This window comes from Zootoca vivipara, chromosome 2, assembly GCF_963506605.1.
Source record: "Zootoca vivipara chromosome 2, rZooViv1.1, whole genome shotgun sequence".
Taxonomy (NCBI): domain Eukaryota; kingdom Metazoa; phylum Chordata; class Lepidosauria; order Squamata; family Lacertidae; genus Zootoca; species Zootoca vivipara.
In genome coordinates, this window is record NC_083277.1 from 10,807,079 (window position 1) to 10,877,439 (window position 70,361).

A 70,361-nucleotide genomic window follows, 5' to 3' on the forward strand; every position below is an offset into this window, starting at 1 on the left:
TCTGAGAGGAAATTTGGTTCTTCTGGGTGTTTCTTAAACCAAGATGTCCATCTCTAACCGTCAGCTGATTCTGTCTCTTCTCTTTCCCTCCTATTCTCCCTAACAGCAAATGTCACTCTGGATCCAGACACGGCCCATCCTGACCTCATCCTGTCGGAGGATCGGAAAAGTGTGAGATATGGAGACAAACCTCAAGTCCTGCCCAACAATCCTGAGAGATTCATGTACTATCATTTTGTGTTGGGATGTGAGGGATTCACAACTGGCAGACATTTCTGGGAGGTTGATGTGGGGAGAGAGGAAGGGTGGTCTGTAGGGGTTGCCAGGAAGTCTGTGAGGAGAAAGGGCTTCTTCCCCATAAGGCCTGAGGAAGGTATCTGGGCTGTGGAGATGCTGGGAGGCAAGTACTGGGCCTGCACCTCCCCTTATGCCTCTCATCTGTCCCTGAGAGAGAGGCCCAAGATGATCCGGGTGACTCTGGACTATGAAAGGGGACGTCTGTCTTTTTATGATGCTGGCTCAGGAGCCGAATTCTACACGTTTTCAGGAGCCTCGTTCTGTGAAGAGACCCTCCTCCCCTTCTTTTATCTGGGCGAAAAGAAAACCCACCTCAGGATCTCCTGAGGAAATCTGCCTCACAAGCCCAGTTGGAGTTTTTCTCCACACCAGAATGACTGAGATGAAAACATTTGCCAGTTTTGGCCTCTTTGCAGAGACCTTTTGAGAGGAGCCACAATCAGCAGAAATAAGAAAAGAAAGAAAACCAGGGCAGTCTCCAGCAGGTCGCGCGCCCTGGCGCTGAGGAGCGGGGATCGCAGGGCGCAGCATGGTTTCCGCGCGGCGCCCTGCCTACCGGCCCGGTGCCCTAGCCTTCCTGCGCCACCGGGGGTCTACCTAGAGCCGGCCCTGAACAAAATCTGGGATTTTCTCTTTCCTTCCCTTTCCCAGAATTTCCTCTGCAGCTGAGTCCTTGTTGTTGTTTAGTCGTGTCTGACTCTTCGTGACCCCATGGACCATAGCACGCCAGGCACTCCTGTCTTCCACTGCCTCCCGCAGTTTGGTCAAACTCATGTTCGTAGCTTTGAGAACACTGTCCAACCATCTCGTCCTCTGTTGTCCCCTTCTCCTAGTGCCCTCAATCTTTCCTAACATCAGGGTCTTTTCCAGGGAGTCTTCTCTTCTCATGAGATGGCCAAAGTATTGGAGCCTCAGCTTCACGATCTGTCCTTCCAGTGAGCACTCAGGGCTGATCTCCCTCAGAATGGACAGGTTTGATCTTCTTGCAGTCCATGGGATGGACTCTCAAGAGTCTCCTCCAGCACCATAATTCAAAAGCATCAATTCTTCGGCGGTCAGCCTTCTTTATGGTCCTGCTCTCACTTCCATACATCACTACTGGGTAAACCATAGCTTTAACTATACGGACCTTTGTCGGCAAGGTGATGTCTCTGCTTTATAAGATGCTGTCTAGGTTTGTCATTGCTTTTCTCCTAAGAAGCAGGCATCTTTTAATTTCGTGACTGCTGTCACCATCTGAAATGATCAAGGAGCCCAAGGAAGTAAAATCTCTCACTGCCTCACTGCTGAGTCCTTAACAGACCATAATACTTTAACCGTGTCAATTAACAATCTGTTTATCATAATGGTTCTGCCTCCACCAACTTTAACCCGCTTTTCATTGCTCACCTACACCAGATGTTAGAATACACACATATTCCTAGAAAATATAATTTTCGAGCCAGTGGAGACGCAGTCGCGGGAGCCATTTTGAGCACCAACGTTACCTCCAAAAAGCAAAGCCCCAAGCCTACAGCCTGCAAGCGGCGGATTCTTCCCTTAAAAAAGAAAAGATTTGGATCAAGTAAGTTAAAAATTTGTGAATTTGGACTGGAAAATTGGCGCTGGGAGGAGGCTTAAAAGGGAAGTCAGCCCCCCCACTTGAGTAATGGACGATGCAGTAAAGCTGGGGAAAGCCTTTAAAAACTTTTTCCTGATGCAGAGTAAGGGAAAAAGATAAAGTGTGTATAAATCTCTGCAAAAGACTGTGACTTGACAAGGGGAACTCCCCCGTGAACTTGGAGTTGGGTCAAAGGAAGGATCGGCTAGCCGCCTTTATGACGTCACAATAGAAAAGAATGTGATTGCTTGTATGAGACTGAGACTGAGAGCTGCAGACAAGTAAAAGAGGAATTTTTAAAAAATAGACTTCAAGGCTACTCAGTGTTGAATTTGAGACTGAATAATAAAAGAAAAAGTAAAGAAATAGAGGTTGGATCCAGTTCAGATGGGACTTTATTCTTTTTATATTTGAAGAATATAAAATAAGCACAACAACAATACCACTTCCTGCTCTGCCACAGTTATGGAGGTGGAAAGCATCAACAGGAAGGAAGAGAAGGTTCTGGACTGTGAGAAGAATAGTACACAGTGGGACTTGATTTTGATAACAATTCTGGAAATGACAGAGGAGATTCGTAATCCCAAAGGTGATGAATCCAGAGTGGAAGAAGAGGGAGAAGAGGAAGAAGGACTAGGGGAAGGACTAGAAGAAGACGCATGCTGTGATTTGACTTTAGGAAAAATTCTGGAAACGACAGAGGAGAACCGCAATCCTGAAGGAGGAGAGAAGACTGCTGATTCAACAGAACTGATTTTTGAGACAGAAGAGGATGAAGAAGAAATCACTGTTTCACCGGTGGGAGGGGTGGAACAGGGAAGGGATGAAGAAGAAATCACTGTTTCACCGGTGGGAGGGGTGGAACAGGGAAGGGACTCGATCCAAAAGTCCCCCAAACAGGGGAAAAACAAAAAGGTTGTTACCCCAGTGTGAGAGGGGGAGAAGGAAGCAGGTGGGGGCAGAAAGAGAATGAGATTGAAGATAAAATGTTGGGAATACAGCAGGGGGGGAAGGGTTGAGCAAAATCTAGATTGGGACAGAGCAGGAGTGGGGTGAGGAGAAATTGAGATGATTTTTATAGGTGGATAAAACACGGTTTGAACTCGGAATGCATTAAGGAGCTGGCTGAAATCTCTGGAGACATCGATTCCAAGGAAAGTGGGTAGATTTAGTCTTGAGGGTGGGAATAAAAAGGGGGGGGGGAGATATTGAAAGTTAATTATGAATATTTTTGGGTAAAAGGGTAGAGAATATTGGGTGATAAAGGTAAAGAGAAGTATGAAGGGTAAATGGTTAAAAAGAAGTTGTAAATTGGAAGAAAGAATGTAATTTTAGATTTGGAATCTACAATAATTAGTGATTAATTAAGGAACTCAAGAAGGGGAAATGAGGAAGTCCAAAATGTTTAGATTAGAAATTGGAAAATATGATTATGTCTTATTATTTTTATTTTGGGTTTTCTCTCTCTATTTTTCCTTCACTCTTCTATACAAAATGAATAAGAATTATTTAAGAATAAGGTTATGAAATGGGAGATAAGACGTAATTTCATGATGTCTAGTTAAGATTTGGAAATGGTAAGAGTTAATTATTAATAAGGACTGTAAGAAGGGGAAGTGAAGAAGTTTGAAGAAATAAGATGTGTTAACATTGTCATTTTTGTTTTTTGTATTTCTTTTTTAAATTTTTCTTTTTTCTTTTTTCCCTCTATGTAAAATTCAATAAAAATTATTTTAAAAAATAAAAATAAGACACCTTGGTGGTTGTCACCTTTGGAAGCAATGAGTGTGAAAAAGATAAATATGAGCAAAAATTGGATTACATATGAACCTACCTATGAACCAACCTACATATGAACCAACCTACATATGAACCAACCTAGCAGTTCGAAAGCACGTCAAAATGCAAGTAGATAAATAGGAACCGCTACAGCGGGAAGGTAAACGGCATTTCCATGTGCTGCTCTGGTTTGCCAGAAACGGCTTTGTCATGCTGGCCACATGACCTGGAAGCTATACGCCGGCTCTCTCGGCCAATAATGCGAGATGAGCGTGCAACCCCAGAGTCGGTCACGACTGGACCTAATGGTCAGGGGTCCCTTTACCTTTACCTTTATGAAAAATTAGTAAGAGAGGAAGGAAATAAATGGAAAATTAAACCTTATGAAGAAGTAAAAGAATATGTAAATGATTGGTTGGACTTTCGCCAAATCAATGAAATGTTTAAAGAGGTTTCAAAGGAAAATGGATTTGGTCATAATAAATCAAAAATTGAAATTGAAATATTAAATAATAATTATAAAATATTGTCAAAAATGTACAAATTGCTGTTGGAATGGCATTTGAAAGATGAAGAGGTAAAGTCTGTTATGATACATTGGGCCAAAGACTTTGGGTATAACATACAGCTAAAAGACTGGGGAAAAGAAGGAATAAAATTTACAGCATGCAATGCCTTGAGAGAAAATGTGATGAAAATGATGTATAGATGGTATATTAAAATGTATAAAATAAGTAATAAATGTTGGAAATGTAAGGAAAAAGAAGGGACTTTTTATCATGTTGTTGTTGTTTAGTCGTTTAGTCGTGTCCGACTCTTCGTGACCCCATGGACCATAGCACGCCAGGCACTCCAGTCTTGCACTGCCTCCCGCAGTTTGGTCAAACTCATGTTCGTAGCTTCGAGAACACTGTCCAACCATCTCGTTCTCTGTCGTCCCCTTCTCCTAGTGCCCTCAATCTTTCCCAACATCAGGGTATTTTCCAAGGATTCTTCTCTTCTCATGAGGTGGCCAAAGTATTGGAGCCTCAGCTTCACGATCTGTCCTTCCAGGGAGCACTCAGGGCTGATTTCCTTAAGAATGGATAGGTTTGATCTTCTTGCAGTCCATGGGACTCTCAAGAGTCTCCTCCAGCACCATAATTCAAAAGCATCAATTTTTCGGCAATCAGCCTTCTTTATGGTCCAGCTCTCACTTCCATACATCACTACTGGGAAAACCATAGCTTTAACTATACGGACCTTTGTCGGCAAGGTGATGTCTCTGCTTTTTAAAATGCTGTCTAGGTTTGTCATTGCTTTTCTCCCAAGAAGCAGGCGTGTTTTAATTTCGTGACTGCTGTCACCATCTGCAGTGATCAAGGAGCCCAAGAAAGTAAAATCTCTCACTGCTTCCATTTCTTCCTCTTCTATTTGCCAGGAGGTGATGGGACCAGTGGCCATGATCTTGGTTTTTTTTATGTTGAGCTTCAGACCATATTTTGCGCTCTCCTCTTTCACCCTCATTAAAAGGTTCTTTAATTCCTCCTCGCTTTCTGCCATCAAGGTTGTGTCATCTGCATATCTGAGGTTGTTGATATTTCTTCCGGCAATCTTAATTCCGGCTTGGGATTCATCTAGTCCAGCCTTTCGCATGATGAATTCTGCATATAAGTTAAATAAGCAGGGAGACAATATACAACCTTGTCGTACTCCTTTCCCAATTTTGAACCAATCAGTTGTTCCATATCCAGTTCTAACTGTAGCTTCTTGTCCCACATAGAGATTTCTCAGGAGACAGATGAGGTGATCAGGCACTCCCATTTCTTTAAGAACTTGCCATAGTTTGCTGTGGTCGACACAGTCAAAGGCTTTTGCATAGTCAATGAAGCAGAAGTAGACGTTTTTCTGGAACTCTCTAGCTTTCTCCATAATCCAGCGCATGTTTGCTATTTGGTCTCTGGTTCCTCTGCCCTTTCGAAATCCAGCTTGCACTTCTGGGAGTTCTCGGTCCACATACTGCCTAAGCCTGCCTTGTAGAATTTTAAGCATAACCTTGCTAGCGTGTGAAATGAGCGCAATTGTGCGGTAGTTGGAGCATTCTTTGGCACTGCCCTTCTTTGGAATTGGGATGTAGACTGATCTTTTCCAATCCTCTGGCCATTGCTGAGTTTTCAAAGCTTGCTGGCATATTGGGTGTAGCACCTTAACAGCATCATCTTTTAAAATTTTAAATAGTTCAGCTGGAATATCATCACTTCCACTGGCCTTGTTATTAGCAGTGCTTTCTAAGGCCCATTTGACTTCACTCTCCAAGATGTCTGGCTCAAGGTCAGCAGCCACACTACCTGGGTGTACAAGATCTCCATATCTTTCTGGTATAATTCCTCTGTGTATTCTTGCCACCTCTTCTTGATGTCTTCTGCTTCTGTTAGGTCCTTACCACTTTTGTCCTTGATTATGGTAATCTTTGTACGAAATGTTCCTTTCATATCTCCAATTTTCTTGAACAGATCTCTGGTTTTCCCCATTCTATTGTTTTCCTCTATTTCTTTGCATTGTTCATTTAAGAAGACCCTCTTGTCTCTCCTTGCTATTTTTTGGAAATCTGCATTCAGTTTCCTGTATCTTTCCCTATCTCCCTTGCATTTTGCTTGCCTCCTCTCCTCCGCTATTTGTAAGGCCTCGTTGGACAGCCATTTTGCTTTCTTGCATTTCCTTTTCCTTGGGATGGTTTTCGTTGCTGCCTCCTGTATAATGTTACGAGCCTCCATCCATAGTTCTTCAGGCACTCTGTCCACCAAATCTAAATCCTTAAACCTGTTCCTCACTTCCACTGTGTATTCATAAGGGATTTGATTCAGATTGTATCTTACTGGCCCAGTGGTTTTTCCTACTTTCTTCAGTTTAAGCTGGAATTTTGCTATAAGAAGCTGATGATCTGAGTTACAGTCAGCTCCAGGTCTTGTTTTTGCTGACTGTATAGAGCTTCTCCATCTTTGGCTGCAGAGAATATAATCAATCTGATTTCGATGCTGCCCTTTTGGTGATATCCATGTGTAGAGTCGTCTCTTGTGTTGTTGGAAGAGAGTGTTTGTGATGACCAGCTTGTTCTCTTGACAGAACTCTATTAACCTTTGCCCTGCTTCATTTTGAACTCCAAGGCCAAACTTGCCAGTTGTTCCTTTTATCTCTTGATTCCCTACTTTAGCATTCCAATCCCCTGTAATGAGAAGAACATCCTTCTTTGGTGTCATTTCTAGAAGGTGTTGTAGGTCTTCATAGAATTGGTCAATTTCACTTTCTTCAGCACTGGTAGTTGGTGCATAAACTTGGATTACTGTGATGTTAAAAGGTCTGCCTTGGATTCGTATCGAGATCATTCTGTCATTTTTGAGATTGCATCCCATTACAGCTTTTGCCACTCTTTTGTTGACTATGAGGGCCACTCCATTTCTTCTACGGGATTCATGCCCACAGTAGTAGATATGATAGTCACCCGAACTGAATTCGCCCATTCCCTTCCATTTTAGTTCACTGATGTCGATATTTATTCTTGTCATCTCATTTTTGACCACATCCAGCTTACCTCCATTCATGGTTCTTACATTCCAGGTTCCTATGCAATATTTTTCTTTACAGCATCGGACTTTCCTTTCGCTTCCAAGCATATCCGCAACTGAGCGTCCTTTCGGCTTTGGCCCAGCCGCTTCATCAGCTCTGAATCTACTTGTACTTGTCCTCCGTTCTTCCTCAGTAGCATGTTGAACGCCTTCCGACCTGAGGGGCTCATCTTCCAGCGTCATAACTTTTATATGCCTGTTGTCTTTGTCCATGGAGTTTTCTTGGCAGGGATACTGGAGTGGCTTGCCAGTTCCTTCTCCAGGTGGATCATGTTTACTCAAAACTCTCCACTATGACCTGTCCATCTTGGGTGGCCCTGCATGGCATAGCTCATAGCTTCTCTGAGTTATTCAAGCCCCTTCGCCACGACAAGGCATTGATCCATGAAGGATCACTTTTTATCATATGTGGTGGGAATGTAAAAAAGTAAAAAGCTTCTGAGAAATGATATATAATGAGTTGAAAAAGATGTTGAAATATACATTAATAAAAAAACTCAGAAACATTTTTACTTGGTATTGTTGGTGAGGATATTAATAGACAAGATAAGAAATTGTTTTTATACAGTATGTGACAACGGCAGCTAGAATATTATTGGCACAGAAATGGAAACAAGAAGAATTACTGATGAAAGAGGAATGTCAAACAAAATTAATGGACTATGCAGAATTGGATAAGATGACAGGAAGAATTCAGAACCGGCGGGATCAGAAGTTCTTAGAAGACTGAGTAAATATGTGATATCATCACAATTATACACACACAAAAAGGAATATGTATAAATCCTGGGAGTGTTTGCATTTTGTGTTGGAGTTGGATGATTGCTGAGAGTTCCGACTCTGGGTGAGTGTGAGCTGAGGATCACAGTAATGAAAAAGAAAAAGAAAAACCCAATCTACCCACTATTTTAATATATTCAAAGCTGGCACCCATCTATCTAGGTGGGTCTCAAGGGAGACAATGGAGGAGTGAGCCTGCTGTGGCTGTAGAGACCAATACAGGAGAGACATGTTTTGTGTCATCTAGTCCAACCCCTTGCATGGAATCATAACCAACCGGATGTATGGCAGTCCTACCCAAGGGTAACATTTGTCCTCTTTTGGGGAGGGGGGTGTCCCTCTCTGGGTGGTGATGTGTATTACTTCACTTATTTTAAAATGTGGCAAATGTTCCTGGGCCCTCCTGCTCCTTCTGCCAAGTGGGGCCCTGGACTGAAGGTTCATCCACCCTCCTGCTTGTTCCGTGCATAAAAAAGGTTTTCCGTTTCTCCTGTGCTTTCTAGGCATGGGTCAAAGCAGTTCTTTTTTTTTGCCCCACTGCTTTCCCTGGGAAAACCCACTGAATTAGGAACAAATATCAACCCTCAGAAAAAAACCAATGGATCTTTCCCCCGATTCAGCTGCAAACAGCAAGAAGAAGTGTAGGTGACCCCCAAGTGGGTCCGTGGGGCAGAGTCTGCCCTAAAGTACTTCCCTGATGGCACTACGGAGAGGAGGAGGAGTCAAGGATCCAAAGCGGAAAGTAAATAGAATTCTTTTTCTGCATCCTAACAAAGCGGGTGTGGTGGAACATTCTGACAAAGTTCAAAGCTATTACTTATTAACCAATGTCAAATTTATGATAGCTGATAAAAAGACCTGTTCAGAAAAAAATATGAATTTGTTTTATACAGTTATAAATACATGCCAAATGCCTGTTTTTTTTCTTTTCATTATTGAAAAAGAGCAGTTTATGTTTGGAGTAAGATGAGGTGGTGAGCAAATGGTTGTTCTGTTAGGAGGAGAGAAGATGGAGAGTGAGAGGAAAGCTGAGCACACCCAGCAGAAGAAAAGTACAGTTGCTGGTTATCACACCCTTTGCCTCTCCATAAAAATGGGCAAGGAGACAGGAGCAGGAACAGCTGGGAATAAGGAAAGGTAACCCCAGAAGAACGTCTCCTTGATCGACCACACCATCTCCCTGCCCACAAGAGAAGCTAGTCTGGGGGTGAGTATCTGACAACCAAACCCCATTGTACTGGTATGGTCCCAGGCTGTCCTTTGCTCCAGCAGGTCTATTTTCATTCAGTTCCCAATGTGTATAGAGGAGCTTTTTAACTGTTCCTCTTCCTTGCCTTCCCCCACTATTCAGCTAAAAGTCAAGCACCTGTGGAAATGCTGTTAGCTCTGGGAGAGGATCTCCCATGGATGTCAATGGAGGTCTTGACTTGGCACCCAAAGGAGGACTTGGAGCCCAGCAATGGCTTATGTCCTTGTCTGTCACCTCAGTGCCCTTCCTGGGCCACTTTTCATGCAGTGTCAGGAAAGTGGACCTGCAGATGAATGTGAGATTGTGTCCCACTGAATGATTATTTAATGGAGCTCCATTATTCTTCCTCCTGGACAGGGAATACATGAAGCAGGCAAACGTTTCTGAAAAGGTGACCTGTTTTCCTTTAAATTGGCAATTTTAAGGATGAAGATTTGTGGCGATAAGTTAAATTATTCAGCGGAGCTCTTTTTTATATGACAGACTGCCTTGTTTTAATAGCTATTTGAACAGTTCAATATATTTCAGCATTTATTTATGTATTTTGCTTTGTAACGGCTTTGGCTACAGATTTTTTATTTATTTCATAAAATACTGCCTAATTGTGGAAGAACCCAAAGCAGTTTACAAAAAAGATAAAAACAATTCAATTATCTCTAAAAAAATTATAATTATAATTTAAAACATACAAACCATTTAAACCACAGTAGAATAGACTAAAACAAATGAAAACTCATTGAAACTTTCTAATCATCTGGGTTGTCTTGTCTAAATAAGAATGTTGTTAGCAGGTGCTGAAATGAAGATGTTGAAGGTGCCTGCTTGATAGCAATAGGAAGAGAGATCCAAAGTGTTGCTGCCACCATGCTCAATGTTTGAGTTCTGACAGATGCAGTGCAAGTATTATGTGGCACCTGTTAAAGTGCCTATTCCTCTGACTGAAGCAGTCAAGTGGGTACATATGGGGTAAAGTGATCTTGTAGGTAAATGACAAATGAGTGTGCAAACTGATTTTTCATTTGGGTTTTATAGTTGAGTTTCAGAGTGGGACTGTTATACGAAAAATTGGGGTTGACGAAAAATTGGGGTTGTCACTCGCTCAGGTGGCCTCAGTGACCCAAAGTGCCTTCCATCTGTTTCGGCTAGGGGTCCAGCTGCACCGCTACCTGGACAGGGATAGCCTAATTATTTTTGCCTGTGCTCTGGTAACCTCAAGGTTAGATTACTGCAATGCGTTATACTCAGTGCTGCCTCAGAAGACGGTTCGGAAACTTCGGTTAATGCAGAATTTGGTGGCCAGGTTGCTCATTGGAGCAAGACGCTTTGAGCATATTACACCGATCCTGGTCCAACTGCACTGGCTACCAACTAGTTTCTGGGCCCAGTTCAAAGTGGTGGTTTCACCTATAAAGCCTTAAACAGCACAGGACCGCAATACCTCAAGGACCACCTCTTTCTGAGGCTCTTCTTCATGGGTCTCCTCCTCAAAAGGTCAGAAGGGTGGCAACATGAGAACGGGCCTTTTCTGCAGTGGCCCCCTGTCTGTGGAATGCTCTCCCCAGGGAAGTTCACCTGGTGCCTTCGTTTTACACCTTTAGGCTACAGGCAAAAATGTTCCTTTTTAACCAGGTCTTTGTTTGATTTAAAGATGTATGGAGGGGGATGTTATTGGGTTGTTGTTTTTGTTTCTGTGTTTAAAGCACTCTTTACATAAGAACATAAAAGAGCCCTGCTGGATCAGAGAGGCCTGCCAAATCTAGGCTCCTATTCTCACAAGATGCCACACTATAAATGATTCAGTTCTTGCAGATGCAGTGCAGGCATTATATGGTACCTGTAAAAGGGCCAATTCCATGGATCAAACTGGTCAAGTGGGCCCATATGGGGTAAGGTGACCTTGTTGGTAAATAATGAAGGAGCGTGAAAAATGCTTTTTGGTTTTGGTTTTATAGATGAGTTTCAGGCAGTGGGACCAATCGTGGAGGTGCCATTGCATAAAAATGTAAAATGCTGAATTGGTTTCATAGGAAGAATGTGAAAACGCTTAACCCTGAATAGTTTTTACCTTACAGGCTTTTTTCTTCTTCCCCAGTTGCCATTCTACAGCCATTCTACAGCCACCTCTCATCTCAACTAAGCCACACACTCTTGATCTGTCATGGCCTCAGCCCCACCATCCATAGATGTGGACCAGGAAGTCTTGTGCCCCATCTGCAAAGACTACCTGACAGAACCAGTGACACTGGACTGCGGCCACAACTTCTGCCAGGGCTGCGTCACCAAGTATTGTGACACATGGGAACCAATGCAGGTGGGGGACTTGGAGTGTCCCGTCTGCAGAGTTCGGATCCAGAAAGGGAATTTCCGCCGCAATTTCCAGCTGGCAAACATAGTTGAAAAAATTAAACTCCTGGCACTAAATGAAAGGTTGGAGGATCTTTGTAAGACACACAAGGAAAAACTCCACCTCTTCTGCAAAAAAGATGGAGAATTGGTGTGTTGGTGTTGTAAGCAATCCCGAGAACATAAATGGCACCCTGTGGTTCTCAAGGAAGAGGCTGCCCAGGAATACAAGGTAGGAAGTCATTTTGACACTTGCTAACACAATCCTTTCATCTCTGTCTCTGTGTGTATATAATATGCTTTCAATGTTGCTGTAAAGCAAACATCATAAATTGCTAATCTGTACATTCATTAGAATCAGAAATTGGACCTCATCTCTGTGCTATCCAAAACAGAACAAAAACTTTGTTCTGCTTATAAAGCAACTTTTTTTTAATAAAAAAAGTTGTTGTTCTGCGCTTGTGCCAAAGAGTTCCTGTGTAATGTAATCATGATGAATCATGATGAACTGTAGTAAGAATAAAGAAATGTATGTTCTCATGCTTTAGATTTTTAAATGTATATTAAAAAAACAAACCCAGAAACTCCTAGAGCAATTACTAAGCAAAATTGAACAGTAGGGCCCCAGGCACCAGAAGCAAGCATAATATTAAAGACCCCTCCAGCCCTAATCAAATATAAGATTTTCTTTTCTCTTTAGACACTCATCTATGGTCACCTGGAGCATCTGAGGAAAGAGAGAGGGAAAATTCAGGCTTATAAAGCAACCATAGGAAAGGAAAGTGTCGACCTGCTTGTAAGTGTCACTGTTACTACAAAGGGAACAAGTACTGGAAGGACCAAGACATGATGTAGCCTCATTGCTGAGTGATTTGACATAAAATTGAAGGTCTTTCAAAACACTCTGGTCTCCTCTTTCTTCCTGGTTCATGCAGAGATTAACAGAACCTGAGAGGCAGAAAACAGTGGAGAGGTTCAGACAACTACACCAGTTTCTGGAAGAACGAGAAAAGTTTCTGCTGAATGAGATAGAAGAGATGGAGAAGGAGATCTCAAGGAGAAGGGATGAACACCTGGAAAGACTCTCCAAGGAACTCTCCTCTCTCGAAAGGAGCATCCGGGAGATGGAGGAGAAGACTCAGCAGCCAGCAAGTGAACTCCTGCAGGTAATACTGTGGCAGGAACAGCACAAAGTTTCTCTCAGGCTTTAACCACAGTTACCTTTGTCCAGGCTGTGTCCAAGCGCTCTTCTCTTGCCCCCCACAGAGCTTTCCCCACAAAACTTCACTCTTTAAAGCTTAGTGCAACAAACGGCATTTAATTCAACTTTAAAGATTTTTTGGCAGGGAAAGCTCCAGAGGGGGGGAAAGTATGGTCGGACAACTATTCATTCATTCATTCATTCATTCATTCATTAAATTTATATACTGCCCTATACCTGGAGGTCTCAGGAAAAAATTAGATAAAATTAGGATAAAAAACAAGATAAAATTAGAATATAAATACACGGAATACACAATCCAAATAAAAACAGAAACAATTGAGTAACCCCCCCAAAAAACACATTTTAAAAGGTCATTGGACGACAAGTGAAGGGGAATGTTTTTGCCTGGTGCCTAAAGGTGTATAATGAAGGAGCCAGGCAAACCTCCCTGGGGAGAGCATTCCTGTTCTCATTTTGCCACCCTCTGGACCTCTCATGGAGCTGCTTAAGGCTTTATAGGTCAAAACCAGCACTTTATCTGGCAATTTTATTTGGCAAAGGAAACACCTGAGAGTGGATACTTTTACTATAGACTCCTATGCAGAAAGGAGGACTGGCAGTACCTAATTTAGTTAAATAGTACGAAGCTGCCCAGCTCACGTGGTTAAAGTTAAGGATATCTCAGAAACTGAAACTGAAACCCTTTAAGCTGGAATCATTATTCATAAATTTTCCTCTGGCCACTATACTATAGATACCTTAGAAAAACAGAGGAGAAGATCCCATGAATCTTCATCAGGTTTTAAATAATAATAATCAGAAAATAATCTGGAGAACTGAACTTAAGATCGGAAAGATAAAAACTGAGAGAAATTGAAATTATAGATTTATCCACCCCTATCCAAAACTAGGCAGACTCACTCCAGAGGGCCAGAGGTCATCCCTTCTAGGGTCTGATGGGTCTTCATTATAGGTCCTGTGGTAGGCACTGAATCCCATTCTTCTTTTCCCTTCTAGGATGTGAGAAGCACCTTGCAGAGGTAAGTGAATCCTGCTCATTTCCATTAATATCACTCTGGGAAACTGGGAAAGGTCCAGGAGGTGAGGACATAAAACATGCCCCTCCAGGCTTTTAGGATGTGGCGAAAGCTTCCAACAAGGAAGCAGGAGTTGAGGTGTGTACCATGTTCCTGAACATATCTCAGCTGTAACTTCAAGGTGTCACTCAGGTTCATGATAAGAGGCTAGAAGGAACATTTCACTTTTGTCAACAGAAGCAACCATCTTTTTCTCCTCCACATCTTTCTTGTATGTTGTAGGTAATGCAGCCGAAATGGAAAAGCTCTGAGCAGGATGGTATCACTTGATTTTATTTCTAGATTTGAGTAGATGTGAGTGAGGAGACTCAGACAAAAGGAGTCCCTAGCAAGGATGAATCTCCTCTCCTCTGTGCCTTCATTCCTCTGTGTCTCCCCCTTGGCTTTCTACAGTTTCTTTCCTCCTCTCAATTCCTTTCTTTTGTAGCACTCAGAAATTCTGCAATTGAATGGGTTAATGTTTATTTTCCCCATCAGGTGTCAACAAAGGGAGAGGTTTAGGAATCCATTGGCTTTCACACCAAAGTTGAAGAGGAGGATCTCAAAATTCCCCTTTGAAAATCCCATTCTGTATGTTGATCCCATTCTGTATGTTGAGATGAAGGAAATCAAAGGTAATGAGTGGTTGGAAGAATTTTACACTGGACAATATATTAATCTGAAAATTCAACATGCCAGACTTTTACTGTATTTTATTTACTCTTGCCACAAACAGCAATAGGAGTAGTGGAGTTCCTTCTGGGTAACATGTATTGGGAATTCCATTCCACCTTAAGTTACAGTCATGTAGCTGTTGTGTGTCACATGTCTGTGAACTTCTGTTGCATGTAGCTTTTGCTGTTCCTTCTTCGCTTTGGATACGAAGGAGAGCAGACATGTTTTTCTCTCTCCTGAGATATGTTGAATAAACTGCTTGTAAATATGCCACTACCGTCTCTCGCTCGTCGTTTCTGCTGCACAGTTGGTTCTGTTACTACAGCGTGCCCTGGCTTCTAAAGCCTGGGTCATTGTCTCACGCTGCACTGGAGGTTGGAGATCGCCTGGCAGGTCGGCCAGGAGGGCCTAAATCAGCTGGGGACAGCCAGCTGTCCTCCCGTCTCCCATGGTGTATGCCAACATCATGACCCATTTATACTGTCAGTCAGGGGCTTGGTGGGGACAGGGAAAAATAAAGGCAGCCTGCACCACAGTGTACAGTAAAGTCAGGATTTAGTTTTGTTCCAGTGTTCAGTTTACAGTTGTACTGAACCTCCTTTTCATTTTGGTTCTTTAAACTCCACTAGTGTTTCCCCATCCTGAAGGGCATTAGAAAGGCCCTTAGAAAACACACAGTTCCTCCACTCCCAGCTCAAGCTGGTTTCCCAGCAGTGGAGTTATCTCCCAAGTTCTCTCTTCTTCCTCAGACTCTCACCGGCAGCTGCCATATCTAGCGCCACAACTATCACAATCTCCTGAGTGTTCTAGTTTCTACAGCAATTTGTGGTGTTTTTTTTTTAAATCTCCTTGAAAATTCACCAACCTCTCTTGACATTTATATTTCTACAGCAGTTTCTGTTGGTGGTTGTTTAATGCTCACTAAATTAATCAGCGTCTTTCATCAGCAAATTTCTCCTAAGAAACAGATATTTAGCTAATGTACACAATTCTTTAAGCAGTTTCCAGGAAGAGAATTCTATTTTGTGGGTGACTTTCACTAACATATTCAGCTTTATGCAGAGTTTGTCTGCAGTTTCTTGAAGATGGACTTCTGGCAAGTGATGGACTGCACCTCACAAAAGTTGGGAGGAATGTTTTTGCCACGAAACTCAAAAACCTCATCAGGAGGGCTTTAAACTGACTTATGTGGGGGAGGGAGACAGTGGTCCTGAAGGTAGAAGTCTATCAAATGCTGAAGATGATCATCCAAATGTCAAGGACCAAATGGAGCAAGCAGCATGCAGACCTAGTGGTGGGACGAAAATATCCTTAAATAAGAGACATCAACGGTCTTCAATGTCTGTATACTAATGCACAGAGCATGGGAAATAAACAAGATGAACTTGAGCTCTTGGTACAGCAAACTAAATATGACATAATAGGCATCACTGAAACCTGGTGGGATGAGTCTCATGACTGGAATGTAGTAATAGAGGGATACAATCTATTTAAGAGAAACAGACCAAACAGGAAAGGAGGAGGAGGAGTAGCTTTATATGTTAGGGATATGTATACCTGTGAAGAGATCCAGGATTTAAAACTTCAAAGCCAAATTGAGAGTATCTGGGTCAAAATTAAGGGAGAGAAAAACAACAGTGATCTCATTGTGGGAGTTTACTATAGATCCCCAAGCCAAACTGAGGACACAGATGATGCCTTCCTGGAACAGATGGCCAAGCATTCCAAAGGAAGTGAGATAGTAGTAATGGGGGATTTCAACTATCCTGATATTTGTTGGATGTCAAACTCAGCCAAGAGCATAAGGTCGAACAGATTCCTCACTGGCCTTGCAGACAACTTCATTGTCCAGAAAGTGGGAGAAGCAACAAGAGGATCAGCCATTTTAGATCTGGTCCTAACCAATAGTGATGACTTGGTTAGTGGGGTAGAAGTGGCAGGATCATTAGGTGGGAGTGACCATGCTCTTCTGGAGTTTATTATCCAGCGGAAAGGAGCAACCAAGCATACTAAGGTCCAAATTCTAGACTTTAAGAAAGCCGACTTCAGAAAACTTAGGGAAACGCTGGGTGAAATCCCATGGACAGTAATACTAAAAGGGAAGGGAGTTCATGATGGTTGGGAGTTTGTTAAAAGGGAGATATTAAAAGCACAACTTCAGGCAATACCAATGAGACGGAAACATGGAAGGTGCCTAAAGAAGCCAGGCTGGCTATCTAAAGAACTTTTGACTGAGTTAAGATTTAAAAGGGATATGTACAAAAAATGGAAAAGGGGGGAAATCTCCAGAGAGGAATTCAAACATATAGCCAGCACGTGTAGAGACAAAGTCAGAAAAGCTAAAGCACAGAATGAACTCAGGCTCGCCAGAGAGGTTAAAAGCAACAAAAAGGGCTTTTATGGGTATGTCCGTAGCAAAAGGAAAAACAAGGAAACAGTGGGGTCACTCAGAGGAGAAGATGGTGAAATGCAAACAGGGGACAGAGAAAGGGCAGAACTCCTCAATGCCTTCTTTGCCTCAGTCTTCTCCAAGAAAGAAAACAACGCCCGACCTGAAGAATATGGAGCAGATGATTCAGCAGGGGAAACACAGCCCAGAATAAGTAAGGAGGTAGTACAAGAATACTTGGCTAGTTTAGATGTATTCAAGTCTCCAGGGCCAGATGAACTACATCCAAGAGTATTAAAAGAACTGGCAGAGGTGATTTCAGAACCACTGGCAATAATCTTTGAAAATTCCTGGAGAACAGGCGAAGTTCCAGCAGACTGGAGGAGGGCAAATGTTGTCCCTATTTTCAAAAAGGGGAAAAGAGAGGACCCAAACAATTACCGCCCAGTCAGCCTGACATCAATACCAGGAAAGATTCTAGAGCAGATCATTAAGCAAACAGTCTGTGAGCACCTAGAAAGAAACTCTGTGATCACTAAAAGTCAGCATGGGTTCCTGAAAAATAAGTCATGTCAGACTAATCTGATCTCATTTTTTGACAGAATTACAAGCCTGGTAGATGAAGGGAACGCTGTGGATGTAGCCTATCTTGATTTCAGCAAGGCCTTTGACAAGGTGCCCCATGATATTCTTGTAAAGAAGCTGGTAAAATGTGGGCTAGACAATGCTACCATTCAGTGGATTTGTAGCTGGATTACTGACCGAACCCAAAGGGTGCTCATCAATGGCTCCTCCTCATCCTGGAGAGTAGTGACTAGTGGGGTGCCACAGGGTTCTGTCTTGGGCCCAGTCTTGTTCAACATCTTTATCAATGACTTGGATGATGGGCTTGAGGGAATCCTGAGCAAGTTTGCAGATGACACCAAGTTGGGAGGGGTGGCTAACACCCCAGAGGACAGGATCACACTTCAAAATTACCTTAACAGATTAGACAACTGGGCCAAAGCAAACAAGATGAATTTTAACAAGGAGAAATGTAAAGTACTACACTTGGGCAAAAAAAATGAAAGGCACAGATACAGGATGGGAGACACCTGGCTTGAGAGCAGTACATGTGAAAAGGATCTAGGAGTTTTGGTTGACCACAAACTTGACATGAGTCAGCAGTGTGATGCAGCAGCTAAAAAAGCCAATGCAATTCTGGGCTGCATCAATAGGAGTATAGCATCTAGATCAAGGGAAGTAATAGTACCACTGTATTCTGCTCTGGTCAGACCTCACCTGGAGTATTGTGTCCAGTTCTGGGCACCACAGTTCAAGAAGGATACTGATAAGCTGGAACGTGTCCAGAAGAGGGCAACCAAAATGGTCAAAGGCCTGGAAACGATGCCTTATGAGGAACGGCTTAGGGAGCTGGGTATGTTTAGCCTGGAGAAGAGAAGGTTAAGGGGTGATATGATAACCATGTTCAAATATATAAAAGGATGTCATATAAAGGAGGGAGAAAGGTTGTTTTCTGCTGCTCCAGAGAAGCGGACACGGAGCAACGGATTCAAACTACAAGAAAGAAAATTCCACCTAAACATTAGGAAGAACTTCCTGACAGTAAGAGCTGTTCGGCAGTGGAATTTGCTGCCAAGGAGTGTGGTGGAGTCTCCTTCTTTGGAGGTCTTTAAGCAGAGGCTTGACAGCCATCTGTCAGGAATGCTTTGATGGTGTTTCCTGCTTGGCAGGGGGTTGGACTGGATGGCCCTTGTGGTCTCTTCCAACTCTATGATTCTATGATTCTATGATTCTAAATCCTCTCTGTCTCTCTCTCCAACCATATACACAGCACTTCTACTCCTAACACCTAACAAAAACCAACTGTGCTAGCATTCCTTGATAACAGAGTTCAGTGCTGGTCGTTAACCAATCAGAAGAGAGTAGTTTCTAGGTCAGGCAGACCTTGGCTTTCTGCCAAGAGTAAATTGACACTGCCTTGAGTTAATTGTGTGAAGCCAGAATCTGTAAGTTTCCCATGAGAACCAATTAACCAATTAACAGAAACTGTTATTAAAATGAATGTGCTGGGATGTTATTTTTGTTTCAATCAATTCCAATATTCCAGGGGGCAACTATATTTAAGGAGTGGCAGAAAATAATTTTTAAGGTCTCTATTTGAAATATGGGATAGGTATAAAAAACTATTAGAACATAAAACACCTTGGTGGTTGTCACCTTTGGAAGCAATGAGTGTGAAAAAGATAAATATGAGCAAAAATTGGGTTACGTATGAAAAATGAGAGTATGAGAGGAAGGAAATAAATGGAAAATTAAACCTTTATGAAGAAGTAAAAGAATATGTAAATGATTGGTTGCACTATCGCCAAATCAATGAAATGTTTAAAGAAGTTTCAAAGGAAAATGGATTTGGTCATAATAAATCAAAATTTGAAATTGAAATATTAAATAATAATTATAAAATCTTGTCAAAAATGTACAAATTGCTGTTGGAATGGCATTTGAAAGACTAAGAGGTAAAGTTGGTTATGATACATTGGGCCAAAGACTTTGGGTATAACATACAGCTAAAAGACTGGGGAAAAGAAGGAATAAAAAATACAGCATGCAATGCCTTGAGAGAAAATGTGATGAAAATGATGTATAGATGGTTTATTAAAATGTATAAAATAAGTAATAAATGTTGGAAATGTAAGGAAAAAGAAGGGACTTTTTATCATATGTGGTGGGAATGTAAAAAAGTAAAAAGCTTCTGAGAAATGATATATAATGAGTTGAAAAAGATGTTGAAATATACATTAATAAAAAAAAACCCAGAAACATTTTTACTTGGTATTGTTGGTGAGGATATTAATAGACAAGATAAGAAATTGTTTTTATACAGTATGTGACAACGGCAGCTAGAATATTATTGGCACAGAAATGGAAGCAAGAAGAATTACTGATGAAAGAGGAATGGCAAACAAAATTAATGGACTATGCAGAATTGGATAAGATGACAGGAAGAATTCAGAACCGGCGGGATCAGAAGTTCTTAGAAGGGACTGAGTAAATATGTGATATTATCACAATTACACACACACACACAAAAAGGAATATGTATAAATCCTGGGAGTGTTTGCATTTTGTGTTGGAGTTGGATGATTGCTGAGGATCACAGTAAAGAAAAAGAAAAACCCAATTTACCCACTATTTTAATATATTCAAAGCTGGCACCCATCTATCTAGGTGGGTGTCAAGGGAGACAATGGAGGAGTGAGCCTGCTGTGGCTGTAGAGACCAATACAGGAAAGACATGTTTTGTGTCATCTAGTCCAACCCCTTGCATGGAATCATAACCAACCGGATGTATGGCAGTCCTACCCAAGGGTAACATTTGTCCTCTTTTGGGGAGGGGGGTGTCCCTCTCTGGGTGGTGATGTGTATTACTTCACTTATTTTAAAATGTGGCAAATGTTCCTGGGCCCTCCTGCTCCTTCTGCCAAGTGGGGCCCTGGACTGAAGGTTCATCCACCCTCCTGCTTGTTCCGTGCATAAAAAAGGTTTTCCGTTTCTCCTGTGCTTTCTAGGCATGGGTCAAAGCAGGTTTTTTGTTTGCCCCACTGCTTTCCCTGGGAAAACCCACTGAATTAGGAACAAATGTCAATCCTCCGAAAAACCAATGGATCTTTTCCCGGATTCAGCTGCAAACAGCAAGCAGAAGTGTGGGTGACCCCCAAGTGGGGCAGAGTCTGCCCTAAAGTACTTCCCTGATGGCACTACAGAGAGGAGGAGGAGGAGTCAAGGATCCAAAGCAGAAAGTAAATAGAATTCTTTTTCTGCATCCTAATAAAATGGGTGTGGTGAAATATTCTGACAAAGTTCAAAGCTATCACTTATTAACCAATGTCAAATTTATGATAGGTGAGAAAAAGACCTTGTCGCGGTCACTCTGACCTGCACATCACCCCCGGACGTTTGACGGTCTATTGGTAATGTGCCAACGACAAACGAAACACTTTCAGTCACTCACACACCTCAGACCAGGATATTGTAAAATAAAACAAGATAGTTTATTGAATGTTCTTATGCGTATTGGTTACGGTACAAAGCTTAAACGGTTTCAAATCACAGATGTTTCCTATACTGGCCTATTACCTCTAAATATAACTAATAATAATTATCACTAATCTCATAACACTGTATCCTGTCTGACTATCTCCCTATTTAACAGCCACCACAAATATAACCAGCTCTTATCTTCACACCAACTCTAACCTGACTGACTTCAACCAATAACTCCCTTCAACAACCCTATCTCCAACTCTCATCTCCCTCCTGCCTGCCTGCTTATCCTTATATACACCCTGCTTCTGGCTGGAGAGCTCCCATTGGCCGTCTCCCTCCCTGGTAACTTAACCCCTTCTAGGCCCTCTAGAGGTGAAACGCCACAGACCTCTTCAGAAAAAAAACATGGCTTTGTTTTTTACACTTATAAATATATGCCAGATACCTGTTTTTTTCTTTTCATTATTGAAAAAGAACATTTATGTTTGGAGTGAGATGAGGTGGTGAGCAAATGGTTGTTCTGTTAGGAGGCGAGAAGAGGGAGAGGGAGAGGAAAGCTGAGCACACCCAGCAGAAGAAAAGTACAGTTGCTGGTTGTGTTACAGCAGTACAAAGTGCACACCCTTTGCCTCTCCATAAAAAAGGGCAAGGCGACAGGAGCAGGAACACGAGCAGCTGGGAAGAAGGAAAGGTAACCCCAGAACGTCTCCTTGATCTACCACACCATCTCCCTGCCCACAAGAGAAGCTAGTTTGGGGGTGAGTATCTGACAACCAAACCCCATTGTATGTTCTCAGGCTGCCCTTTGCCCAAGCAGGTCTATTTTCATTCAGTTCCCAATGTGTATAGAGGAGCCTTTTAACTGTTCCTCTTCCTTGCCTTCCCCCACCATTCGGCTGAAAGTCAAGCACCTATGGAAATGCTGTTAGCTCTGGGAGAGGATCTCCCATGGGTGTCAATGGAGGTCTTGGCTTGGCACCCAAAGGAGGACTTGGAGCCCTGCAATGGCTTCTGTCCTTTGTCTGTCACTTCGGTGCCATTCCTGGGCCACTCTGGATGCAGCGCCAGGAAAGTGGACCTGCACATGAATGTGTCCCACTGAATGATCATTTAATGGAGCAGGCAAACATTTCTGAAAAGGTGACCTGTTTTACTTTAAATGGGCAATTTTAAGGATGAAGATTTGTGGCGATAAGTTAAATTCTTCAGCGGAGCTCTTTTTTATTTGACAGATTGCCTTGTTTTAATACCGTAGCTATTTTAACAGCTCAATATATTTCAGCATTTTTTATGTATTTTGCTTTGTAACGGCTTTGGCTACAGATTTTTTTATTTATTTCATAAAATACTGCCTAATTGTGGAAGAACCCAAAGCAGTTTACAAAAACGATAAAAACAATTCAGTTATCTCTAAAACAAGAACTATAATTTAAAACATACCAACCATTACAAGCACAATAGGATAGACTAAAACAAATGAAAACTCATTGAAAGTTTCTAATCATCTGGGTTGTCTTGTTTAAATAAGAATGTTGTCAGCAGGTGCTGAAATGAAGACGGTGAAGGTGCCTGCTTGATATCAATAGGAAGAGAGATCCAATGTGTTGCTGCCACCATGCTCAATGTTTGAGTTCTGACAGATGCAGTGCAAGTATTATGCGGCACCTGTTAAAGTGCCTATTCCTCTGACTGAAGCAGTCAAGTGGGCACATATGGGGTAAAGTGATCTTGTAGGTGAATGATGATTGTGTGCAAACTGATTTTTTGTTTGGGTTTTATTGTTGAGTTTCAGAGTGGGACTGTTATACGAAAATTTGGGGTTGACTTTTACAGCCCATCTCTCCATCAAGGGACCCAGCATCCCTTATATAATAATGATAATAATAACCATAACCATAACCATGATAAATTATTTGTACCCCGCCCATCTGGCTGGATTTCCCCAGCCACTCTGGGCGGCTTCCAACAAAGATTAAGAATACATTAAAATGTCACACATTAAAACCTTCCCTGAACAGGGCTGCCTTCAAATGTCTTCTAAATGTCAGGTAGTTATGTATCTCTTTGATATCTGATGGGAGGGCGTTCCACAGGGTGGGCGCCACTACCGAGAAGGCCCTCTGTAATAGTAATAGTAATAATAATAATAATGATAATAATAATAATAAGTGCATTATCAGTCAGAGAAGAATGAGGAGTGGGAAGAACCAGTTGGGGAAAGCAAAGAAAATATTTGTTTTGTGCTGCAGCAGAGTTCCCCCCCCCCAACCGCCTTGCAAGGAAGTGAGGGGACCCAGAACTAAGGTGTGTAAGAACTTCTGAAAATTTAGAAATTGCGCAGCCCTTATCCAAGGATCACCCAAAGTCATCATACAGGTACCAAGCATTTTGTGTGTGTTTGACTGGCATGCAAACTTGCACACACTGCTTTTGGCCCAGAATGGGGACGGACTTGCATGCACTCTGCCAACCTGTGGGATGACATAGACGGGGAGTTCCCTGTGCAAACAACACAGGAAATGGTTGTACTTGTAAATCAGACCATACTGTATTATGTTTCTCCAACATTTTTACAAATCTGTCGCTCAGAGATTTGAACAATATATGCTAATTTTTTTTCCTGGGGGTTGCCAGAGCATCCTTTTGAAATGGTGAAGACCTTGGTGTCAGAGTTTATTGACACAGGCTGGCCCCTTTTCAAATACAGTGATTTGAAAGTATAAAGCTTTGCCAGGCTGAGGAAGAATGATTTTTACTGAGAACTTCCTTCTACCTATAAGGAGGGGTCCCACAGTTCAACTGGAGGCTAAAGATGACCTTGCTCTTGCTTTGTGAATTGTCTAAATTTTATACACTCAAAGTGACTAGTTTTTCAGGGAGTATTTCCTAATTTTTTGAAGGACGGAGGTTTGGTTTTCTGTGGTGAGTACAGTATGTGCCTATTATCTGCGTTTACCTTAAAAATTGTGTAACAGGACCAATTGTGGAGGATACGTTGCATAAGAAAGTGAAATGCAGAGTTAGTTTTACTGGAAGGATGTGGAAACGCTTAATACTGAATAGTTTTTTACCTCACAGTCATTTGTTCCCCTCCTAAGTTCATTCACATCCTGCTGCCATCCTACAGCTCCCTCCCATCTCTTCCTCTATCATGGCCCCATCCTTATTCGTGGATGTGGGAGAAGAAGCCACATGCCCCATCTGCTGGGAGTATCTGACAGACCCTGTGACCTTGGACTGTGGTCACAACTTCTGCCAGGGATGCATCGTAAACTATTGTGACACATGGGAACCAATGCAGATGGGGGACTTGAAGTGTCCCCTGTGCAAAGCCAGGATGCGAAGAGGAAATTTCCGTCCCAATTGGCAGCTGGCCAATATAGTGGAAAAAATTAAATTCCTGCCACCAAATAAAGGGGGAAAGGATCTGTGTAAGAGACACAACGAAAAACTCCACCTGTTCTGCAAAGAAGATGAAGAATTGGTGTGTTTCTTTTGTGAGCGATCCCCTGCACATAAATCACACACTGTGGTTCTCAAGGAAGTGGCTGCCCAGGAATACAAGGTAGGAAGTCATTTTGATGCTTGCTGACACAATCCTTTCATATCTCTCTGTGTGTCTGTGATCTGTGTGCAGAATATGCTGTCAATGTGGCTGTAAATGAAACATAATAAATTGCTAATCAGCACCTTAATGTGAATCAGAAATTGGGCCTGGTCTCTGTGCTATCCAAAACAAAACAAAAACTTTGTTTTGCTTCAAAAGCAACTTTTAAAAATGTGGTTTTGTTTTTCAAAGCACCATTTTTTCTGCTTTTGTGTCAAAGGGATCTTGTGTAATATAATGTAACGTACAGCAAAAAAACAACAACCCTAGAACCTCCCAGAGCAATGATCAGATAAAAATCTAATAGTAGGGGGCCACACACCACAAATTTATAGATAACACTGAAGCTCCCAACCTCCAGTCCTAATCAAATCTGATATTTTGCATTCTCTTTAGACACTCTTCTGTGGTCGCCTAAAACATCTGAAGAAAGAGAGAGAGAAAATTATGGCTTATGAAGCAAAAATAGGAGAAGAAAGCAACAGCCTCCTTGTAAGTGTCACAATTACTACGAAGTGAACAAGTATACTTGAAGGACTAAGGTTGAATCTATAGTGTAAGCGGGACTCCCTACAGGGAACCAGCCCCTATCATTCTGACATCCACCTTGCCCAGCACAGGGAGCATCAGTGGGTCTGGGGCAGGCAATGGGGAAGGTAGAGACTCGGAGGGAGAGAGCAGTCAGCTTGCGGAACGATGGGAATGCTCAGGAGAGGAGGTACCGGTAGGTAGGCGAGGGCTCCAGGATGCTGGAGAGCCCAGACACCGCTCTGACCAGGAAGAGGCTGAGGGGGCATCGCTCCTTCCGGCGCAAGAAGTGAGGCGAATGCAGAGGCGCAGGTCAAGGGGGAGGCGTTTTGGGGTCCCCCGACTACTTTACTGGCGTAGGAACAGATGTATGCCATTGCTGGATGATTCTGATTTCGGATGAGAGGTCATGCTTTAAGCTATCTCTGCACTGTAAATACTATGCACAATAAAAGTCTTTAAAGACAAACAGGACTCAAGCAGAGTTACTCTAGAGCAGCCACGACGACCCTCTGACATATAGTTATATGGAAAACACTATTAAAAATTAGCTCTGAGTACAATTTCTCGTTGGGACAGATCACAGCTCTACAGGGGTCACCTGGGGTCACATGTTTATAATGCATATATAACGTTTTAATCAGTCCAGTGTAGCTGAATCCCAAGTCATTATGTAGCCCCATTCCTGAGTGATTTACCATAACTATGAAGGTCATTCTAAAGACTCTGGCCTCTTTTCCTCTTTCTTCCTGGTTCATGCAGAAATTAACAGAAACTGAGAGGCAGAAGATGGTGGAGAAGTTCAGACAACTGCACCAATTTCTGGAAGAACAAGAAAAGCGTCTGCTGAATGAGATAGAAGAGATGGAGAAGGAGATCACAAGGAGAAGGGATGAGCAGCTGGATAGACTCTCCAAGGAACTGTCCTCTCTTGAAAGGAGCATCCGAGAGATGGAGGAGAAGAGTCAGCAGCCAGAAAGTGAAATCCTGGAGGTAAGACTTTTCTGGAACCTGTTCGGTAGAAACGGGAACTGCAATGGCGTCCAGCACGCTTCCAGTTGTGTGACTTTGCTGCGCCTCTCCGCGTCTCCTGGCTTTAGCGGAGTATCTTCAGCAGCGGTGTTCGTGTGTGTAAGGAGTTATCGGCACAGCAGTAAAACACGCTGACACAGCTCCATATACTCTATGAAACTTTGATGTACAGCAGCAAAAACAACAAACCAGCCAGGGAGAGAGCGAGGATAGGTCGACTTTCCTGTCACAGTAAAAAAAACGCAAGTAAAAGATGTTCACATAACAAAGCATAGTCCCCATATGTGAACACACTCCAGTGACAGGACGTCATTTCCCCTGAGCTATTAACCCTGTAAGCTCTGGGTCTTCTCACAAAGACTGTGGCAGGAACAGCACAAAGTTACCTTTTGCCTCTTTGTCCAGACTGTGTCCAAGTGCTCTTCTCTTGCCCCCACAGAGCTTTCCCCACAAAAGTTCACTCTTTAAAGCTTAGTGCAACAAACAGCATTTGATTCAACTTTAAAGAGAAGTTTTTTTTTTTTAAGGGAAAGCTCCAGACGGGAAAAAAGTATGCTCGGACAACTATTCATTCATTCATCCATCCATTCATCCATGAAATTTATGTACTGTCCTATACCTGGAGATCTTAGGATAAAATTAGGATAAAAAACAGGATAAAATTAGAATATAAAAACACAGAACACACAATCCAAATAAAAACAGAAACAATTGAGTAACCCCTCCAAAAACACATTTTAAAAGGTCAGTGGATGACAAGCGAAGGCCTGGTTAAAGGGGAATGTTTTTGCCTGGTGCCTAAAGGTGTCTAATGAACGAGCCAGGCGCACCTCCCTGGGGAGAGCATTCCTGTTCTCATCTTGCCACCCTCTGGACCTCTCATGGAGCTGTTTAAGGCTTTATAGGTCAAAACCAGAACTTTATCTGGCAATTTTATTTGGCAAAGGAAACACATGAGAGTGGATACTTTTACTGGCAGTACCTAATTTACCTTAGCTAAATAGTATGAAGCTGCCAAGCTCACGTGGTTAAAGTTAAGGATATCTCAGAAATTGGAAATGAAACTCTTTCAGCTGGAATCATTATTCATAAATTCTCCTCTGGCCACTATAGTATGGATACCTTGAAAAAACAGAGGAGAAGATCCCATGAATTTTCATCAGGTTTTTAAAAATAATAATCAGAAACTAATCTGGAGAACTGAATTTAAGATCAGAAAGATAAAAACTGAGAGAAATTGAAATTATAGATTAATCCATCCCTGTTCAAAACTAGGCAGGCTCATCCCAGAGGGCCAGAGGGCATCCCTTTCAGGTCTGATGGGTCTTCATTAAATGGCCCATAGTATGCAGTGAATCCCATTCTTCTTTTCCTCTTTTCCCTTCTAGGATGTGAGAAGCACCTTGCAGAGGTAAGTGAATCCTGCTCATCTCAATTAATATCACTCTGCCCCTCCAAGCTCTTAGGATGTGGTGAAAGGTTCCAACAAGGGAGTAGGAGTTGGGGTGTGTGCCATGTTCCTGAACGTATTCCAGCTGTAACTTCAAGGTGTCACTCGGGTTCATGATAAGAGGCTAGAAGGAACATTTCACTTTTGTCAGCAGCAGCAACCATCTTTTTCTCCTCCACATCTTTCTTGTATGTTGTAGGTAATTGAAATATACTCGGAGTCGAGAGTGAATTTCATGCTCTTTATTCAGCTCATATTCATCAAGGAGAAGAAGAGAAGACGAATGGCTCTTTTCCCAAAACCATCTGCTTATATACATTATTTACACAATGGGCCTTGCGTGATTGGCTACTTCAGGGCTACACCTGTGGGCCAATTATATTGTGGATTGACTTCTGCCTGCAGCCTGATTGGCTGCTCCTACAGGCCAATCAGGTAGCAGATTCACTTCTGCCAGCCGCCTGATTGGCTGCTCCAGCAGGCCAATCAGGTTGCGGATTCACTTCCACCTGGAGTTGGATTGGGTAGCTCCCGCTGATTCTGAATCCTATTGTTCTAGGATTCAGCTCAGTACATAACACCCCTCCCCTCTAAGTTCCAGTCCTGCCCGGGAAGTTGCATTTGTAGTCCCCAAGGTCTGCTGGCCGCCTCCGTGTGCGTTGTGGCCTGGGGTGTTCCTTGGTCAGGGGTTCTGGTTCTGGCTCGTGTTCCGAGGCTGCTGGCTGTGCCGGGGCTGTCTGGTCTGGCGCCACTGAACCACTAGGTTGTGACTCTGGTTCCGGTGTCCTTCCAGCCTCGGGGCGCCCCTCTGTGCCTACTGCTTCTGCTTCCCCTGCCCACCCCTCTCGCTCTACAGGCCTCACTGCCCTGCTGTCCCCTTGGGACCCCTCTGTCCCACTCTCCTCCCGGGTTCCTCCTGGGAATCGTCGCCGTAGCTGGTTGCAGTGGCGGCGCCAACATTGCCCCCCTTCCGTTAGTACCTCGTACGACACGGGACCGGTCACCTTGGTGACTGTGGCGGGTACCCATGCTGGGCCTGCCCCAAAATTCTTTGCATACACTGGGTCCTGGGCCACAAATGTCCGGGGGTTCCTGCCTTTCCCCACCACTACCTCATCCTGAGCTCTGTCGGGGTGAAGTCGGTCCAGTCTAGTTGCAAGGCGCCGGCCCATGAGTAGTTCAGCTGGGCTCCGGCCCGTCGTTGTGCTTGGGGTGCTGTGCTGTGCTAGAAGAAATGCGGCAAGGCGGTATTCCCAGTCCCCTTGTGTTATGCGGCGGAGGCTGTCCTTGGTGGTCCGCACCATGCGCTCCGCTTGGCCATTGGTGGCAGGGTGGAATGGTGCTGAGCGGATGTGGCGGATGGCGTTCTGCGCTGTGAAGGTCTGGAACTCCTCTGACGTGAATGCGGTTCCATTGTCCGAGACGAGGGTGTCAGGGAGCCCGTGGGTTGCAAACAACTTACGTAGTACCCGGATGGCTGCCGCCGTAGAAGTGGACGGTACCAGTGCGACCTCCAGCCATTTGGTGTAGGAATCCACCACTATGAAGAATGTTTTTTCCTGGAAGGGGCCAGCGAAGTCCACGTGCAAGCGTGACCATGGATGTCGGGCGGACTCCCAGGGCTGGACTGGGGCCCTTGGGGGATCCGGGCGGGATTCTTGGCAGGTCTGGCAGTGTTGGACCCAGGCCTCTATCTCTCTGTCAATCCCCGGCCACCACACATAACTCCTGGCAAGGGCCTTCATCCTCACTACCCCTGGGTGTGTCTCGTGTAGGGCTGTGAGGACCCTTTTGCGGAGGGGCTGGGGAACAACAACCCTGCTTCCCCATAACAGGCACCCCTTGTGGGCCGACAGTTCATGTTTGCGGTTTGTGTAGCCAGCGAATTCTGGCCCGGGGCTGCTGCTGGGCCATCCTCGCCACACCCAGTCCAGGACCCGGGAGATGACCCTATCTTTTGTGGAATGGTGCGCAACTTCTTGTGCCTGAATGGGTCGGTCGGGAAGCAGCTCCAGGGTCATAACCTCTTGCGCAGGCGCTGGGTCGGGGCCTGTTTCTGGTAGTGGTAGCCTGCTGAGGGCGTCTGCGTGGCCCATCGCCTTCCCAGGGCGGTGGATTAGTGCATACTGGTAGCCGGCAAGGAAAATTGACCACCTGAGGACACGTGGAGACAACACTTGGGGGGTCTGCTTCTCGGGGGCAAACAGGCCAAGCAACGGCTTGTGGTCAGTCACTATGGTAAAGGGCCGCCCGTACAAGAAATCATGGAATTTTTTTACGCCCTTCACGATTGCCAGACCCTCCTTGTCAATCTGTGAGTAGTTTCGTTCGGCTGCAGCAAGCGTCTGGGAGAAGTATGCCACCGGCACCTCTCTTCCATCCGGGAGTTGGTGTCCCAGGACAGCGCCGATGCCATAGGGAGAGGCGTCGCATGCCAGCACCACTGGCAGCCTCTCGACGAAGTGTGCCAAGACCGAGTTCGAGACGAGCAAGTCCTTGACTGCCTGGAATGCGGCCCTTTGTCGCTGGCCCCACACCCAAGGGGCCCTTTTATCTAGGAGTCTGTGTAGGGGCTCCGCTACCGCTGCCTTATGGGGAAGGAAGGCATGGTAAAAGTTCAATAGTCCCAAGAATGACTGAAGTTCGGGCTTGCTCTTGGGCGCTGGGGCCTCACAAATGGCCCGTACCTTGTCACCGGTTGGATGGACCCCTTCTGCGTCCACCTTAAATCCCAGAAAGTCCACCTGCGGCACTCCCAGTAAACACTTTTCCCGCTTCACCTTGAGGCCCGCCGTCTGGAAACGGTGCAGGACGGAGCGGAGGCGGTCCTCAAATTCCTCTGGTGTGGGCCCGGCGATCAGTACATCATCGAAGAAGGGGGTGACGCCAGGAATCCCTTTAAGGAGAGTGTCCATGAGATTCTGGAATATGCCTGGTGCCACGCTAACGCCAAATTGCAGCCGCTTTACTCTGAATGCCCCTCTGTGCGTCACAATCGTCTGAGCCTCTGCTGTGGCTTCGTCCACAGGCAACTGTTGATACGCTTGGGCCAAGTCCAGTTTGCCAAAGATTTTTGACCCAGCCAGGGTGGCGAGGACATGGCTGACCACTGGCACTGGGTATGCATGGGCCGTGAGAGCCTTGTTTATGGTGCATTTGTAGTCTGCACAGATGCGGACCGAACCGTTAGGCTTGACGGGTGTGACAATTGGAGTTTCCCAGGGGGCGTTGGGCACCGGCTCCAGCACTCCTTGCTCCACGAGCCGGTCCAATTCCTCGTCTATGCGGGGTTTCAGGGCGAACGGGACCCGGTGGGCCTTGTGCCTGATGGGTCGTACAGCGGGGTCTAGCTGTAGGGCAATGGGGGGTCCTGTATATCGTCCCAATGCCCCATCGAAAACCCCTGGAAACTCTTTGCATATGGCGTCCACGTCCACTTGTAAGCTAGTGCGGTTCACCCCGGTAACGGCTAGCCCCAGAGGTCCAAACCATGCCAGTCCCAGTAAGCTAACGTAGGGGCCCTTAACTACCAGCAAGTCCAATTGTTGCTTTCGCCCTCGATATTGCACCCTGAAGGTCCCCACCCCCATTGTAGGGACCTTACGTTTCTGGAAGTCCCGGAGGGTGAATGGGGCCGGCCTTAGTTTGGGACCCCCATTAGGGCACAGTTCCCTTAATGTTCGGGCCGAGATTATGGATAGAGTTGAACCCGTGTCCAGCTCCATGCGGCATGGGGCTCCCTCTATCTGTACCTCTATATAAATTTTCTCTGTGCTGGGATGGGGCAACTGGAATACCTGGTAGTCCGTGATCTCCGTCGAGTTGCCTTGGTGCATGGTGCCGTGTGACCTGGGGCTCCTGGGTCGGTCATCTGATGCTTGTCGACGGGTGAGTCGAGCCCGACACACCCGGGCGATGTGTCCCAATTTTCTGCACTGCCTGCACTCTGCGTTGCGGAAACGACAGGTCCTCCTCTCGTGGTTCTCCCCGCAGCTTGCACAGTTCCCTCCTTCTCGTCGAGGCTGCTGTGGTGTGTGTGCTGCTTGAGTGCGCCGCTGTACTCGGTGTACTTCCTCCCTGTCAGATTCGGATTCGTCGGTGAGGTCTTCGTGGTAGACCCTCGGTTGGGATGGCGGGGCCGGTCGTGCCTCTTGCGTTGTCCTCTCGGCGGCTTCGGTTGCCAGGGCTTCCTCCAGAGCAATCTGGAACGTGAGGTCTTTTTTGGCGTAGAGGCGTCGTTGCAACATCTCGTCCCTCAGGCCACCGACGAGGCGGTCACGAAGCATGTTCTCCAACTCTGAGAAGTTGCATAACCGGGCGGCTTGGCGGAGGGAGGTCACAAACCCAGTTATGGTTTCCCCCGGGGCTTGCCGCTTTGCGTAGAAGGCATTTCGGCAAGCTACCACCGAGGGCTGTGGTGAAAAGTGCTCCTTCAGCCGTTCCATTATTGTTTTGTAAGAGACGGTAGCGACATCTCTAGGTGCAAGGAGAGCCCGGGCGATTTCAAACGTCTCCTCTCCACAGACGCTGAAGAATGTCGCCCTCTTCATGGCATCGTTGGTGACTTCTTTCGCTTGCAGGAGGAAGTTGAAACGGGCGGCGTACCCTTCCCAGTCTCCTGATGCTGGTTTGAATGGCAAGAAGCTGCTGTCGGTTGCCATTCTGGGTTCCTTGGGTCCTGGAGCTGAAGCCTGGATGCACGGTGCGATGCAGCGGTGCAGCAGGTGGCGGTGCTGCGGTGCAGTGCGTTTTGGCGGTCAGCTCAGCAGGATCCCACCTTCGTCGCCAGTGAAATATACTCGGAGTCGAGAGTGAATTCCATGCTCTTTATTCAGCTCATATTCATCAAGGAGAAGAAGAGAAGACGAATGGCTCTTTTCCCAAAACCATCTGCTTATATACATTATTTACACAATGGGCCTTGCGTGATTGGCTACTTCAGGGCTACACCTGTGGGCCAATTATATTGTGGATTGACTTCTGCCTGCAGCCTGATTGGCTGCTCCTACAGGCCAATCAGGTAGCAGATTCACTTCTGCCAGCCGCCTGATTGGCTGCTCCAGCAGGCCAATCAGGTTGCGGATTCACTTTCACCTGGAGTTGGATTGGGTAGCTCCCGCTGATTCTGAATCCTATTGTTCTAGGATTCAGTTCAGTACATAACAGTAATGCAGCCGAAATTGAAAAGCTCTGAGCAGAATGGTATCACTTGATTTTATTTCTCCATTTGAGTAGATTTAAGTGAGGAGACTCAGAGAAAGGGCTGCTCTTTTGGCCCTCAGATGTCTGGCTTTGGAGTCCCTAGCAGGGAGGAATCTCCTCTCCTCTGTGACTCCATTCCATTGTGTCTTCCTCTCGGCTTTCTACTGTTTCTTTCCTCCTCTCAATTCCTTTTTTTTTAAAATCAAATTTTATTAAATTTCCCACTTTGACCATGTAAAGGTAAAGGGACCCCTGACCATTAGGTCCAGTCGTGACCGACTCTGGGATTGTGCGCTCATCTCACATTATTGGCCGAGGGAGCCGCCGTATAGCTTCCAGGTCATGTGGCCAGCATGACAAAGCCGCTTCTGGCAAACCAGAGCAGCACATGGAAATGCTGTTTACCTTCCCGCTGTAGCGGTTCCTATTTATCTACTTGCATTTTGATGTGCTTTCGAACTGCTAGGTTGACAGGAGCTGGGACCAAGCAACGGGAGCTCACCCCGTCACCGGGATTCGAACCGCCGACCTTCTGATCAGCAAGCCCTAGACTCAGTGGTTTAACCACAGCGCCACCTGGGCATTATATATTCCAAAATTTAGTCGGACTTCCCATGCTTCAGATTTGGAAGATCTGATCATCTTATTATTTACTACATTCCTAATCATTATAATCAAAGTCATTTCCAATAATTCAGTTGTTATCCTTCAATCTTCTTTTCACAGCTTCTGAGTTGTTCCAACAAGCGAATTTAACCAAACAGTATATGATTCTGTGTGGATTTTATGCCTATGATTCCCTTCCATAGGTTTGCAATGTCTCCTCGCACGCTGGTATTCTGCCAAGTCAGTCCAAGAATACAAGAGTCCTTTCACTGCTGGTAGTCTCCATCATCAAACAGTCCCAATAAATCAAATCCAGGCCTCTGTTCAATAGTTTCTCAAAACTGGTGACATAATATAGTCTTTCCAGGAGAGATTTGCCAGATCAAAGCTGGAAATGCACATCTAATGTCGTAATTAAGGCTCACTCCCCCTTTGACTGTTATCTATAATCCGGTCTTGACTCCAACATGGCGGATTCCCCAATTAAAACTGCGTCACATCCAATAAACGTCTTTACAAAGCTCCAGCTGCTAATGAGATTTGCTTCTCTTTGATGTTAATGATTTAGGATGTTAGGTTAGAGCCGATAACTAATGAGGCTCAGCTGTCGGACTTGGCTGATAGCCCGGAACTGGAAGGGAGGCTTGCTTTGAGCAGGAAGTTGCAGTCTTTCTTGTGGTTACTTGCCTTTGTTTTGTCTATTTGGAATAAAACTAACTATTTACACACAGACTGTGTGCTAGCCATTGCTGTTGCGCCGACTGATAAATCCCCAGCCGGTTGCTGCTTCCCCTTTTCTTCCATTCTTGCTTAAATCTACGTGCTTCCCCTTCAGCAGCAAGTTAGATGAGTCATGCTGTAAGCAACAGCAATGGCTAGCACACAGTCTGTGTGTAAATAGTTAGTTTTATTCCAAATAGACAAAACAAAGGCAAGTAACCACAAGAAAGACTGCAACTTCCTGCTCAAGACCACTAGTTAATCAGATGATGACTCATCTAGCTCTCTAGCGTGAGTCCACCTCCTTTTATTCCTATGCTCGAACAACGCCCTCTGCCTCTCTCTCTGTAATTGCCATTTCCTCCTATCCTGTAACCCTCCCCTCCTACGTTCCTGTAACTTTAAAGAACTAGGAACAGACTCGGACAAACTCTCTTCTGAGGTTTGAGTTATTTCTGCCATTTGCTCACCCCTCCCAGCCAGTTCCTTTATAAAAGCAAGCCTCCCTTCCAGTTCCGGGCTATCAGCCAAGTCCGACAGCTGAGCCTCATTAGTTATCGGCTCTAACCTAACATAGGAAATCTTTAATTGTCTTCCAAGCAAGTCCGAAAATAAAAGCCTTAATTGTTTATATTTCATTTCCACACAGTTTATATTTAAGAAACCATATTATATCAGCAAATTTCAAACTTTCCAGTCTCGCTTGATATACATGCCATAAACGGTTCTTCTAGGGGTTTTTCATTAAGTAAAATAATAAGGCACAATAATAAAAGAGTCTCGCCCCCCTTTCCATTCCGTTGCAGCATACTACTCTGTCTCTGGTGTAATCTTTCTCCATCTTTTTTTATCTCAGTGGCTGGGCTTTGCAGAGTAATTCCTTCCTCCTTGTCTCCTAGCATTCGGGAGAGCCGGCTATCTCGGGTGCTTTCCATTCAGTGCCCCCCAGCCCCTCCTTCCCTCCGAATTTGGGACCGGGTTGAATGGGCATCTGCGGATGAGACTGCATCTTCCCTTCTCCGGGAAAATTTTGGGAGGCTGCTTACTCCCATAACAGCCTCTAATTAGCCCTTGATAGTAGGAGCGATGGAATGTTCAGCCATCTTCCGTCGCGCCTTAAGCAGAAGTCCTCTCAATTCCTTTCTTTTGCTGCACTCAGAAGTTTTACAATTGAATGGGTTAATGTTTATTTTCCCCATCAGGTGTCAGCAAAGGGAGACATTTAAGGACCCAATGGCTTTCCCACCAGAATTGAATAGGAAGATCTCAAATTTCTGGTTTGAAAATCCCATTCTATATGTTGAGATGAAGACAATCAAAGGTAATGAGTGGCTGCAAGAATTTTTACACTGGACAATAAATTAGTCCGAAAATTGAACATGTCAGGCTCTTACTGTATTTTATTTACTCTTGCCACAAGCAGCAAAAGGAGCTGCAGAGTTTCCTTCTGGGTATCATGACCCCTGTATACTGTCACTCAGAGACTTGGGGATGAATCCTAAGCCGGAATTAAGATTGCCGGAAGAAATATCAACTACCTAAGATATGCTGATGACACAACCTTGATGGCAGAAAGTGAGGAGGAATTAAATAACCCTTTAATGAGGGTGAAAGAGGAGAGCGTAAAATATGTTCTGAAGCTCAACATTCAAAAAACTAAGATCATGGCCACTGGTCCCATCACCTCCTGGCAAATAGAAGGGGAAGAAATGGAGGCAGTGAGAGATTTTACTTTCTTGGGTTCCATGATCACTGGGATGGTGACAGCAGTCACGAAATTAAAAGACGCCTGCTTCTTGGGAGAAAAGCAATGAGAAACCTAGGCAGCATCTTAAAAAGCAGAGACATCACCTTGCCGACAAAGGACCATATAGTTAAAGCTATGGTTTTCCCAGTAGTGATGTATGGAAGTGAGAGCTGGACCATAAAGAAGGCTGACTGTCAAAGAATTGATGCTTTTGAATTATGGTGCTGGAGAAGACTCTTGAGAGTCCCATGGACTGCAAGAAGATAAAACCTATCCATTCTGAAGGAAATAAGCCCTGAGTACTCACTGGAAGGACAGATTGTGAAGCTGAGGCTCCAATACTTTGGCCACCTCATGAGAAGAGAAGACTCCCTGGAAAAGACCCTGATGTTGGGAAAGATTGAGGGCACATGGAGAAGGGGACGACAGAGGACGAGATGGTTGGACAGTATTCTTGAAGCTACGAACATGAGTTTGTCCAAACTGCGGGAGGCAGTGGAAAACAGGAGTGCCTGGCGTGCTCTGGTCCATGGGGTCACGAAGAGTCGGACACGACTAAACGACTAAACAACAACAACAAAATTCTTCAAGCAGTTTCTAGCGACTTCTATTTTGTGGGTGACTTTCACTAACATATTCAGCTTTATGCAGAGTTCCCACTGATATATCAGTCGGTAGGAGAACCGCATAGCAAAATTCAAATAAGTGTGTGTTTTGAATGATTGCTGTGTTTAGTTCCCATTTTGTTTCAGAAAGTGTGAATTTAGTAGATTCACCAATCAATGCAGAATGAATTGAATTTCTACCCATTCTTACCTCTACCAAAATGTTTGTTAAGTCGGAAAGAATTTAAAATATATTTTGAGGAACAACCTCCTGTTGCATGAGCCCCTTGCCAATTCTTCCGATGCAAATTTAGTTCGTCATTATAATTAACAACTCTGCCTTTGATCATTGATTTTTCACCAGTTTATTTGGGGCAGCTGTTGAGGTTTTGGATAGCTCTCCTCTGGATTCTTTTTAAGGATTGATATTGCAGTGCTTTGTCATTTCTCAGTTTAACATTTTTTTATTTTTAATCTATTTATACACTTTTTTATGTGTAATTGTTGGTTTTATATCTTATATATTTTATTTCAAATAAAGAAACAATTGATATTATGCCATTTAGTGGAAATGTTGTTACAAAATTATTTGAGGTATAAAAGTCTAGCTCTCAGTCTTTGTATCTCTTTGCTTCCTCAGATGTTCTGTCATTTGGATGGCCTCAGAAAGGTAATTTTTGGGTGAAGGACCAAATTCAAGCACATGTTGGGAGCTGGTGTTTCATTGGGATTAAATGGTTTGCCCTTTGCTTGGTGTTATTCTAAGAGAGGGAGGGGAAGTACCTGAACTTCTTATTTGGCTGTTATGCTTCCTCTGGCATGCATACATCTTCAGGATCTAGAATCAGTCTAGATTGGCATATAATATTTTGGACTCAGGAAAAAAAATCTTTGTGCTCCAAACAGGTTAGTGTGTATGTAGTCTCCTTCTTCTCTTTCCCCTTTTTCCTTTTGCTGGATTCTTTGGTCTTGTCCATTGATTTGACTGTTAATTGGCACTTTTCTTGCATTCCAATTAGACGATTAGTCCACACACACAAATACCTGAATTTATCTATGATAAATTCATACCAGTAGGTGTTCCCTGTTGCATTTGTTCCTATCTTCTCATTTGCTGGTTCTAATCATGATGATTTAGTACCAGCAGGCCATGTGCACAGAGAGCTGCCAGCTTCCACTTGTTTTCCCCCCAAAATAATTCCCTACCCAGGAAGTAAAAAAACTCAGACAGGCAAATGTATGTTCTCAGTACACACTTTATAACATGGTTTACATGTGCAGTATTTTGCTTTAGGGCTACGCTCCTTCATTTAGTTACAACCAGAAAAGAAATTAAGCACTGGTGAAGAAGTGGGAATGGAAAGTTGAATAGCAGAACTTGACAGTTCAACTGGGAATCTCTTAAACTGAGAGTTAAATCACACTGAGAGATAGTTCTCCTAAGAGATCTACTGAGAGATCTAACTAAGAGATACAGAAGGCTTTCTGGCAGAGCCTTATATACAAGAAGCAGAGCCCACGCCTGTGAGCAATCAACAGAAATCACCGGCACCTGTTTCTCTTAAACAGACAGTATTTACATTAGACCGGCTCTAAAGTAACTTGACTATTCAAAAAATCCAACATTATTATTATTATTTTATGCCCCACCTTTTTCCCTTACAGGGACTAAAGGTAGCTTAGAAATAAACATAAGAACTGCTAAAACATATGGGGATATTAAACCTATTTTTCATTGTTTATTAATTAAAACAAATATTGCAAATTTTAAAGTACAGTTTAAAAACCACTCCGGTATGGGGGTGGGGGTGCGAGGTATGTGAATGATGGCATAGGTACTGGCCATTAGGTTGGCTCCCACTATAGCCAACTTGTCCTTGATGTGGCAAAACTGCCAAGTTCAGTTTCTGCACAGCTTGTTTCAAGATGCTTAAATATAAAAATAGAGGTGTGTTTTCAGGACCTTAAAGGAGCTTTAGCATCACTGCTGCCAAAGCCAGAATCTTTTTAACTCTTAGTCAGATAGCCCTAAGGTCCACAAATATCAACATTTTGGAGATCCCGAGCCATAAGGTGGTTAGATTGGCCTCAACTAGGGCCAGGGCCTTTTCAGTACTGGCCCCGACTTGGTGGAATGCTCTCTCACAGGAGACCAGGGGCCTGCGGGATTTGTCATCTTTCCACAGGGCCTGCAAGATGGAGCTGTTCCGCCTGGCCTTTGGGATGGACTCAGTTTGACCCCTATGTTTTCCTCTCTTATGGTTTTGATTTGGGCCATTTAAAAATGAGGCTGCATTTTAACATTTTAAATTTTTATTGTATTTTAACCCGTATTTACTTAGTTGTTTTTCTTTCTTTTATGTCTTATTGTAATTTTACTGGTGTCATCCGCCCTGAACCTGATTTTCACTGGGGAGGACGGGGTATAAATAAAAATGTATTTATTATTATTTATATTATTTTGCCTGCTTTAGGACAACAAATGTGTGTCTAGTGCTATCATTGTTGTAAGAAATTTATGCTGGAGGTTTGCTAGGGAAGGATATTTATTAGGTTGCTGCCATTGATCTCTTCCCTCTGATTTCAATGTAAGCCACTGAAAGCCCCAAGTGGGCAATACACACAGAGAGATTCAAAGGAGGACAATTTTTCTCCTCTTACCCCCATCCTCCTCCCCTCCCCTTCACTGAATAAAAGAGCTGAGGGAATATTTTCTGGGTTGTTTTGCTTCTTGAAGGGTGACTGGATTGACAGGAGGGGCACAATAAAATACGTGCAATAAAAAGGAACAAAACCCACAGGGAAGGTTTTTATTCTGAGGTGATTCTGGCAGAAAGAGTGAGTGAGTGTTCCAATCCTGAATCAAATGTGAGGAATCCCCATTTATCTGAGAGGAAATTTGGTTCTTCTGGGTGTTTCTTAAATCAAGATGTCCATCTCTAACCGTCAGCTGATTCTGTCTCTTCTCTTTCCCTCCTCTTCTCCCCAACAGCAAATGTCACTCTGGATCCAGACACAGCCCACCCTGACCTCATCCTGTCGGAGGATCAGAAAAGCGTGAGAAAGAGAGACAAACCTCAAGTCCTGCCCGAAAATCCTGAGAGATTCGATTACTGGCCTTGTGTGTTGGGACGTGAGGGATTCACAACTGGCAGACATTTCTGGGAGGTTGATGTGGGGAGAAAGGAAGGGTGGTCTGTGGGGGTTGCCAGGAAGTCTATGAGGAGAAAGGGCCGTGTCTCCTCAAGGCCCAAGGGAGGGATCTGGGCTGTGGAGAAGTGGTTAGGCAAGTACTGGGCCTTCACCTCCCCATATGACTCTCTTCTGTCCCTGAGTGAGGAGCCCAGGAGGATCCGGGTGACTCTTGACTATGAAGGGGGACGTGTGTCTTTTTCTGACGCTGACTCAGGAACCGAACTCTACACGTTCTCAAGAGCCTCATTCTCAGGAGAGACCCTCCTCCCTTTCTTTCGTCTGTGGAAAAATAACTCCCACCTCAGGATCTCCTGAGGAAATCTCCCTCACAAGCCCAGTTGGAGTTTGTCAAAGGCATACTTACAATTCGTATGAAATACTTACATTTCTTATATTCAGAGTTTTCTTAGTTTGAGCATGTATTGACGAAGCAAAAATTCTGTGTTTGGAGCACACTTATATAGAAAAGGTTGGTTCACAGTTGATAGTAATTAGTGAATAAGTATTTCTTTATATGTACATGTATTTTAGAAATTGTACTAATGTATTAGTCTAAATAATAATTAGAATTTGATTTATATCACCAGTGAATATGTAAATGTATCAAAGCCGCATGAGAGTACCTTTTGAAATAAGAACTTGAGCATTGTGGCCTAAGCCAAGATAACTGGTTTCATACGAATTGTAAGTACTGCCTTTGACATTTGTTTGTTTAGATGTATATTAGTAATTTAGTTTGAATACTAATAAGACCTGGTTTATACCACCAGTGAATGTATTAAACATAACAGAAAGCAGAAGGAGAAACTACTGAAGAAGCCCGTCATATGGGCGAAACAGGTGAAAACGCCGGCAGCCTGTCTATTATTGACACTTTGTTCAACCTGCTGCCACTTTGCTGACCGCTACATAGCCTCAAAGACCATAAAGACTGGTTTGCCTTTTGGTATTTATTTGTATATGCTATCTGCTTGACGTTTGGTTTTGGCTTCTGTGTCAGCATTTGTATATGGTTCTCTTATTGTTTTCTTTTTGTACTAATAATACTTGATTGAAACTTGATTGAATCTTGTGCCCTTGCGTGCTGCTTGTATTGTATTGGACTTTTGAAGAAACTGGCAGCATTAGCCCATTATTTCAGTTTTTACAGCCTGCAAGCGGAAGATTCTTCCCTTAAAAAAGAAGAGATTTGGATCAAGTAAGTTAAAAATTTGTGAATTTGGACTGGAAAATTGGCGCTGGGAGGAGGCTTAAAAGGGAGGTCAGCCTCCCCACTTGAGTTATGGACGATGCAGTAAAGCTGGGGAAAGCCCAGAAATTTGCCTTTAAGAACTTTTTCCTGATGCAGAGTAAGGGAAAAAGATAAAGTGTGTATAAATCTCTGCAAAAGACTTGACAAGGGGAACCCCCCCCCCCGTGAACTTGGAGTCGGGTCAAAGGAAGGATCGGATAGCCGCCTTTATGACGTCACAATAGAAAAGAATGTGATTGCTTGTATGAGACTGAGACTCAGAGCTGCAGCCAAGTAAAAGAGGAAGTTTTAAAAAATAGACTTCAAGGCTACTCAGTGTTGAATTTGAGACTGAATAATAAAAGAAAAAGTAAAGAAATAGAGGTTGGATCCAGTTCAGATGGGACTTTATTCTTTTTATATTTGAAGAATATAAAATAAGCACAACAACTGCTTTGCCACAGTTATGGAGGTGGAAAGCATCAATAGGAAGGAAGAGAAGGTTCTGGACTGTGAGAAGAATAGTACACAGTGGGACTTGATTTTGATAACAATTCTGGAAATGACAGAGGAGATTCGTAATCCCAAAGGTGATGAATCCAGAGAGGGAGAAGAGGAAGAAGAGGAAGAAGGACTAGGGGAAGGACTAGAAGAAGACGCATGCTGTGATTTGACTTTAGGAAAAATTCTGGAAACGACAGAGGAGAACCGCAATCCTGAAGGAGGAGAGAAGACTGCTGATTCAACAGAACTGATTTTTGAGACAGAAGAGGATGAAGAAGAAATCACTGTTTCACCGGTGGGAGGGGTGGAACAGGGAAGGGATGATGAAGAAATCACTGTTTCACCGGTGGGAGGGGTGGAACAGGGAAGGGACTCGATCCAAAAGTCCCCCCAAAAGGGGACAAACAAAAAGGTTGTTACCCCGGTAAGAGAGGGGGAGAAGGAAGCAGGTGGGGGGCAGAAAGAGAATGAGATTGAAGATAAAATGTTGGGAATACAGCAGGGGAGGAAGGGTTGAGCAAGATCTAGATTGGGACAGAGCAGGAGTGGGGTGTGGAGGAATTGAGATGATTTTTATAGGTGGATAAAACACGGTTTGAACTCGGAATGCATTAAGGAGCTGGCTGAAATCTCTGGAGACATCGATTCCAAGGAAAGGGGGTAGATTTAGTCTTGAGGGTGGGAATAAAAAGGGGGGGGAAGATATTGAAAATTAATTATGAATATTTTTGGGTAAAAGGGTAGAGAATATTGGGTAATAAAGGTAAAGAGAAGTATGAAGGGTAAATGGTTAAAAAGAAGTTGTAAATTGGAAGAAAGAATGTAATTTTAGATTTGGAAACTGCAATAATTAGTGATTAATTAAGGAACTCAAGAAGGGGAAATGAGGAAGTCTGAAATGTTTAGATTAGAAATTGGAAAATATGATTATGTCTTATGTATTTTCATTTTTATTTTGGGTTTTCTCTCTCTATTTTTCCTTCACTCTTCTATATAAAATGAATAAGAATTATTTAAGAATAAGGTTATGAAATGGAAGATAAGACGTAATTTCATGATGTCTAGTTAAGATTTGGAAATGGTAAGAGTTAATTATTAATAAGGACTGTAAGAAGGGGAAGTGAAGAAGTTTGAAGAAATAAGATGTGTTAACATTGTCATTTTTGTTTTTGGCATTTTTGTATTTCTTTTTTAAATTTTTCTTTCTTTTTTCTTTTTCCCCTCTATGTAAAATCCAATAAAAATTATTAAAATAAAATAAAATAAAACACCTTGGTGGTTGTCACCTTTGGAAGCAATGAGTGTGAAAAAGATAAATATGAGCAAAAATTGGGTTACATATGAAAAATTAGTAAGAGAGGAAGGAAATAAATGGAAAATTAAACCTTATGAAGAAGTAAAAGAATATGTAAATGATTGGTTGCACTATCGCCAAATCAATGAAATGTTTAAAGAAGTTTCAAAGGAAAATGGATTTGGTCATAATAAATCAAAATTTGAAATTGAAATATTAAATAATAATTATAAAATATTGTCAAAAATGTACAAATTGCTGTTGGAATGGCATTTGAAAGACGAAGAGGTAAAGTCGGTTATGATACATTGGGCCAAAGACTTTGGGTATAACATACAGCTAAAAGACTGGGAAAAAGAAGGAATTTAGAGCATGCAATGCCTTGAGGGAAAATGTGATGGAAATGATGTATAGATGGTATATTAAAATGTATAAAATAAGTAATAAATGTTGGAAATGTAAGGAAAAAGAAGGAACTTTTTATCATATGTGGTGGGAATGTAAAAAAGTAAAAAGCTTCTGAGAAATGATATATGTTGTTGTTGTTGTTGTTCCAACCATCTCATCCTCTGTCGTCCCCTTCTCCTAGTGCCCTCAATCTTTCCCAACATCAGGGTCTTTTCCAAGGATTCTTCTCTTCTCATGAGGTAGCCAAAGTATGATATATATGATATATAATGAGTTGAAAAAGATGTTGAAATATACATTAATAAAAAAAAAACCAGAAACATTTTTACTTGGTATTGTTGGTGAGGATATTAATAGACAAGATAAGAAATTGTTTTTAAACAGTATGTGACAACGGCAGCTAGAATATTATTGGCACAGAAATGGTAGCAAGAAGAATTACTGAAGAAAGAGGAATGGCAAACAAAATTAATGGACTATGCAGAATTGGATAAGATGACAGGAAGAATTCAGAACCGGCGGGATCAGAAGTTCTTAGAAGACTGAGTAAATATGTGATATCATCACAATTACACACACACAAAAAGGAATATATATAAATCCTGGGAGTGTTTGCATTTTGTGTTGGAGTTGGATGATTGCTGAGGATCACAGTAAAGAAAAAGAAAAAGAAAAACCCAATCTACCCAGTATTTTAATATATTCAAAGCTGGCACCCATCTATCTAGGTGGGTGTGAAGGAAGACAATGGAGGAGTGAGCCTGCTGTGGCTGTAGAGACCAATACAGGAAAGACATGTTTTGTGTCATCTAGTCCAACCCCTTGCATGGAATCTGTTATGTACTGAGCTGAATCCTAGAACAATAGGATTCAGAATCAGCAGTCTGATTGGTCCGCAGGAGCTACTCAATCCAACTGTAGGTGGAAGTGAATCCGCAACCTGATTGGCCTGCAGGAGCAGCCAATCAGGCGGCTGGCAGAAGTGAATCTGCAACCTGATTGGCCTGTAGGAGCAGCCAATCAGGCTGCAGGCAGAAGTCAATCCACAACCTGATTGGCCCACAGGTGTAGCCCTGAAGTAGCCAATCACGCAAGGCCCATTGTGTAAATAATGTATATAAGCAGATGGTTTTGGGAAAAGAGCCAGTCTTCTCTTCTTCTCCTTGATGACTATGAGCTGAATAAAGAGCATGAAATTCACTCTCGACTCCGAGTATATTTCACTGGCGACGAGGATGGGATCCTGCTGAGCTGACTGCCACCACACACTGCACCGCAGCACCGCCACCTGCCGCACCGCTGCATCGCACCGTGCATCTAGGCTTCAGCTCCAGGACCCAAGGAACCCAGAATGGCAACCAACAGCAGCTTCTCGCCATTCAACCCAGCATCAGGAGACTGGGAAGGGTACGCCGCCCGTTTCAACTTCCTCCTGCAAGCGAAAGAAGTCACCAATGGTGCCATGAAGAGGGTGACATTCTTCAGCGTCTGTGGAGAGGAGACGTTTGAAATCGCCCGGGCTCTCCTTGCACCTAGAGATGTCGCTACCATCTCCTACAAAACAATAATGGATCGGCTGAAGGAGCACTTCTCGCCACAGCCCTCAGTGGTAGCTTGCCGAAATGCCTTCTATGCAAAGCAGCAAGCCCCGGGGGAAACCATAACTGGGTTTGTGACCTCCCTCCGCCAAGTCGCCCGGTTATGCAACTTCTCAGAGTTGGAAAACATGCTTCGTGACCGCCTCGTTGGTGGCCTGAGGGACGAGCTGTTGCAACGACGCCTCTACGCCAAAAAGGACCTCACGTTCCAGGTTGCTCTGGAGCAGGGGTGTCAAACTCAAATTCATCTGGGGCCGCATCAGCAGTTTGGTCACCCTCAAAGGGCCGGTTGTGTCTGTAGGACTATGTGTCCACTCTTTATTATCATAAATTATTGTCACTGCATTCAATTATTACTGTTTTTTGTAATAAGGTAAGCTCATTCCCGCCCCCACGCAGATCACATTCCTGCGTCGTGGCGCGTGTGTGGGAGGGGATGTAAACTAGGGAAATTTGAACAAAAGGTGGGGGTCGACGGCTTGGGGGGGGCTCAACTAAACCTTCGGCAGGAAGGAGAAAGCCACTGCTGGGATTAAAAACCTGCAGATGGAAAGAGGGCTTCCCTCTCCTGCCCTGCGCACACCCAAACCCCGCTAGGCAGGATGCCACACGCTGCAACCCACCCCATGCTTTGGAGAGGGGCAGGAACATGCGGTGCAGCGCCAACTCCCTGCTTTGCTTTTGCATCCTCCCTCCTCAGCGCCAGAGTCCCTTCCCCTCGAGCTGAGGGAGGGCAGCGGATTTCCCGAGGAGGAAGGCGGTGGCAGCCCCAGCGGACGTGCATCTTCGCCTCAGAACTGCTCTTCCCCCCACCCGCGTTGTTGTCGTCTTCGCCGCCGCCTCTCCCTACCGGGACTGCAGGCAGAGGAGGCTTGAAACCCCCCCCCCCAAAAAAATTCCCCTCCCACCTACTCAAACCGTGAGGCGACTCCATCTGGAGCCCTACATCACGAGGGGCTGAAAGGAGGCGGCGGCAGAGCGGGAAGAGCAGGAACCCGTGCCGCCGCCGCCGCCTCCCTCCCGGCCGCCCCCCGGGGAGCAGCTCCGCCGGAACTGAGAAGCCAAAGGGCGGCTCGGGGGTGGGGGGCAGAGCAAAAGCCAGGCACCCTCCCGAGTGCCTATGAGGAGAAAACGGGGGAAGAGGGAAGAGAAACCCGGCTCCATCAAGAGAGCGACTGTTGCGCTTCGCCTACTTCCCCCTCAGGCTCACTCCGCGTCCCTTCCACCCGCTCGCTCGCCCACCTCCCGGATGCAGCCGAGGAGAGGAAGGGAAGCGGCGGGCGGTGGCTCCCCAGTGCCGCCTCACTCGCTCTCGGAGACAACAGCAAAGCCCGCTAAAAAAAAAATTCCAGCGCTGCTCCGTCCCGGCACCAACTTTGCCGGCGGCGCCTGTAGGGCTTTCCTACCTCCTCGGCGGGCTTCCTCCTCCTCCTCCTGCATCTCACTTCCCCGTCTGGCCACCTCAGCCTCATTCGAAATTGAAATTCCCTGGCCAAGGCCGTCAGCGCGGCTCCAGCGCCCCGGCCTCTGCCTGAAGCCCCGCCCCCGGTTTTGACCCTCGGCCAATCACAGGCTCCAGAACTACTGTCAGCGGCTACTGTCGGCGGCGGCTACGTGGGCCACATGACGAGGTCTGGCGGGCCGGATTAGGCCCCCGGGCCTTGTGTTTGACACCCATGCTCTGGAGGAAGCCCTGGCAACTGAAGCCGCCGAGAGGTCAACGCAAGAGGCACGACCGGCCCCACCATCCCAACTGAGGGTCCACCACGAAGACCTCACCGACGACCCAAAATCTGACAGGGAGGAAGTACACCGAGTAACAGCGGCGCACTCAAGCAGCACACACACCACAGCGGCCTCGACGAGAAGGAGGGAACTGTGCAAGCTGTGGGGAGAACCACGAGAGGAGGACCTGCCGTTTCCGCAACGCAGAGTGCAGGCAGTGCAGAAAATTGGGACACATAGCCCGGGTGTGTCGGGCTTGGCTCACCCGTCGACAAGTATCAGATGACCAACCCAGGAGCCCCAGGTCACACGGCACCATGCACCAAGGCAACTCAACGGAGATCACGGACTACCAGGTATTCCAATTGCCCCATCCCAACACAGAGAAAATTTATGTAGAGGTACAGATAGAGGGAGCCCCATGCCGCATGGAGCTGGACACGGGTTCAACTCTATCCATAATCTCGGCCCGAACATTAAGGGAACTGTGCCCTAATGGGGGTCCCAAACTAAGGCCGGCCCCATTCACCCTCCGGGACTTCCAGAAATGTAAGGTCCCCACAATGGGGGTGGGGACCTTCAAGGTGCAATATCAAGGGCGAAAGCAACAACTGGACTTGCTGGTAGTTAAGGGCCCCTACGTTAGCTTACTGGGACTGGCATGGTTTGGACCACTGGGGCTAGCCGTTACTGGGGTGAACCGCACTAGCTTACAAGTAGACGTGGACGCCATATGCAAAGAGTTTCCGGGGGGTTTCGACGGGGCATTGGGACGATATACAGGCCCCCCATTGCCCTACAGCTAGACCCCGTGGTACGACCCATCAGGCACAAGGCCCGTCGGGTCCCGTTCGCCCTGAAACCCCGCATATACGAGGAATTGGACCGGCTCGTGGAGCAAGGAGTGCTGGAGCCAGTGCCTAATGCACCCTGGGAAACCCTGATCATCACATCCGTCAAGCCCAACGGTTCGGTCCGCATCTGTGCAGACTACAAATGCACCATAAACAAGGCTCTCACGGCCCATGCATACCCAGTGCCAGTGGTCAGCCATGTCCTCGCCACCCTGGCTGGGTCAATTTTTTTTGGCAAACTGGACTTGGCCCAAGCCTATCAACAGTTACCTGTGGACGAAGCCACAGCAGAGGCTCAGATGATTGTGACACACAGAGGGGCATTCAGAGTAAAGCGGCTGCAATTTGGCGTTAGCGTGGCACCAGGCATATTCCAGAATCTAATGGACTCCCTCCTTAAAGGGATTCCTGGCGTCACCCCCTTCTTCGATGATGTGTTGATCGCCAGGCCCACACCAGAGGAATTTGAGGACCGCCTCCGCACCGTCCTGCACCGTTTCCAGACGGCGGGCCTCAAGGTGAAGCGGGAAAAGTGTTTACTAGGAGTGCCACAGGTGGACTTTCTGGGATTTAAGGTGGACGCAGAAGGGGTCCATCCAACCGGTGACAAGGTACGGGCCATTTGTGAGGCCCCAGCGCCCAAGAGCAAGCCCGAACTTCAGTCATTCTTGGGACTATTGAACTTTTACCATGCCTTCCTTCCCCATAAGGCAGCGGTAGCGGAGCCCCTACACAGACTCCTAGATAAAAGGGCCCCTTGGGTGTGGGGCCAGCGACAAAGGGCCGCATTCCAGTCTCGAACTCGGTCTTGGCACACTTCGACGAGAGGCTGCCAGTGGTGCTGGCATGCGACGCCTCTCCCTATGGCATCGGCGCTGTCCTGGGACACCAACTTCTCCCAGACGCTTGCTGCAGCCGAACGAAACTACTCACAGATAGACAAGGAGGGTCTGGCAATTGTGAAGGGCGTAAAAAAAATTCCATGATTTCTTGTATGGGCGGCCCTTTACCATAGTGACTGACCACAAGCCGTTGCTTGGCCTGTTTGCCCCCGAGAAGCAGACCCCCCAAGTGTTGTCTCCCCGCGTCCTCAGGTGGTCAATTTTCCTTGCCGGCTACCAGTATGCACTAATCCACCGCCCTGGGAAGGCGATGGGCCACGCAGACGCCCTCAGCAGGCTACCACTACCAGAAACAGGCCCCGACCCAGCGCCTGCGCAAGAGGTTATGACCCTGGAGCTGTTTCCCGACCGACCCATTCAGGCACAAGAAGTTGCGCACCATTCCAAAAAAGATAGGGTCATCTCCCGGGTCCTGGACTGGGTGTGGCGAGGATGGCCCAGCAGCAGCCCCGGGCCAGTTTTCGCTGGCTACACAACCCACAAACATGAACTGTCGGCCCACAAGGGGTGCCTGTTATGGGGAAGCAGGGTCGTTGTTCCCCAGCCCCTCCGCAAAAGGGTCCTCACAGCCCTACACGAGACACACCCAGGGGTAGTGAGGATGAAGGCCCTTGCCAGGAGTTATGTGTGTAGATAAATAGGGACCGCTCTGGCGGTAAGGTAAACGGCGTTTCCGTGCGCTGCTCTGGTTCGCCAGAAGCAGCTTTGTCATGCTGGCCACATGACCTGGAAGCTGCCTGCGGACAAACGCCGGCTCCCTCGGCCTATAGAGCGAGATGAGCGCTGCAACCCCAGAGTCGGACACGACTGGACCTGATGGTCAGGGGCCCCTTTACCTTTACCTTTACCTTTAAGTGTCACCATTACTACAGAGGGGACAAGTGCTGGAAGGACCAAGTCATCGTGTTGCCTCATTGCTGAGTAATTTACCATAAAATTGAAGGTCTTTCAAAACACACTGGCCTCCTCTTTTCCTCTTTCTTCCTGGTTCATGCAGAAATTAACAGAAACTGAGAAGCAGAAGATGGTGGAGAAGTTCAGTCAACTGCACCAATTTCTGGAAGAACAAGAAAAGTGTCTGCTGAATGAGATAGAAGAGATGGAGAAGGAGATCACAAGGAGAAGGGATGAGCACCTGGATAGACTCTCCAAGGAACTGTCCTCTCTTGAAAGGAGCATCCAGGAGATGGAGGAGAAGAGTCAGCAGCCAGTGAGTGAACTCCTGCAGGTAAGACAGTGGCAGGAACAGCACAAATTTTCTCTCAGGGTTTAACCACAGTTACCGTTTGCCTCTTTGTCCAGGCTGTGCCCAAGTGCTCTTCTCTTGTCCCCACAGAGCTTTCCCCACAAAGTTCACTCTTTAAAGCTTAGTGCATTTGATTCAACTTTAAACAGAAGATTTTTTTGCAGGTGTTGTGTATTGAGTCAAAGGATTTTATATCTGCATTACTATTGTCTGTATTTGCTTTAGGGCAGTGTTTCCCAACAGGTGGTCCACGGACCCCCAGGGGTCCGCGAGCTATGCCAGAGGGGTCCGCAACTTGGCGGAGCCAGAATGGAGGGGCGCTGGCCAGCCTGCCCGCCACCCGCCGCCCAGTGCTCCCCGTGGCTTTGTACAAGTGAGGATAGCAGGTTTTTGCCCTGCTTCAGGGTGGCTGCGCCCGTTGGCAAGCTTGGCTTTCGCACGCTTTTTCCTCCCCTCACGAGGCGGAGCAAAGAGAAGCTGAATGAGGCGGAGGCAGAAAGGCTCTTCCCTCCTTTCCGCCTCATTCAGCTTCTCTTTGCTCCGCTTCGTGAGGGGCGAAAAAGCGCGCGAAAGCCAAGCTCGCCAACGGGCGCTGCCGCCCTAAAGCAGGGCAAAAATCTGCTGTCATGGCTGGGTCGCTGGGCGCCCGCCTCGCTCGGAGCTGCTTCTTCGGCGGCTTCGTGTGTGGGGCGGCGCTGGGAGCCGCGGCCTCCGCACTGACTGACCGCAAACCCCTCGGGGAGCCCCGTCTCCCACCCGCGTCCCTGCAGAGCTCCGTGGCCGCCACCGCGCCTGGACAAAACAGCAAACCCTGAGTGACTGAGCTGATTATCACCCTTCCCCAAGGTCAGATCAAAGGCTCATTTAGCCCAGCATACTGTTTTCTACAGGCCAGCGGCTGAAAATGAAATGTTAACATTTCCTCAAATGCTTACATTTCTCTTCAACACTTAAACTGATTTTTTAAAGATATTTATCTAGACTCCACTTTTAAGTGGGACTCCTGGTGGTCTCCCATTCATATCTATCTATCTTTAGTTAATTTCCCCCCCTTCTATAGCCACTAGAACCCTGTTAGCAATTTCTAAACAAAAAAAAATTGCACAAATTTACAGTGAATTTGCCTTTCATTAATATGGCATTTTAGGTCCTTAGGAGTCCTGCTAGTTACATTTTACAGCAGGTCTGAAAAAACTGTGCACAAGAGAACAAAGTATTGGTTTCTTTTCTCTCTCTCTCTCTCTCTCTCTCTCTCTCTCTCTCTCTGTGTGTGTGTGTGTGTGTGTTTTAAATCTCTCCCCCATTCTCAGCATCCCTGGATAGGACAGACATCTAACAAAATAACTAAATAAAGCATGCTAATATCCAACCATTGGTGACCTCTGACCAGTGATGTTGGCAAGCTTCAGAGTTGGGTTGATGAAAAGAACCACCCTCAACAAGTGTTTCATGGTTTTGAATTCAGAATCCCTTTGAATTTTGGCTAGGTGTGCTGAAATGCTTGCAGCGTTCCAACCTGCTTCTGTTCCTCCCCTTTCCCCGAAATGACTGGGAACGGGAATGATGCTCTTTAGGCCTTAAAAGCCTTTAGGCTCAAAGCCTTATGAACAGGGTATTTCCATGGCAAAGGATCCTTTGTAAGGACCCATATTTTATTTATTTATTTATTTATTTATTTATTTATATTTTTATTTTATTCCACTTTTATTTTTTCTAAAAAAGGTCAACAACTCTGGGAAATTGGGGGGGGGGCAGAAGGTGATCTCGCCTAGGGCGCAAAAAACCCTAGCACCGGCCCTGTCCGCAAGATGCTATTAGAATAAAAAATATATTAAATATATTTCGTATGATAACAGATTTTTTGTTTTGGCCGCTTCCTGCATGAGCAGAGTCTAGCGCAAAACTAGAATTAGATAGGGGCAGTAGTTCTGCTGTATGCCGTTAGGTGGCGCTTTACAAACACTACTGTTTTGCAAAGAGGCAGCGCGCGCATTCTACTAACGCTCACCTCCCCAAGATGCTTTGCGCGCGTCGGCTTCATTTACACCCTGTCTTTTTAATTTTAGGATTAGGAATTAATGGGGGTGCTTGTCACAATAGCGGCCCGATGAGGGGTCCTCGAGAAAATTTTGTTGGGAACCCCTGCTTTAGGGCAAAGTAACTGCCTTTTGGTTCCAGAAGGTACAGCTACTATTGGTTCATTTAAGCTGCTGTATTTGGATCCTCTGTCTTATTGGTTCCCTCCAAAAGGCAGCACAGTGATTGCCTGATATTGTTCCCTCCAAAATGTATCCCTTTCTAGCTAGTTCCCTGTCCCTATAAATGTAGCCTTCCTGCCCTCGGAGTCAGTCCTGTTTTGCCCTGAATAAAGAACTGTTCTATTGAAGATGTGTATCTGGACTTCTTAAGCCACGACACAACATACTGGCGACGAAGGTGGGATGGCAGGCTGTCTGAGGAGCGGAATATCAGATTCCTGACCTCAGCATCCTGATCTCAGCAAACAGGACTCCCAGCAACTGACGGACATTTCAGTACTGGCGGAATGGCGGCGTCACGGTTCATGGAACCGTTCCATCCTGGAGCGTCTGAGGCGTGGGATGCATACCTGGAGCGGTTCAAATTCAGCCTGGCTGCAAAGGGGGTCACTGATGAGGACAAAAAGAAGGCGCTGCTCCTGAGTTGCTGCGGAGCAGAGACTTTTGAGTTGGCCCGTGCACTACTGGCCCCCACAACACTGCGGGAGGCAACGCTGCAGAATATTACAGACCATCTCTCGAGGCCCCTCAACCCTACAGCGTCTAAAATGACCTGGCACATAGAATTCCACAAAAGACAACAAGAAGCTAGTGAGACCGTGTCAGTATTCCTTACTGAGTTACGGAAATTGGCAAGACACAGCAAGTTTGCCAACTTGGAAGAAGCACTGCTTGACCGGTTCGTGTGTGGCCTTCGCAGCAGTAAGGCCCGCAGGCGGATCGCTGCAAAACAGGAAATGGATTTGGCAACAGCACTCCAAGAGGCTATCGCGACAGAAAATGCGGAGAAGGAAGAACAAAACCCGGGCCAGAGAGCTACAAAAGTGGCAGGGGAGGCTGCTCACACGGTGGACGACCAGGAAGCCAGCCCCAACCAAAGCGCAGAATAGAGATGGTGCGACAGGAGGGAACGGCACACAAAGACCGTCGAGCGGCATGCCCTGGCTGTGGCGGAGCGCACGAAAGGAAGAATTGTTGATTCCGTGAGGCTGCATGCCATACGTGTGGAAAAACGGGACACATAGTGAGGGTCTGCAGGTCGGGTGCCACCAGCTCGTCTGGACCATCAAAATCAGGGGGTCGGAGGCATAGCTGCCAAGTTATCCCTTTTTTTAAGGGAAATTCCCTTATGCTGAATAGGCTTCCTCATGAGAAAAGGGAAAACTTGGCAGCTATGGTCGGAGGACATCCACAGCAACTTACCTACTCGATGACTGCAATTACCTCACGCAAATCGAGGGCAAAACTGTTCAATTTCCAGCCCAAGGGAAGCCGTCAGTGCGGGTCTGGATCAACGGGAGGCAGTGTAACATGGAGGTGGATTCTGGATTTGCGTTCTCCATAGTTTCAGACGACACTGCTAGAACGCTATTCACGAGGGGTAAGTTCCCCCTGTTAGAGCCATTCCCAGCTACGCTACAATCTTATTCTGCCGGCCGCATACACATCCTGGGAATGTGCACTGTCAATGTACAGTTCCATGATAGGGAAGCAGCATTGAAGCTAGTGATTGCAAAAGGGAAGCGCACTAGCCTGCTGGGCACGGACTGGTTCCCAGCTTTGGGTCTGGGAATCTCAGGGCTCCACACAGTCCAGGTAGCTCCAGAGACATTTGGCACCCTGTACAAGGAATTTGGAGCACTGTTCAATGGGTAGTTGGGGTGCTATAAAGGGGCCCCAATTGACCTAGAACTGGATCCGGGGGTTGCGCCAATCCGGCTCAAACCCAGGCGGGTGCCATTTGCACTGCAATCAAAAATAGAGACCAAACTAGATAAATTAGTACAGCAAGGAGTACTCTCACCAGTGGATTCGGCCAGATGGGAAACCCCCATGGTCACGCCACTGAAGGCTAATGGGGAGATCCGAATTTGTGCGGATTACAAATGTACAATAAATAAGGCCATCAGGGGAAACTCATATCCTATTCCGGTAGTGTCCCAACTCTTGGCAAAGCTGGCTGGAGGAAAGATATTTGCAAAGATTGATTTGGCACAGGCATATCAGCAGCTGCCAGTGACCCCAGCATCCGCAGAAATTCAAATAATTGTAACGCACAAGGGCGCCTTCAAGGTGAATAGACTACAGTTTGGTGTTTGCGTGGCACCTGGCATATTTCAGGGCCTAATGGAGCGCTTGCTGAGGGGTCTGCCGGGGGTGCTGCCTTATTTTGATGATGTGCTGATAGCGGGAAAGGACTCCCAAGAACTACTGGGACGCATCCGGGAAGTTCTGTGCAAATTCAGGGATGTCGGTCTTCAACTAAAAAAGGAGAAATGTAGTTTTGGGGTGGCTGCTGTGGACTTTTTAGGGTACAGAATTGATGCTGCAGGCACCCACCCCATGGAGTCTAAGATCAAGGCTATTGCCGAGGCTCCGACACAGAGAAATAAGGATGAACTGCAATCCTTTTTGGGACTCATAAATTTCTACCACACATTCGTTCCGCACAAGGCATCAATAGCCGAACCGTTGCATAGGTTGCTACAAAAGAACAGTGTGTGGCGCTGGGGACAACTTCAACAGGGAGCTTTTGATGCTCTGCGGGGAATGCTGTCAAAGAGAAGCACACTCGCCCACTACGACATGGCTAAACTGCTGGTGCTGGCGTGCGATGCATCACAATATGGGTTGGGGGCTGTCCTGAGTCACAGGGAGGCGGACGGCTCGGAACGACCAATCTCCTATTCCAGAACATTGAGCCCCACAGAGCGCAACTACGCTCAGATTGATAAGGAGGCGCTGGCTATAGTCACGGGAATTAAAAGGTTCCATGACTATGTGTACGGCCGATTCTTCACGATTCAAACAGACCACAACCCCCTATTGGGTTTATTTAGCCCGTATAAACAAACGCCTCAAATTTTGTCCCCGCGCATGCTCCGATGGTCCATTTTTTTGAATGGCTTCCAATACGAACTGTGTCATGTGAAGGGTAAACTGTTGTGCCATGCGGATGCGCTTAGCCGTCTGCCTCTGCCTGGAACGGTTGATGACGACCCAGCCCCGGCCGAGCATGTGATGATGATGGAGGCGCTTCCCGGACCACCCGTGACAGCTACTGAAATTGCTGAAAGAATGAGAAAGGACCCTGTCCTCACCCGTGTTCTTGCTTGGGTGGCGAGGGGATGGCCCAGGGGGTCACAGGAAGAGAAATTCAGACCCTTCACGGCAAGACAACACGAACTGTCACTCCACAAGGGCTGCATTTTGTGGGGCGACAGGGTGGTCATTCCAGGACTCTTACGTAACAAGATACTGCACACTCTACACATGGGACATCCAGGCATGGTGCGGATGAAATCATTAGCCAGGTGCTATGTGTGGTGGCCAGGCATGGATAAGGACATTGAACAATGGGTGCGCACCTGCCAGGCATGCCAGGAGGTGCGCCCAGAAGTGCCCAGGGCACCTGTGCATTGGTGGGAGCGGGCCCGGAATCCGTGGAGTCGGCTTCATATAGACTTTGCAGGGCCATTTCAGGGGAAGGTGTTCTTGATCATAGTGGACGCCTATTCAAAATAGCTAGAGGTCTCACTTGTACCAAACATGACGTCAGCCGCCGTGGTCAAGGTCCTCCGCAAATTGTTCGCGACCCACGGGCTACCCGAAACCATTGTGTCAGACAACGGGGCAGCATTTGTGTCCCACGAGTTCAGGGCGTTTTTGGCTGATAATTTCATTAGAGGGGTCACATCTGCGCCTTTCCACCCGTCCTCGAATGGACAAGCCGAACGGATGGTGCGCACAGCCAAGGAATCGGTAGCACATCTTCTGGAAGGGGATTGGTCTGCCCGCATTGCAAGGATGCTGTTCCTGCAGCACACAACACCATGTGTATCCACGGGCAAGTCACCGGCAGAACTATTAATGGGAAGAAGGCTAGCCACAATTCTGGACTTCGTTCACCCCGACAAGGTGCCCGCCCGCTCTGCACGAGAGCCACCTGCTGTTGAGGCCGACAAAACACGATACCTGACATCGGAGGAGTTGGTTTGGGTCTGGAACTATGCCAGGGGGCCAACATGGGTACCAGGTGTGGTTACGCAGCCCAGCGGGCCAGTGTCATATTTCGTAACCTTGGAGGATGGCAGGGTTATGCGCCGCCACATTGACCAGCTGAGGCGCCGGGCTCCTAGCAGGGTTAATGCTGGTGGGGAGGAGTCACAAACAACTCTGCCTGCGATCAGTGAGTCACCGCCACCAAGCCAGGTAGGCCCAGAGCTACAGGAGGTGGAGGACTCAGAGAGTCAGGAAGCTGAGACCACCACAGGTGGACTGGACCCGGTGATAACTAGTGAGTCTAGGGAATTGACTAGTGAAACAGTACCCGCTGAAGTACTGGGAGTTGCTGGAGAGGGAAGCCTGGCCACGGATAGGCCTAGGGATGCTACACCAGTGGTCAGGCGATCCAGCAGGATTCGGAGACCACCGCAGCACTTGAAATATTTTGTACATAGTGTCAACATGGTGCAGGGGTGTGTGTGTTGTGTATTGAGTCAAAGGATTTTATATCTGCATTACTATTGTCTGTATTTGCTTTAGGGCAAAGTAACTGCCTTTTGGTTCCAGAAGGTACAGCTACTATTGGTTCATTTAAGCTGCTGTATTTGGATCCTCTGTCTTATTGGTTCCCTCCAAAAGGCAGCACTGTGATTGCCTGATATTGTTCCTTCCAAAATGTATCCCTTTCTAGCTAGTTCCCTGTCCCTATAAATGTAGCCTTCCTGCCCTCAGAGTCAGTCCTGTTTTGCCCTGAATAAAGAACTGTTCTATTGAAGATGCGTATCTGGACTTCTTAAGCCACGACACAACAGCAGGGAAAGTTCAAGGGGGGGGGAGTATGCTTGGACAACTATTCATTCATTCATTCATTAAATTTATATACTGCCCTATACCTGGAGGTCTCAGTATAAAATTAGATAAAATTAGGATATAAATAAACGGAATACACAATCCAAATTAAAAGAGAAACATTGAGTAACCCCTCCAAAACACATTTTAAAAGGTCACTGGATGACAAGCAAAGGCCTGGTTAATGGGGAATGTTTTGCCTGGTGCCTAAAGGTGTACTGTATAATGAAGGAGCCAGGCGAACCTCCCTGGGGAGAGCATTCCTGTTCTCATCTTGCCACCCTCTGGACCTCTCATGGAGCTGTTTAAGGCTTTATAGGTCTAAACCAGCACTTTATCTGGCAATTTTATTTGGCAAAGGGAACACCTGAGAGTGGATACTTTTACTATACAGACTCCTATGCAGAAAGGAGGACTGGCAGTACCTAATTTAGCTAAATAGTATGAAGCTGCCCAGCTCATGTGGTTAAAGTGAAGGATATTTCAGAATTTGGAAATGAAACTCTTTCAGCTGGAATCATTATTAATTTCTCCTCTGACGACTATACTATGGATACCTTGGAAAAACAGAGAAGATCCCATGAATTTTCACCAGGTTTTAAAGAAGAAGAATGAGAAACTAATCTGGAGAACGGAACTTAAGACCAGAAAGATAAAAACTGAGAGAAATTGAAATTATAGATTAATCCATTCCTTTCCAAAACTAGGCAGACTCACTCCAGAGGGCCAGAGGGCATCCCTTCTAGGGTCTGATGGGTCTTCATTATTTGGCCTGTGGTATGCACTGAATCCCATTCTTCTTTTCCTCTTTTCCCTTCTAGCTTGCGGAGGTAAGTGAATCCTGCTCATCTCCATTAATATCACTCTGGGAAACTGGGAATGGTCTAGAAGGAGCGGACATAAAGCCTGCCCCTCCAAGCTCTTAGGATGTGGTGAAAGATTCCAACAAGGGAGTAGGAGTTGTTCCTGCACATATGTTCCTGCACATATCCCAGCTGTAACTTCAAGGTGTCACTCAGGTTCATTATAAGAGGCTAGAAGGAACAGTTCACTTTTGTCAACAGCAGCAACCATCTTTTTCTCCTCCACATCGTTCTTGTAGGCAGCCGAAATTGAAAAGCTCTGAGCAGGATGGTATCACTTGATTTTATTTCTCCATTTCAGTAGATGTAAGTGAGGAGACTCAGAGAAAGGGCTGCTCCTTTGGCCCTCAGATGTCTGACTTTGGAGTCCCTAGCAGGGAGGAATCTCCTCTCCTCTGTGCCTCCATTCCTCTGTGTCTCCCTCTCGGCTTTCTACTGTTTCTTTCCTCCTCTCAATTCCTTTTTTTTTGTATCAAATTTTATTAAATTTTCCACTTTGACCATATCACATTAAATATTCCAAATTATACAAATATCAATCAATTAATTAATCCAAATATTCTGCCAAATTATTAAAAATTGAGTCCCATTTATTTCCCATGCTTCAGATTTGGAAGATCTGATCATCTTATAATTTACTGCTTTCCTAATCATTATAATCAAAGTCATTTCCAATAATTCTGTTGTTATCCTTCAATCTTCTTTTCACAGCCTCTGTGAAACACTGCACGTTTAACCAAACAGTATATGATTCTGTGTGGATTTTATGCCTATGATTCCCTTCCATAGGTTTGCAATGTCTCCTCACACGCTGGTATTCTGCCAAGTCAGTCCAAGAATACAAGAGTCCTTTCACTGCTGGGTTCCGGTTTCCGCCGGCAGGAATGGCGGACCTGTTTTCCATCCCTCTGACCCTCGTAAGGAATTTGGCGGTTGCTAGGGGAGTAAATGGCAACCCCCTACCCTCTCCGGGGGTTACGGAGAGGGGCCGCTGGCCCGCGATGCCCCCAGACCCACTCCGACTGTTTATGGAGTGGGGGGAGCTTGGGCTGAAAAGCACTTACGAGGGCCAGGACTCCCGGACGCTAATCTGCATGGCGGGGATTTCCATGGTTAAAGAAGATAATTAGGCTTAAATCTATGGACATACTTCAGAAGGAGGGGAAGAAGCGCTGTTTACTGCTGAGAAATTTATGCTGCTGAGGGAGAGGAGTCAAAGGCTGTATATCATCTGGAAGAAGGATTGATGGGGACGGAGCGATAAGGGAATGGAGTCTTTTCTTTATTTTTCTTTATATGAGTTACTTCGTACCTTCCCAGACGCGATGTCCTGGCTTGTTTGGAGTGAAAGAGAAGCAAAAGACTGTGTGAGTTGAACTTTATAAACTGTTGTTACTGAGCATATTTTTTAAAGATGTGGAGTTGCCGATGAGAAAAGCCCCCCCCCCCCTAGTCGGACGGAAGGAGTCCTGGACGCGTTCGGAGGATTTATGAGCTGTGACGCACTTTGAATTGGAGCAGCGACCTGAAGCTAAGTTCAGCTATAGGGCAGGGAGATCCATTAATTTACCAAGAGTTTATGGTTTGATGTTTGGGTCTTCTGCCTGGAAAAGCTGTAAATTTTATTAAGATCGTTAATCTTCATGGCTATGAGAGAAAACGAAAGTGATTTGAGCTTTTTAAGATGGCGCTGCTTCGACGCAACAGGGAGCTCCAGACTAAGAAGATTTATGGGGAGGCTGGACTGATTAACCCACACAGGAGAAAGAACATTTGTGAAACCTTGTTTGATATTTATCTCAGCAGCTGGGAAACAACCGGTTGAAAGTGGAAAACATCTATGTGACTGTAAGGGGAAGATCTGGATTATTATGAACTTGGAGGACGATTTGAACTTTAGAAAAAAGACGGCAGTGGACGGTTGCGAGGAATCCCCAATTTCTTGAAGCATGGGAACCCAAATAAAAAATTCTTTAGACGATTTGGCATAACATTCGGTTTGATTGATATATATATGTGTATAATTTGAAATAATGAATGTGATATAATTGGTTTTAATTGGAAAATTAATAAAAATATATTTTTTTTAAAAAAAGAATACAAGAGTCCTTTCACTGCAGGCAGTGAAAGGACTCTTGTATTCATCATCAAACAGTCCCAATAAATCAAATCCAGGCCTCTGTTCAATAGTTTCTCAAAACTGGTTACACAATATAGTCTTTCCAGGAGAGATTTGCCAGATCAAAGCTGGAAATATACATATAATGTCGTAATTAAGGCTCACTCCCCCTTTGACTGTTATCTATAACCCGGTCTTGACTCCAACATGGCGGATTCCCCAATTAAAACTGCGTCACACATCCAAGAAACCTCTTGACAAAGCTCCAGCTGCTAATGAGATTTGCTTCTCTTTGACGTTAATGATTTAGGGAATCTTTAATCGTCTTCCAAGCAAGTCCAAAAATAAAAGCCTTAATTGTTTATATTTTCATTTCCACACAGTTTATATTTAGAAACCATATTATATCAGCAAATTCCAAACTTTCCAGTCCCGCTTGTTGTTGTTGTTGTTTAATCGTTTAGTCGTGTCCGACTCTTCGTAACCCCATGGACCAGAGCACGCCAGGAACTCCTGTCTTCCACTGCCTCCCGCAGTTTGGACAAACTCATGTTCGTAGCTTCAAGAATACTGTCCAACCATCTCATCCTCTGTCGTTCCCTTCTCCTAGTGCCCTCAATCTTTCCCAACATCAGGGTCTTTTCCAAGGATTCTTCTCTTCTCATGAGGTGGCCAAAGTATTGGAGCCTCAGCTTCACGATCTCTCCTTCCAGTGAGCACTCGGGGCTGATTTCCTTCAGAATGGATAGGTTTGATCTTCTTGCAGTCCATGGGACTCTCAAGAGTCTCCTCCAGCACCATAATTCAAAAGCATCAATTCTTTGACAGTCAGCCTTCTTTATGGTCCAGCTCTCACTTCCATACATCACGACTGGGAAAACCATAGCTTTAACTATACGGACCTTTGTAGGCAAGGTGATGTCTCTGCTTTTTAAGATGCTGTCTAGGTTTGTCATTGCTTTTCTCCCAAGAAGCAGGCGTCTTTTAATTTCGTGACTGCTGTCACCATCTGCATTGATCAAGGAGCCCAAGAAAGTAAAATCTCTCACTGCCTCCATTTTTTCCTCTTCTATTTGCCAGGAGGTGATGGGACCAGTGGCCATGATCTTGGTTTTTTTGATGTTGAGCTTCAGACCATATTTTGCGCTCTCCTCTTTCACCCTCATTAAAAGGTTCTTTAATTCCTCCTCACTTTCTGCCATCAAGGTTGAGTCATCTGCATATCTGAGGTTGTTGATATTTCTTCCGGCAATCTTAATTCCGGTTTGGGATTCATCTAGTCCAGCCTTTCGCATGATGAATTCTGCATATAAGTTAAATAAGCAGGGAGACAATATACAACCTTGTCGTACTCCTTTCCCAATTTTGAACCAATCAGTTGTTCCATATCCAGTTCTAACTGTAGCTTCTTGTCCCACATAGAGATTTCTCAGGAGACAGATGAGGTGATCAGGCACTCCCATTTCTTTAAGAACTTGCCATAGTTTGCTGTGGTCGACACAGTCAAAGGCTTTTGCATAGTCAATGAAGCAGAAGTATACGTTTTTCTGGAACTCTCTAGCTTTCTCCATAATCCAGTGCATGTTTGCTATTTGGTCTCTGGTTCCTCTGCCCCTTCGAAATCCAGCTTGCACTTCTGGGAGTTCTCGGTCCACGTAGTGCCTAAGCCTGCCTTGTAGAATTTTAAGCATAACCTTGCTAGCGTGTGAAATGAGCGCAATTGTGCGGTACTTGGAGCATTCTTTGGCACTGCCCTTTTTTGGAATTGGGATGTAGACTGGTCTTCTCCAATCCTCTGGCCATTGCTGAGTTTTCCAAACTTGCTGGCATATTGGGTGTAGCACCTTAACAGCATCATCTTTTAAAATTTTAAATAGTTCAGCTGGAATATCATCACTTCCACTGGCCTTCTTATTAGCAGTGCTTTCTAAGGCCCATTTGACTTCACTCTCCAAGATGTCTGGCTCAAGGTCAGCAACCACACTACCTGGGGTGTACGAGACCTCCATATCTTTCTGGTATAATTCTTCTGTGTATTCTTGCCACCTCTTCTTGATGTCTTCTGCTTCTGTTAAGTCCTTACCACTTTTGTCCTTGATTATGGTAATCTTTGTACGAAATGTTCCTTTCATATCTCCAATTTTCTTGAACAGATCTCTGGTTTTCCCCATTCTATTGTTTTCCTCTATTTCTTTGCATTGCTCATTTAAGAAGACCCTCTTGTCTCTCCTTGCTGTTTTTTGGAAATCTGCATTCAGTTTCCTGTATCTTTCCCTATCTCCCTTGCATTTTTCTTGCCTCCTCTCCTCCGCTATTTGTAAGGCCTCGTTGGACAGCCATTTTGCTTTCTTGCATTTCCTTTTCCTTGGGATGGTTTTCGTTGCTGCCTCCTGTATAATGTTACGAGCCTCCATCCATAGTTCTTCAGGCACTCTGTCCACCAAATCTAAATCCTTAAACCTGTTCCTCACTTCCACTGTGTATTCATAAGGGATTTGATTTAGATTGTATCTTACTGGCCCAGTGGTTTTTCCTACTTTCTTCAGTTTAAGCTGGAATTTTGCTATAAGAAGCTGATGATCTGAGTTACAGTCAGCTCCATGTCTTGTTTTTGCTGACTGTATAGAGCTTCTCCATCTTTGGCTGCAGAGAATACAATCAATCAGATTTCGATGCTGCCCATTTGGTGATATCCATGTGTAGAGTCGTCTCTTGTGTTGTTGGAAAAGAGTGTTTGTGATGACCAGCTTGTTCTCTTGACAGAACTCTATTAGCCTTTGCCCTGCTTCATTTTGAACTCCAAGGCCAAACTTGCCAGTTGTTCCTTTTATCTCTTGATTCCCTACTTTAGCATTCCAATCCCCTGTAATGAGAAGATCCCCTTTCATGGAGCAATGCCTTGTCGTGGCAAAGGGGCTTGAATAACACAAACAACAACCCCAAAACACACAACGCCCAAATCATACAATACCCACCAAAATAAATGACAACCCCAAAAATAAAATTAAACAATAATAACTTCTGCTTCTCATGTTCTCTATATATCTAAATATATAAAAATGTTCACGAAGCATGCGCAGGGGCTAATGTATGGAGATGCAGGGGGAGGGGACAACACTCCCCTGGGAAAACTGGGGGAAGGGTATCCTACCGAAACACAGGGACGAGCCAGGGGGTTGGAGGAAGGAGGGGCGGGATATGTCATTGATTGGGACAGGGTGGGGGGAATCACAAGGATGACCCACAGCAACGCGTGGCCGGGCCAGCTAGTCTATATATAGAAAATTTATCCGATTTCAGCAGGAAACAAGACATGGACTGATAAGAAATGAAGAAGTTATGACCACTGCAAACATTTGTAGGCACAAATGGTATTGAGACTGGGAATGCATGAGTCCCAGAGAGCACTATGTTTAGATGTCATCACAATTACACACAAAATGTATAAATATGTATAAATCCTGGGAGTGTTTGCATTTTGTGTTGGAGTTGGATGATTGCTGAGAGTTCTGACTCTGGGTGAATGTGGGCTAAAGATCACAGTAAAAAAAGAAAAGAAAGACCCATTCTACCCACTATTTTAATATATTCAAAGCTGCCACCCATCTATCTAGGTAGGTCTCTAGGGAGACAATGGAGGAGTGACACATGTTTTGTGTCAACTGGGCAGATGAAGGCTGCTCAAGACACCGCTAAGCAGCTGTGCAGGCCCGCCAGGATAAAAACAGCAACAGCCAATCACATCAGCCCTGAGATGGATGGCGAGTCATTTGCAGACAGGGAAACTCCCACAGACAGACAACCGAGAAAGTGAAAGTCAGCTGTGCCTTCACTGTGAGGTAGCAGCCATGATCCAGGATCTCTGTGCTGAAGCCACTTGTCCCATCTGCCTGGATTAGTTCAAGGATCCTGTGACCATTGGATGAAAGTTACGAAGTTAAAACCCTAAAACTAGGGGTTGGGAGAAATTTTACTGAGTCCACGCCTCCCTATTTCCAAAGAATCTGAGAACTGTCATGTTGGAAGGGACCCCAAATGTTATCTAGTCCAACCCCTTGCATGCAATAATAACCAATGTGCACTTTATAGATCAATTTATTGTTGTTTAGTCTTTTAGTTGTGTCCAACTCTTCATGACCCCATGGACCAGAGCACGCCAGGCACCCCTGTCTTCCACTGCCACCTGCAGTTTGGTCAGACTCATGTTGGTAGCTTCGAGAACACTGTCAAACCATCTCGTCTTCAATAAGCAAGCTGAATCACAGCCACCCATTCACATTTGTACTTCTCTGAATTTTCCTAATGCACTTTCCCAGTCAAGTAATGTGTACAAGAATTCATAAATTCATATCAATTTGCTCCATGTAATGCATTTTGTATGTTATTTTCACTAATATCCATGCTTTCATGTACATATAGTTGGGATATAGTGGTAGTTGTGTCTAATCTCTTTTTGTTGCTGCTGCCTGGCCATATTTCAGGGGTGTGTGTGGGTGTGTGTAAGGAAGACTACCCAAAGATAGAAAAAAAGTTGCAATTTTTCCTGTGTGAAGTCTCGATCCAGAACAATACATAGGATAAAATAGGTCTCAGAGCCCGACCCCATTGATTGCTGAGTTGTCACGCAAAACTAGGGTTGCATACTTCAAAAAGAAAAGCTGTTGAGCTTTTTTTGGCAGGAGTTTTGGAGCTTTTCTTCTTTTTTTCTTCGTGCCAAATTGCAAAGAAATTGGACATTTTTGAACTACGTCTAAGGGAAATAAGCAAAAATGACATGGGCTACCATACATCTGGATTCTTTCGGATATTTCGATGATTTTTGCCTTGACACTGCTTTTGGATGCAATATTCCAGATATGCCCGGGAAATTCCGTATGTATGGCTGCCCTACCCAAGGGTTACATATGTTCTTTTGGGGGGGAGGGGTGTGTCCCTCTCTGGGTGGTGATGTGTATCCCTTCACTTATTTTAAAATGTGGCAAATGTTCCTGGGCCCTCCTGCTCCTTCTGCCAAGTGGGGCCCTGGACTGCCAAGTGGGGCCCTGGACCATCCACCCTCCTGCTTGTTCCATGCATAGAAAACATAGGTCTGAAAGGTTTTCTATTTCTCCTGTGCTTTCTAGGCATCGGTCAAAGCAGTTTTTTGTTTGCCCCACTGCTTTCCCTGGGAAAACCCACTGAATTAGGAACAAATGTCAATACTCAGAAAAACCAATGGATCTTTTCCCCAATTCAGCTGCAAACAGCAAGAAGAAGTGTGGGTGACACCCAAGTGGGTCCGTGGGGCAGAGTCTGCCCTAAAGTGATTTCCTGATGGCACTACGGAGAGAAGGAGGAGTCAGGGATCTGAAGCGGAAAGTAAATAGAATTTTTTTTCTGCATCCTAACAAAATGGGTGTGGTGGGAAATTCAGACAAAGTTCAAAGCTATTACTTATTAACCAATCAGCGTCAAATTTATGATAGCTGATAAAAAGACCTGTTCAGAAATAACATGGATTTGTTTTATACAGTTATAAGTATATGCCAGATGCCTGTTTTTTCTTTTCATTATTGAAAAAGAGCAGTTTATGTTTGGAGTGAGATGAGGTGGTGAGCAAATGGTTGTTCTGTTAGGAGGAGAGAAGATGGAGAGGGAGAGGAAAGCTGAGCACACCCAGCAGAAGAAAAGAACAGTTGCTGGTTGTTGTTACAGCAGTACAAAGTGCACACCCTTTGCCTCTCCATAAAAAGGAGCAAGGAGACAGGAGCAGGAACAGCTGGGAAGAAGGAAAGGTAACCCCAGAACGTCTCCTTGATCTACCACCATCTCCTTGCCCACAAGAGAAGCTAGTCTGGGGGTGAGTATCTGACAACCAAACCCCATTGTATGTTCCCAGGCTGCCCTTTGCCCAAGCAGGTCTATTTTCATTCTGGTTCCCAGTTTGTATAGAAGAGCCTTTGAACTGTTCCTCTTCCTTGCCTTCCCCCACCATTCAGCTGAAGGTCAAGCACCTATGGAAATGCTGTTAGCTCTGGGAGAGGATCTCCCATGTGTGTCAACGGAGGTTTTGACTTGGCACCCAAAGGAGGACTTGGAGCCCAGCAATGGCTTATGTCCTTGTCTGTCACCTCAGTGTCCTTCCTGGGCCACTTTTCATGCAGCGTCAGGAAAGTGGACCTGCAGATGAATGTGAGATTGTGTCCCACTGAATGATTATTTAATGGAGCTCCATTATTCTTCCTCCTGGACAGGGAATACATGAAGCAGGCAAACATTTCTGAAAAGGTGACGTGTTTTGTTTTCAATGGGCAATTTTAAGGATGAAGATTTGTGGAGATAAGTTAAATTCTTCAGCGGAGTTCTTTTTTATTTGACAAATTGCCTTGTTTTAATAGCTATTTTAACAGCTCAATATATTTCAGCATTTTTTATGTATTTTGATTTGTAATGGTTTTGGCTACTATAATTTAAAACTACTATAATTTAAACATACAAACCATTTCAACCACAATAGAATAGACTAAAACAAATAAAAAACCCTTGAAACTTTCTAATCATCTGGGTTGCCTTGTCTGAATAAGAATGTTGTCAGCAGGTGCTGAAATGAAGACGGTGAAGGTGCCTGCTTGATATCAATAGGAAGAGGGATCCAAAGTGTTCCTGCCACCATGTTAAATGTTTGAGTTCTGACAGATGCAGGGCGGGTATTATGTGGCACCAGTAAAAGTGCCAATTCCTCTGACTGAAGCAGTCAAGTGGGCACATATGGGGTAAAGTGATCTTGTAGGTAAATGACAAATGATTGTGCAAACTGATTTTTCATTTGGGTTTTATAGTTGAGTTTCAGAGTGGGACTGTTATACAAAAAATTGGGGTTGACTTTTACAGCCCATCTCTCCATCAAGGGACCCAGCATCTCTTAAGTGCATTATCAGTCAGAGAAGAATGAGGAGAGGGAAGAACCAGTTGAGGAAAGCAAAGAAAATTTTGTTTTCTGCTGCAGCAGAGTCCCCCCCCCCCAACTGCCTTGCAAGGAAGTGAGGGGACCCAGAACTAAGGTGTGTAAGAACTTATGAAGACTTTAGAAATTGCCCAGCCCTTATCCAAGGAGCACCCAAAGTCATCATACAGGTGCCAAGCATTTTTTGTATGCTTGACTGGCATGAGAACGTGCACACACTGTTTTTGGCTCAGAACGGGGATGGACTTGCATGCACTCTGCCAACATGGGGGATGATGTGGACGGAGAGTTGCCTGTACAAATGATACAGAAAAGGGTTGTACTTGTAAATCAGACTATGCTCAGAATATTACATTTGTCCAACATGTTTACAAATCTGTCACTCAGAGATCTGAACAATACATGCTAATTGTTTTTCCAGGGCATGCCAGAGCATTCTTTGGAAATGGTGAATACCTTGGTGTTAGAATTTATTGACACAGACTGACCCCTTTTCAAGTAAAGTGATTTGAAAGTATAAAGCTTTGCCAGGCTGTGGAAGAATGATTTTACCAAACACGGAGGGGTCCCACAGTTCAACTGGAGTCTAAAGACGGCCTAGCTCTTGCTCTGTGAACTGTCTAAATTTCATACACTCAAATAAAATTTCTAGTTTTTCTTGGAGTATTTCCTAATTTTTTGAAGGCCGAAGGATTGGTTTTCTGTGGTGAGTGTGTGCCTACTATGTGTGAGCACCTTAAAATTTGTATAACAGGAACAATTATGGAAGATATCTTGCACACCCCTCTCCCCAATTTTCTCTTTCCGTCCACCCTGCACAATCTGCTTTCTGATAATGCTCCTGTTATTATGGGCACCTGCAACAAAACGTTGCAGCGTGAAACGATGCCCGTTCACCAGGCCACTGCATTTCATTCCCGCCCCAGTGGGTTTCTGTCCTCCCACACACTCCACAATAGTCACCGTTCTGTCCTCCCCGCCCCTCACCTGTTGTTGTTGTTTAAAGGAATATATATTGTTATTCGTCAGCTTGTGGGCAATGCAAAACGCTGGGTTTTCATTGACAAACTAGGTGGCGCTAGTTTGAAGTGATCTGGACACTGTTGATTTTCGGGGTGTTACTCAGTTTGTGGCGCGCTGCAAAATGCGGGGCTTTCGCTGCAAAACTTTGGCACAGATTTGGAGGGGATCCCAAATTTAGTTAATTTTCAGGAAGCCTGCTGAAAGGAAGAGCAGCTAATTCTGAGCAAACCAGTTGGACGGGAACATCTTTTCCACTTGCTTTTCTCTTCGCATTTTCCTGGAAGTGAGTGCGTTCTCCGCAGAGAAAGTTCACTTTTCAGGTGGAGGGAGCCACTGTTTGTCCACAGACAGCTTTTGGGGTCATGTGGCCAGCATGACTAAACCGGTTCTGGCACAATGTAAACACCGTGACAGCCAGAGCGCACTGAAACGCCATTTACCTTCCCACCACAGCGGTACCTATTTATTTATTCGTACTGGTGTACTTTAGAAATGCTAGGTTGGCAGGAGCTGGGACAGAGCAGCGGGAGCTCTCCCCGTCATGTGGATTCGAACCTCCAACCTTCTGATTGGCAGGCCCAAGAGGCTTAGTGGTTTAGACCACAGCGCCACGCACTGTCAAGAAAGCGAGAAGGGAAACATGCCTCTGTTAATTCTCCTCTACCTCTCAGCGCTTTTGACACCATCAACCTTCTGGAGCGGCCATCCAAGCTGGTGGTGGGTGGCACGGCTTAGCGGTAGTTGCAGTCCTACTTGGATGGCCGTTCCCAGAGGGTTTTGCTTGTGGAGTGCTTCTCAGCCCATGGAGCCTTCAATATGGGGTTCCGCAGGGCTTAATCCTATTCCTTATGCTGTTTAACATCTACATGAAACCACTGGGTGGGGTTATCCGGAGGTTTGCAGTACGTTGTCAACAGTATTCTGATGACACACTGCTCTATTTATATCTGCAGGTGAGCCAGTGGAAGTGCTGCTGGGCTTTTGTATTGCCTCAATAATGGACTGGATGAAAGCCAACGAACTTCGTTCCCTAGACTGGATGGGTGGGAGATCGCCTGCTCTTGATGGAGTTACACTTCCTCTAAAGGAGCAAGTTCATAGCTTGGTTGTAGATCCTAGAACCGTTGCTGTCACTCGAAGCTCAGGTGGCCTCAGTGACCCAAAGTGCCTTCCATCTGTTTAGGCTAGTGGTCCAGCTGCATCGCTATCTGGACAGGGATAGATAGGTTAGATTACTGCAATGCGTTATACATAGTGCTGCCTCAGAAGATGGTTTGGAAACTTCAGCTAATGCAGAATTTGGTGGCCAGGTTGCTCATTGGAGAAAGACGCTTTGAGCATATTACACCGATCCTGGTCCAACTGCACTGGCTACCAACTAGTTTCCCAGGCCCAATTCAAAGTGGTGGTTTCACCTATAAAGCCTTAAACAGCACAGGACCGCAATACCTCAAGGACCACCTCTTTCCATATGAACCTACGCAGACCCTGAAATCATTTTCTGAGGCCCTTCTTCGTGTGCCTCCTCCTCGAAAGGTCAGGAGGGTGGCAACATAAGAACGTGCCTTTTCTGCAGTGGCCCCCCGTCTGTGGGATGCTCTCCCCAGGGAAGTTCACCTGGTGCCTTCATTTTACACCTTTAGGCTACAGGCAAAAATGTTCCTTTTTAACCAGGTCTTTGTTTGATTTAAAGATGTATGGAGGGGGATGTTATTGGGTTGTTGTTTTTGTTTCTGTGTTTAAAACACTCTTTACATAAGAACATAAAAGAGCCCTGCTGGGTCAGAGAGAGGCCTGCCAAATCTAGGCTCCTGTTCTCACAAGATGCCACACTATAAACGATTCAGTTCTTGCAGATGCAGTGCAGGTATTATATGGTACCTGTAAAAGTGCCAATTCCGTGGATCAAACTGGACAAGTGGGCCCATATGGGGTAAGGTGACCTTGTAGGCAAATAATGAAGGAGTGTGAAAAATGCTTTTTGGTTTTGGTTTTATAGATGAGTTTCAGGCAGTGGGACCAATCATGGAGGTGCCATTGAATAAGAATGTAAAATGCAGAATTGGTTTCATAGGAAGAATGTGGAAACGCTTAACCCTGAATAGTTTTTACCTTACAGGCTTTTTTGCTTCTTCCCCAGTCCCTTCACATCCTGCTGCCATTCTACAGCCGCCTCTCATCTCAACAAAGACACAAACTCTTGATCTGCCATGGCCTCAGCCCCACCATCCATAGATGTGGACAAGGAAGTCTTGTGCCCCATCTGCAAAGACTACCTGACAGAACCAGTGACACTGGACTGCGGCCACAACTACTGTCAGGGCTGCGTCACCAAGTATTGTGACACATGGGAACCAATGCAGGTGGGGGACTTGGAGTGTCCCGTCTGCAGAGTTCGGATCCAGAAAGGGAATTTCCGCCGCAATTTCCAGCTGGCAAACATAGTTGAAAAAATTAAACTCCTGGCACTAAATGAAAGGTTGGAGGATCTTTGTAAGACACACAAGGAAAAACTCCACCTCTTCTGCAAAGAAGATGGAGAATTCGTGTGTTGGTGTTGTAAGCAATCCCCAGAACATAAATGGCACACTGTGGTTCTCAAGGAAGAGGCTGCCCAGGAATACAAGGTAGGAAATTATTTTGACACTTGCTAACACAATCCTTTTTGTGTGTGTGTATATAATATGCTTTCAATGTTGCTGTAAAGCAAACATCATAAATTGCTAATCTGTACATTCATGAGAATAAGAAATTGGATCTCATCTCTGCGTATCCAAAACTGAATAAAAACTCCGTTCTGCTT

General features: G+C 45.2%; 4 protein-coding genes across 8 annotated transcripts in view; 3 read left to right on the forward strand and 1 right to left on the reverse strand.

Annotated features, from left to right (window-relative positions):
• Positions 1–6,360: 6,360 nt before the first annotated feature.
• On the forward strand, positions 6,361–14,678 carry LOC118081346 (tripartite motif-containing protein 10-like). 2 transcript variants are annotated; one of them, XM_060270800.1, is made up of 6 exons: positions 6,361–9,265; positions 11,400–11,882; positions 12,351–12,446; positions 12,586–12,816; positions 13,872–13,894; positions 14,429–14,678. In XM_060270800.1, exons 2-6 carry the CDS (start codon positions 11,466–11,468, stop codon positions 14,670–14,672), a joined length of 1,011 nt encoding a protein of 336 aa, XP_060126783.1. In that variant the 5' UTR covers positions 6,361–9,265; positions 11,400–11,465; the 3' UTR covers positions 14,673–14,678. The 2 variants fall into 2 exon arrangements, with proteins under 2 accessions (XP_060126783.1, XP_034963722.2); XM_035107831.2 differs by having other exon boundaries at positions 6,361–11,882.
• A 3,763-nt stretch (positions 14,679–18,441) lies between these two features.
• Positions 18,442–43,061, forward strand: LOC118077726 (tripartite motif-containing protein 10-like). 4 transcript variants are annotated; one of them, XM_060270732.1, is made up of 8 exons: positions 18,442–22,184; positions 24,172–24,609; positions 25,048–25,143; positions 25,942–26,172; positions 27,600–27,622; positions 35,392–35,510; positions 37,182–37,211; positions 39,534–43,061. In XM_060270732.1, the coding sequence occupies exons 1-8, from the start codon at positions 21,993–21,995 to the stop codon at positions 40,049–40,051; spliced, it is 1,647 nt and encodes a 548-aa protein (XP_060126715.1). In that variant the 5' UTR covers positions 18,442–21,992; the 3' UTR covers positions 40,052–43,061. The 4 variants fall into 4 exon arrangements, with proteins under 4 accessions (XP_060126715.1, XP_060126717.1, XP_060126716.1 ...); XM_060270734.1 differs by having other exon boundaries at positions 18,442–21,802; XM_060270733.1 differs by having other exon boundaries at positions 22,055–23,420.
• LOC132591397 (uncharacterized protein K02A2.6-like) lies at positions 27,863–32,390 on the reverse strand. The gene has a single exon (XM_060269972.1). The coding sequence runs from the start codon at positions 32,320–32,322 to the stop codon at positions 28,252–28,254; it is 4,071 nt and encodes a 1,356-aa protein (XP_060125955.1). The 5' UTR covers positions 32,323–32,390; the 3' UTR covers positions 27,863–28,251.
• A 19,764-nt stretch (positions 43,062–62,825) lies between the features above and the next one.
• LOC132591131 (E3 ubiquitin-protein ligase TRIM39-like) overlaps positions 62,826–70,361 on the forward strand; it is a 19,605-nt gene continuing 12,069 nt past the window's right edge. Inside the window, exon 1 of the mRNA XM_060270943.1 lies at positions 62,826–70,185. Coding sequence (XP_060126926.1) covers positions 69,769–70,185 — 417 coding nt within the window. The 5' untranslated portion in view covers positions 62,826–69,768. The remainder of the gene's footprint in view (positions 70,186–70,361) is intronic.

Excerpts from the sequence above, each read along its gene's own strand:
- LOC132591397 (XM_060269972.1), bottom strand. The coding sequence starts at position 32,322 with ATGGCAACCGACAGCAGCTTCTTGCCATTCAAACCAGCATCAGGAGAC.
- LOC118077726 (XM_060270732.1), top strand. The coding sequence starts at position 21,993 with ATGGGTGTCAATGGAGGTCTTGGCTTGGCACCCAAAGGAGGACTTGGA. Across the intron at positions 24,610-25,047 it reads TGGCTGCCCAGGAATACAAG|ACACTCTTCTGTGGTCGCCT; the intron begins GTAGGAAGTCAT and ends CATTCTCTTTAG. Across the intron at positions 27,623-35,391 it reads GTGAGAAGCACCTTGCAGAG|GTGTCAGCAAAGGGAGACAT; the intron begins GTAAGTGAATCC and ends TTTCCCCATCAG.
- LOC118081346 (XM_035107831.2), top strand. The coding sequence starts at position 11,466 with ATGGCCTCAGCCCCACCATCCATAGATGTGGACCAGGAAGTCTTGTGC. Across the intron at positions 12,817-13,871 it reads CAGCAAGTGAACTCCTGCAG|GATGTGAGAAGCACCTTGCA; the intron begins GTAATACTGTGG and ends TTTCCCTTCTAG. Across the intron at positions 13,895-14,428 it reads GTGAGAAGCACCTTGCAGAG|GTGTCAACAAAGGGAGAGGT; the intron begins GTAAGTGAATCC and ends TTTCCCCATCAG.